Source organism: Amblyomma americanum, chromosome 11, assembly GCF_052857255.1.
Source record: "Amblyomma americanum isolate KBUSLIRL-KWMA chromosome 11, ASM5285725v1, whole genome shotgun sequence".
Classification (NCBI taxonomy): domain Eukaryota; kingdom Metazoa; phylum Arthropoda; class Arachnida; order Ixodida; family Ixodidae; genus Amblyomma; species Amblyomma americanum.
The window spans coordinates 67,111,741-67,183,829 of NC_135507.1; the positions used below are offsets into that span (position 1 = coordinate 67,111,741).

A 72,089-nucleotide genomic window follows, 5' to 3' on the forward strand; every position below is an offset into this window, starting at 1 on the left:
AAATTGGGTTTTGAAGAATCGGAGCCAGTCTTCGTGAATGAGTATCTTACCTCTCATGGTAAGTAGTTTCTTGGTGCGGCGACAAAAAAAAGCGTGAAGGTTGAAATTTTGTATGAACCAGCGGTGGCAATATCTTTGTCCGGGGGGTCGAACTGTCTGCAACTTTGAAGATAAAATCTACGACTGATCTAAAAAAAAATGTCTTGCGAAACTGAGTGAAAGTGATTAACCACATGCCAGAAATAGCAACAAGCTAGAGTACGACAGCTTTAAACTCTTCTAGTTACTGTATCATAAACACCTTAAATTCTTCTGCAAAGACTGCACAGAACCATTTGCGAGTTTTCCACTTGAACGTGAGCAGTTTAAGAAACAAACAAGAAAAATTACGCGACTTTTTCGATTCACCATCCGTTATAATTGATTTGATGTTATTCACAGAGACGTGGTTAAGACTACATGAGCAACCTCCATTCTTTCAAGACTACGCTTATCAAGGTGCTGTTAGGTCACTTGGAAGGGGCGCTGGCGTAGCCGCGTATATCAAACGGCCTATGTCGCATGAAGTTTTTTCTGATTTTTCTGTCGTTCAAGATGTTGAATTCGTTACCATACGCGTGGAAAATAATGTAGCAGCAGTTATCTATAGGCCACCCGTAGGCAACGAAACAAGTTTCTTGGAGTTCCTAGACGGTTTACTGCGGCACCTTACTTGTACTGGTCTGTCTTTCGTGATCATGGGTGACGTCAACATAGACATGCTTTCGCATGATGCCTCTTCAAGACAATTCACACATTTAGTCACGTCTTACGCATGCGTAAACATTATCGTCGAAGCAACAAGAGTTACACCCAATACTGCATCCTTGCTTGATGTATGTATTACGAACGTACACCCACCAAACTGTGCTTCCGGATTGCTGGCAATAGGAATTAGTGATCACTTTCCAGCTTTTTGTTTCATCCCTTCTCTGCGTGGTAAACTTAGCAATGAACCCCAGAAAATAATCCGCAGAATAAAGGATCAGTCGATGAAACTTTTTCGCGTTCTGGTTGCTGCCGTTGACTGGGCAGGCGTATAAAAAGAAAACGACCCTAAAAAGGCGTACAGTATTTTTCGTGTTAAACTTATCATAGTGGTACAATCAAGCGTTTCCGGTGGAACTGAGTAGACCAAGGTGTAAAAAAATACGGAAGCACTAGATTAGCAACTCGTTATTAAAGAAAATAACAAAAAAGAACCGTTTGTTTTATACATTTTTTAAAAACGCGGGAAGAAGATGCTCTCATTACTTTCAAACAGTCTAGAAACAAGCTGCGCAGTTAAATGAAAAAAAAAACGAAGGTACAATATTATGAACAAGTTTTGCCAAAATAGGAAAGGATCCCAGGAAAATATGAAATGAATTAAAATTTAGCCGGGAAGAAAGGACAATGCACCGTTCTAAAGATTGTCACACCCACAGGCACACAACCGGTCTTGAAGCAGCCACTGCCCTCAACGCCTATTTTGCCACGAGCGCAGTGTACGATCACAAAAATGAAAAACAAAACATGGTTGATAACAGCGTGACGATAGTGAACTCCATGGTACTAGAACCAGCGACTTCTTACGACATCAACAAACTTATTGATGGGATTGGAAATTACATTGCTTTTGGTTTTGATGAAATTAAAGCAATGCCAGTTGAACATGTGCCTGAAAGCTTATACCACACCACAGCAGATATAATAAATAAAATATTTGAGACTGGAATCCTGACTGACTCGCTCAGGATAGCTCGCGTCTGTCCTATTCACAAGGGTGGTGCTGAAGGAGATGTAAGCAAATATAGGCCAATCTCTGTCCTCCCTGTTCTGTCGAAAGTATTTGAAGGAGTCATAAATATAAGACTAGAAAAATTCTTCGCAAAACATAAGGTAACAAGTGCTATGATATGCAGTTCGGCTTTCAAAAGGCAAATCTACCGAGGACGCGCTTCTCAGTATTCGGCAAAATATTATATATAAATTTGAGCACAGCTTTTACACACTAGGATTGTTTGTCGATCAACGGAAAGCTTTTGACTCAGTCTGTCACGATGTGTTACTAATTAAACAAAAAAGATACGGTGTTCGCGGCGTTGTCCTTAAACTGATAGAAAGTTACTTAAGCAAAAGGCTTCAATATGTAAGCGTCCACCAATAAACGGCTGCAAAAATAGTAAATAATCAAGGTGTTCATCGTGGTCTATAAACTTGGACCGTAATTAATCTTAGTCTACATTAACGATCTCTGTGGCATCCATATTTCACCTATATTAATAATGTACGCAGATGACACGAATATTTTCTTCACTGCACGCACCCTTACGGATCTTCAGGAGATTGTTAATAAACATTAGCAGTCACTTTTCGACTGGTTACATGCCAACAGGTTACACTTTAATACTAATAAAACCAATGATATTACATTCGCTCGAATAATAAGCCAATTAAGAATGATATTCATATTACCTTTCGGGGCACTCAGTTAAAACAAGAGATGAAGCCGAAATTTGTGGGAGTATGGTTTCAAGGAAACGTCTTGGAACACCCACATTGCTCTGGAGCTGAGTAGATCGCTCGACTGCCTATATATAATAAGTTCACTTATACCTTTGTGGCTTAAAATTTCTCTTTACTATACTCTCTTTTATTCCAGGCTTTCCTACTGTATTTTGGCTTGGTGTAAAACATCCAGTAAACATTACCTCCGAATACTACAGAAACGCGTACTTCGGTTTCTTGAAAGGTATGCAGGACACCAACAAGACTTATCAACACGTATACTGATTGTAAACTATTCTCTGCTAGGAGCTGATGAAGTTTATTGTTTAAAGTTATTGCAGTATGTACTAAAACATAAACTTCACGTAAGTAGCAGTCCTGCTGAAACACACACGCTCGCCCTTCGGAGGCAAGAGCGCAGGAAGCCTCGAACGCCCACGAATTATGTCAAACAGCGTTCAAATTACCAAAATCCGGTGCTTGTAAACAAACTGCCAGATGATGTCGACCTAAACAAATAAATGAAAAAAAGAGTCAAAACACTAGTTATCGAGAAAGAAATTCCTTACCAGTGACTTCTCTCTTAAAGTCATGTGTAGCATCTGCAAAACAGTGTTTTTTACAGCGTGTTTTGGAGGTCGCCTTCCTATTTTTTCTTCTTTTTATATGCAAATATGTTGGCCACGATGACTGAGGATTGCATCTGGGATCATATTTTTTTTTCTTCTTTTCTTGTTGTCACATCTAGGGCTAAAATTTTCTTGTACATATATGTGCATAGTGATATGTACTGCATTCTCCACGACATAGAACTGTGTAGTTTACAGCAACAAATGTGTGTGTTTTTTTCTGTAATGCCGTCGAAACTGTATACAGAGGGAGGGCCTCGTCAGGTTAGCAGCCTTTAGCTTTCCCTTCGCTTTTTCTTTGCATTGGAAAGAAGTCAATAAACAATCACAATCACATGCCGTTGTCGTATAGATAACTGTCGTTTTCATTGCTCACGAAGTAATATGTCATCGGGCATCTCAAACACGCCATCCTGCATCTGTTGCAAACGGCGCCACTCACACAGGGCAGCACGGCCGCGTGGCGCCAATATGGAAACCAGCTATCATTATGGACGTTGATCTGCTATCGTCATCACAAATTCATCTCGCAATGCAAACGTTACCGCAGAACTATCGATGTCTTTGGGAGGTGGTGAATTACGTCCAGAATCCACATACTGAATTTAAGTAAAGTTCCGCAATAATCGTAAGCTCGCCCGGATAACTCTTGCTTTGAAAATTTATCAAATGAATATCGCCCATATAACAAACCGTTTGAAATAATGCTAATGCTTTGCTTTAGACAAAAACCGCATTTTTGTTGGATTCTGCAAAAGTGAATAGGGCTCATTTAGAAAAACACCTCAACTCCAAGAATGCACGTTCTGAATTTCAATCCATGACTTCGTTTTGGGACTAGAAAAAAAATTAACCAATTGCTTGTTCGTTAGCGATAGTAGGTGTTCATGGAGCTATTGTTCAAGGATTTTCGCGAAAGTATGAGTAAAATGTTACTAATTTAAACATTGTTTTTTTTTTCTGCAATGAAAAAATCATCTAAAAAATTCACCCCCAATACCGTACAAATAAAAGTGGCCAAAAAATGGACAAAACGCAAAGTGTCTTTTATCGTTAACGTATGCAAACGGTCGCAATAAAATAATGTTGGACCGGGAAAAATGCTAGTGTGGGAACAATTTTCTGTGTGGGGCACAATGAATCGGAACCATATTTTCTAGAGCCAACTACTATATTTTATGATTCACATGAAGCTCTTAAGTGCACAATGAGAGCATATATGGCGCTCAGTTCTCTAATCTTATGAAGTGGAGGTAGTTTGTAGTCTCTCACAGTTTACGAAATCCAACTATGCCCTTCTCAGCTGTGGAATGATATAAAATAGCTCTGTCATGAATATAATCGCGAAAAATCTTGTAATTGGTTGCATTACCCAGAATATATACCAGCCACCAACAAAACGAGATAATAAGAGGCACTGCTATGTTCATTGTTTTAGCAATGAGGAACTGATGAACAGAAATACTTGCCAGAACTGCCAACAATTCATAGGGAGAACCCAGAACGATGCTCAAGATTTTTAATGAGCATTGCTGTGAACATTGCAACAGATTCCTCTGATGCTTCTTATAAAACACACGGGAGTCTTGGCGCTTTTCTGAGAGCTGCGAAGCTTACAGGGAACGATGATTAAGAACAAGGTATGTCCCAAACTCATTATAATTTCTTTTGGAAGACGTGATGATTTGTTCTTGCTTGCGGCTTCGTGTATATGAATGATCAGTAAGATTTTCATTGTGTTTTATTGCCCGGTACAACTAATTCCTAGTAAGTATGCGTCGATAATTTGAAGCTGCCGTATATTGTGCGCCACGCATTGAGAATCTGCTTTGAAGTTACACAAAAGGCGCCGTTACAATATGGGTGCTTGTGTTGAGGCTAACATGAGGCGCAAAGCAACCGGTAACGGACATCAAAGATACACCAAAAAGAAAATACGCAAGTGTTCCGTTAATATGTATGCTTTGAAACAACGACATAAACACCTGAGAACTTAAGGAGCGGAATGGATTGCCGGTTTGTGCAGTAACACTGACTACGCAAGAAATAAGATGGAGAAATTTTTTTGTCTAAATGATGCAGCTGAGGAAATCGTAGCGAAGTTGTTCATGTTCTTTTGCAGTGAGTATAAATCTGCTGCTGAGTAACAAACTTTAGATATAAAAGTATGAGTGTACCAGGCACTGTCTTTGTGAAATGACCATGTTGGAGTACTCATTACATGGCAAAATCGTCGACATTGTTTAGAGCAGATTCACACTCTTGTCCAGTGCTTTAATGACGCTGTCTGCAAAATCTATTATAGTGTTCACTGTTTGCAGATTTTATAAGAATGTGCTTGTTTAATTCTACTTTTGCCAGAAACTGAAAATATAACAGAGAGTAGTACATTGTGCCTAGAAATCGAACAGAGTGAACCTCACCATTTGCGATAGAAATCTAACGGGAGAGATTCTTTAAAGAGGTATGATATATACCTCATTCTATTTAGGTCGGTGCACGTAACTGCTTATTAACTTGGTGTTCGAGATATTAAGGATGCGTTTGAATTTGATGTGAAAATCATACGCACTCAGATTCAAAATGCGGCTTCACAAATATAGGCATTGAGTAGCCTTTCGATAGTATCCTAAGTTCTAAAATGTTCGTACTATATTTGTCCTAATAGACAAAATTTGCGTGCTTTCTTGTTATGAACCCACAGTTAGCGCATTGGAAATGTATTCCCACTCCGTTACCACTGCCAACATATGCAGTGCTTGAGCTGGGAAGCACAAAGAAAGAAAAACGATGCACTTGATTACTCCTCCTTCAGATTCAGTGGCGTAATTGCATAGCCATGCAAGCTAATATATACAAGCTACTATATGCTTGTAATTATCATTTTTATTACAGCGTTCAAAATACCACACAAAAGAAGTTTCACCGCGATTTCTTGTCGTACAGTTTTACGACAACAAAAACAAAAAGAATGATGTGGAACGGCCGTTCTTCCTCAGTCTCGCCATTTGATTGGTGTTGATGAGAAAAAAATGTCAAGTAAGGTTAACAGCCTTTACAATCACGCACTATTTGGTTTTTGGAACCACTTTGCTAAGCTGCGTTATATTAGGATATTTTTCGCTGTATAGTGCACACTAGTGAGGTAGCCCTTATCGCTCAACAGAAAAGGAAGAGCACCTTAGTTAAGGGCTAAATAATACCCTTATAACACTAAGACTTAAACCTCTATAGTGTTATAGGAGCACTAAAACACGAGTGCGTTATGTATACAGTAACGCCATAACACTAAACGCAATATTTCCTTCGGCGCTGGTACATATTCACATGTCGGTTAAACTTCCATACTGCGTTGTTGAAGTCGAAATGCACGCGGAACTGATGGGAACCTATGGAAATATTAGCGAGCAGTCTCAGTTGCTCGGTGCAACCTGAGCTTTTCTTGATTGCAGAGGGTTCGTCATGAGGGCGTACCTGATCTTATTATCTTCGGACATCTGTGCCGTCAATTGAAGTGTGCAACCAGTGCCTTCCCTTATTCTCTTAGCAAACCTAACATTATTCCCGTGATGCTCTTTGCAATAATAAAAAAAAAATATTGAATATTGCGGAAAAATGTGGGACAGTCCCACGTCAGATGTCACCTAACAGTTCCCTCCATGAGGACGAGCCGGAATTGTTTATAAAGTTATAGTACGTGACTAGAAAGAAGAAATGTTCTAAAATGAAGTACTGATTTTTTAATTTTTTGGGGTTCTCCACAAAAAGGAAATGAAGTGTTTTTTTAAAGAGTGTTACAACTGATTAACTAATGTCACTTGGAAAGATAACGTTTTTCCCTCTTATAGGGCGGAATACTGATGGAACCGCAGCGGAAGATTCCGGAAATAAGCTGCATGCAGTAAGCAAAATAATTGCAATGAAATATTTTCATATATAGTCCAGCTCAGAAACTACACTGCAAGCTTAGAGATCCTTATTTTATGTTTAGTCTTCCCTTCAGCTCAGTCGACTCAAAATTTCTATCGCAGGGCTCACCACACTTTCAGTCATGTTTGTGCTCAATCGGGTTCATACGTTAACATTTGTTTTGAATAGACCTCCAGGTGGAGCGGTTTAGTCCATATGGGGTTTAACTGTCTGATCAATCTTCAGATTCTTGCCAGAACAATTTCAGAAAAGTTATTACCCACTGCGGGACGCTTTTTTAAGAATGTAGGGTGGCACCTGGTGTACATGCACGCATGGTCGAAACAAAGCGAGAACTGGACAACATCATTTTCTGACTGAAATGAGGACCTTTTTATCTGATGAAAGACATGGTTGCTCACAAACCATGCATGCAAGATATAATCGCAAGCGGTAGCGATCAAAGATAGAAAGCATGCAATGTCTACAGCTGCCAGTCTAACTGACCTTAATGAAAGAAACAAATAAACGCCGTGTGCAGGCGCGACTCTACATAGCCTCTATAAAACTCACATGGATTGTTCATCCTTCTGGGCCCTGTAAGGCACTGCTATTGACCACAAAGTGATTTCCGAATAATGCGTGAACATACTTTTTCCATAAAAAGCATGTGCACTGCCTGTATCGGAAATAAGCGAATTCTGTTCTTAAAGCTAGTGCAGCCGATTTTCTCAGCAATCATTCTTTCACGGGAAGAATAATGACACATTGCTTCTTAAAGAAAGGGGAAGTCGCCTTAGTTGCTGACTTATGGAAATAAAATCAGCCTGGAATAATCTAAAACGCTTTACACTTTAAACAACCTTTGCACACCACCCTTACTGATGCATCGAAGCCTTCTGTTCTCAGGATAGAATAGCTGAAAGCATATTCTTTGTCATCATGAAACCTTTTAATTGCTTTCTTTTTGAGCTTGCACTCGATAGAATGTAACGCGAACGAGTGAACGGGAGAAGCGGTGCTTGTGAATGTTGAATCCCGAAAGAATAAATCAGGGCTGACTCTCCTTCGTGTTAGAAGTAATACCCATATCCGAGTCTTGCCTCTGAGCGGGCATCCTTGCAGCCTGCCTTAGCGTAAAAAGAGCGTATCATGGGCAATTCAGTACATTTTATTCTATTTTGCACGACAGCTTACGAATCTTAATAAAGGAGAGTACCCTCCAAGATATGTGTTTCTGTTACTGACCCAGCAAGTGAAGCAGAGAAACTTTATTTCAGAAGCAGATGAAAGCACTCAGTTGTTCTGCTAAAGCATGCAGTTTATGTAGCTGCGCCCACTGTGGACGTGCACTCAAGGATATATATTAAGGACAAGACAGGTAAGCTGACGTTTCGACAGTGTTGGAAAGAAAAGCGAATGCTTAACTTTCCGTTGCTGCAAAAACGAAAAAAGCTGTAGTTTAAGCAGAATAAGGTTTTTATGTAGGTGAAAAATGGCGATGCCAACATCTTACCTTCGCACATAAATATCGGCTCCTTTCATTTGCAACGAAGAATTTCTCTTTTGATTTTGCTTTTACGCTAGGTACTGGCTGCTATCTTTTGTGTGTGCATCCTTTTACCTTTCATGTACATTGATCAGAGGGGAGGGGGTTGATATATTTAGTTTCCCTAAGTCGGACTCAGCGAAACAGTCTTGTTTTCTGGTAACGCGAAAAAAACTGTTTTAGCAAGAATATTTTTAACAAGCTGGAAACTATTTGCTTAACGCTCCCTTCCTATTACACCTTGACGTTGCGAGGGCGATTCCTTCTTTGTTATAGCTCCATAACGTACTTTCCAATTGTTCCCCTTAATTTTCTGGGGAAATATTTGTATTTAAACTGCAGAAATTCATGCAGAGTCGTTGAATAAACCAAAAAGGGTTAGGATTACATCGAAAAAACTTTTGGGAAAAGGTTGTGGGTCTGTCACCAAGGGGCACGATGAGCTCATATGAGGTTTGAAGGCTTTGAAAGTTGTAAACAATTTAGATGAGGAAACAAAAGAACAGTTCATTGGCCTGATAATTTTCTGTTGATAATTTTTTGATGATATCTGTTGGAACCGTCGCTGCAACCACCGCTGCTTGAGCTAGCATTAAAGAGGCCATCCACAACGGCTAAACACACCTCAGCTGACCTTGTGCGTATATCTTGGATTAAAAGAGGAAATAGTTATTCCTAAGGGAGGTGGCAGAGCACTTCTCTGCCTACAGTTTACCCCATGTTGGATATAAATCTGTTATATATTCTGATGATCCATCGTTATAAAGGGGCATAAAATGCCGAAATAAGTAAAAATTTGATACCCCAACTCCTTTCTCTCTCTTAACACTCTTTGGTCATTACCTTCGGGAAGACAAAATATAGCAAAATATGCGGTGCAGCTACGGAATGTGCTACGCTGGCGGACGGCGGCCACGAGCAGAACACAACTGCGCACTACAACCGGCTTTATTTTTGAAAGCATTTCATCTGCCTTTGATATTTATTTGAACTACCTTACAGGTCCACGCGCCGCGGTGGCTCAGTGGTTAGGGCGCTCGACTACTGATCCGGAGTTCCCGGGTTCGAACCCGACCGTGGCGGCTGCGTTTTTATGGAGGAAAAACGCTAAGGCGCCCGTGTGCTGTGCGATGTCAGTGCACGTTAAAGATCCCCAGGTGGTCGAAATTATTCCGGAGCCCTCCACTACGGTACCTAATTCTTACTTTCTTCTTTCACTCCCTCTCTTATCCCTTCCCTTACGGCGCGGTTCAGGTGTCCAACGATATATGAGACAGATACTGCGCCATTTCCTTTCCCCCAAAAAACCAATTAATATTAATTAATTACAGGTCCGTAGGGCATTGTGTAAGGGGGGCGGCAAAACATCAACAACAAATTTAAAAGGGGACAAACAAAGACAAGGGAACAAGGCACTATACATGATCAGTAAAAAATTGGATACACTACAGTATAATTATTTATTATTATTTATTGCGACCCATAGATTATCTACTCATACGCAGGCAGACGTTCCTGTTCGCATAATCATGTTGAAAATCGGTGACAACCTGGCGCGTGTTATTTCATAAGCTACAAAAAACAGAAAGCCGAAGCTACTAGGGGGAGAAACCGTTCAAGTCGGGGCTCCTTTTTTGAGAAGGCCGGATGTAAAAACGCATGTATAAAAGAAACAAATTCCGAAATGAAGGCCACCCCAACAACACACTTCTCCAAGTGTAAGGAATCTGTGCGGCTATAGAAAAAACTTCAGAAAGGAGATAAAGCAAAAACACATAAAACAAAAAGAAGTTGAAGTAAGCCAATAAAAAACACTACCTAACTACAGTGCGATGAGGCCGAGTCCGTGACGGGAATTAAAACTTGGAGAATGGTCTACAAGATCGATCAGGACATATATAACAGGGGCGAGATAGCAAAAGCAAAATGGAGGGGTGCGGAGGTTGGGTCGTTGAAACGAAACACCTTGCAGAAACCGAATGGTCATCGTGTTCGATCGTAAACGTTGCCACGTTTAGTTTGAAATGGCGCTTTCTCCGGAGCGAGATTCTTGGCCCCTTGGCTGCGTCACAACTATGCCCGCCTCCCTGGTCAGTAGCTTCGCAATTTTGGGCCCAGGATTTTACTAAATTGTTATATTGAAGGTGCTGGTGCAGTACTGAACAAGGGTTGTCAAAACCAAAGTCCCATTGCAGACGAGACGGATGCTCTACCTTTACGCTATTGCAATATTTTCTAGAAAATATAACAAGCTAAATAACATAATAAACCATTTTTGTGCCCTAAGGAAGCGGACAAAGTGCGAATCAGCCACTGCCAGGATGAAAAACTTGCCGCCGCATTGGTGACAGGGTACAACCCTTCTATAATAACAATGCCGATTGGGAGCAGCACTGCAAGAGTGGCGATTAAATAGCGGCCTTACTTAACGACATTCGCATAGTTATAAAATTGCTCTCGCGACCGAATAATAAGCATGCGATTTCACCCCTTAGCAGTGATACAACCCTGACCAGCCACCTAATGCTTAACTCGCGCAGGGAATCATCACCAGCGTTGACGATTAAGTATAAAGAAGTGCAGTGATTATTCTTGACGATGATCTCTCCTACAATAACGCTTCATCATCTTGGTCTACAGGCGTAGGGGGTTCTAATAAAAGTCGAAGAAGCTATCAAGTGAAGCATGTGTTAACGACTAGACTTAGGTGCCGGAACCGCTATTAGCGTCGCTTCATGCTGAAATAGTTAAAGCTATTTGTTACAAAGATCCGAATCCATGGTCTCGCACACGTCGTAAAATCTACTATCATCGGTCTCAAAAGGAATGCTGTGGGGTGAAGGAAACAATAAGCCGTCGCAACCCCACCTTAGTTATAAGCGAACCACTGCCGAAACCATAATAGGCAATTACACGGTTATTCTATCTTCATGAATGGTGTCACAAAAGTAACTACCGTGAACGAAGACTAAGCACAAAATATTAGAAAAATCGTAAACTACGCCTGGTAGTAAGACGTCAGGAGTATCAGAGGCCATGTCGAAGCGGCATTGTGCGAGAACATTCAACCATATAACACACAGCGCAATGTATGATAGCGCGTTGCCGACTTAACGCAAAATAAACATACGAATACACTAAACCGCATATTAATGACACCATGAACTGGGTGTGAAAATTCGTTCTTACCGTCGATGAATCTGAAAATATGTTATTTGCAAACTGAAGCTGGTAGCCGATGAAAAGGATCGAGGGAAGTGTGTCGTTGTCAGGCTACGTAGCCTCTTCAAGATCGAGGAAATGTCGTTGCGAACTTACAAGCGATAACTGCATCTTTCGCACGAACAAATTTGGCTGCTTTTATGGCAACAGTACTTACAGACCTGAATAACGAATATGCTTCGCCAACTTAATCACGCCCTGCTCATCCCTCTGGTCTTTGATGAACCTCTGGAAACCTTGGTACAAGGTGGGTTGTGGGGAAACAAATTCTATGTGCACACTCTGAGGTTGAATGATTGTACTTTGCTCGCGAAGAACTGTTTCGTGGCCGTATAGCAACCCGAATATAACAAACTCTACAAGAGTAGACAACTTCCAATCCAAATTTTGCTAAACATTGGAGAAGGAACCAAATAATACATTTGTTGTGAGAATTGCGAGGAATTGCGTTCAATAAAGCCGATTTTTCAAGCACGTAGTTTGCTTTTTCAGAGCGTAAAACAGGCAACGAAGACAGATATGCCTTCAGTATGAACAGCAGGGTTAACCAAAGCATTCATGAAGATTCGAAGGTGGCACAACCCCTCCGTAATGGGCATTCTCGTGACGAGTGACAACAGAAGAACGAGGCCAAGTGGCATGCAATCTAGGTTTTATGCAAGGCGAAGGAAACTGTATTACGGGAATGCAGGAGTACAGAGATGCATTGGATTGAAACTGAGAACAGATAATAAAGTACATTCTTTGTTCACCATTTGAACATAATGTTGTGCAGCAGTTTACAGAAAAAAACAGTTTTCGCACTGAAATTATTACAAAATGTTTTATGATTCCCAATCCGCAAATGGGACTCTCTAAGGGTGTTTATTAATTGTTTCGTAAGTCTGTCGGCAAAACGCGGAACCATTACTTTACAGTCATACGGATTAGCTAGCTCTCAGTTTTTTTTTGCCCAGTATTGTGCATAATTCACATATATATCATTTCACCATGTACGTGGCATTATCGTGCAGGAGCGCATTACCTGCCTTTCACACTGCACAGGAGTGCATCGTCAGGGGACGCGTGTATGCACTGAGGCACGGTTCAGAGCTTGGAGAGTGGTTCAGTAAGTTTGGTCCGCGATAGCACGCGGCTCTTTAGCAATTACTGCGGCTCTTGCACTCTGGAATGATTACACGGCATTCGTCGTGGTCTAGGAGACAGCTGCCTCATTATATCAACATTTCTTGAAAAAGATAATAAAAATCTGTGCATTGCATCTTTGGACGAAATCAGTTCTCAGGGTGACTCCTGCGTGCAGAGTCACTGACAGGACATTCACAGTCTCTCTACCGTAAATTCGCTGTCTCTCCTTATTAATAAATAGCGATTTCTCATCGAAGTTAGAAAAGCAAAAACCGCGACAAAGCTGAATAACAAGGACATTCAACCTTATAGCTGGAATTTCTTAGGCGCTCCTTTGTGTTCGGATGAAAGTGCAGAGATTTTATCCACATAAATACGCTTTGAGCGTTCAAGCATGAAGACCAATCCAGTAAGCGAGACCAGAGAACTCGCGGCAGGTTCCGAATAATTCACACCACTTGAATCATCACTGGCGCGTTCAACCAATTCATCTGATGGCTGCAATATGTAAGTAATGTACGCTGTTTCTTAACTCAAATCATTTTCTCAGACAAAGCACCAGGATGCAGCAGCAACAAAAAGTTGCTGCTGGCAGAAGATCCGGCGATTTCAGTATCACCAACCATTTCTCATCGTAAAGAGGAATGCGCGCAATTACCTCAAATGAGGACGCTCAGCCCTCAGATTAGTTTATGAGATACCGATCACCAGCTACAGGAGGGTGATGCGTAATATGCAGAAGGTGCGAACAACAAATCTAGGCACGCAGTGCTCTGCACTTAACGGCAAAAATTCACAGCAGAAATCCCAATCAAGTAGCATATTTCAGACATATCAAAAGTTAAGTCACATGAAATATCATACTCATGTGATTTCATCCAATCATCTGATTTTTTCTAATCCGTTGGAAACATTTGCAAAATGAACAGTTAAATAGACAGTGTACTGCTTTTTATGAGCAAAATATTTAAGCGGAAAGTTTTTAGGCCAACTAAGCAAATACCTAGCAGTAGAGCTTAGAAATAAAGCCGAAAAAAATTAATCACCATTTCCTTTACTTGGTAATATCGCTCTCTCATGGTAGCGGGCATCAGCGCACATTGGCAGGGGGCGCAAAATATTGCCAGAATAGTGCCACTGTACATCTCGGTAGGCACCATGAGGCGTATCGATTAAGCTGTGTGGAGTGGCAGGAATGGACATGATGTTAACCAATACACACATGTTTCATTACCACTCTAGTTCAGAGCAATAGGCTGGTTTTAAAAACACTCAATCAAATAATACTCTGAATATTTATCACACAAGGTAGCAACCATTTTTACCAGCCGGAGCACAGGCGTCCGCAGGGCAGCTTCAAGCAGAGGGGCTGCGTTATTTTTATTTTCTGGACACACTTTATTATATATTTAAATATCGGCAAACAATAAAAACACCTGTAATTTATTGAAAGCGCGAAAAGTACGCCACACCAAAATTATTTAAAGAGCATTTCAGTCTTTACAATGCAACACCATAGTTGTACGATGCAGTAAACTCACTCCAGGCATCCTGCTTGTGGTCCGCGATAAAGAGGAAGTGTGGCGCAGTCATGTAGTAAGCAGTTACTTCCTTGGCCACTGTAAACCTAAATTCCCACGAATACTAATGGTTCTGGCTCCTTTATTTCCCCATAGTGTTATATCCCGAAGAATATGCGTATAATTTTATGCACTTTCCGACAGTAGACAGTCTCTTGAACGTCTCGCTGAAGAACAGTTGGTGGTGGTCGTGGATGTGACTGGAGAATAACGGATGTTTCAAATTGCATATATGTATAGGTTATGCAATCATTATTAAAACACAGTAAAAGAAATATTTATTTATGTTGATTGGGCTAAAGCCGCGTGAAAAAGCAGTGACATAGGCACAAGGTGCCGATATTCAACGACTAACAGTACACATTTCATAGTTAAGCAATCAGGATGCGTTTCGCAACTAGTATTATATCAGATTTAACAGCCGTGAATCTTTATCGGAAGTATAGGGGACTCAGATTGGTTGGCATGTTTGTCTTGAGTCCCATTCTCTAAGGCTAAGAACAACATGGCAGAGTAAAATTGTTGCGGTGTCATACCATTGGGAGCGCAGCTTAAACTGCAAGAAAAGGGATTAGAAAGGTTTCGTTGGATGAAAACATGAAATGAAAAGTCTTGAATCTACCTCTTCCCCTTAAGACACCTTAGTTCTCTGTGCAAACTTTTTTTTACAAACTATCTGAAAATCATTATTAGGCGCTTAAATATTTTCCAGTCCTAATTTCAATCTTGAAAATTCTGTATTCAAGATGTCTTTCTACAGAAATATTTTAAAACATCTAACATGATATTTTTGTGTAAACTCTATTCGTAAAATATTCACATTAAAAAGCATTTAAGACAAAACTTGAAGCATTGCCAAGTCGACAGAAACTAAAATTGAATAAACTTACTCGGATTGATCACGCCGAACACAAAAAACAAGCAGCATTGTTGACATTTTGGGGACGAAAAAGTCTTTGATGACCACTTCGATACCTTGGGAGCATTTTTCAAGAAAATACAGGCGACTCGGATAATCGATATAAAAGGCCGATTGCCACAACCCAATCATATTTCCTTAACATAACATTATTCTCCTGTAGGCCATGATATGGGCCATTTGCCTACATGAATAGCTCGTATTAAATAACCGTTTTGTCATCGCTATAATCAGCCTGGCTGCGCTCACACTGCAGGACAAAGGCCTCTTCCACATATCTCCACTTAATCCTGTTGTGTGCCAGCTGCGGCCGCCCTATCCCCACAAGCTTCTTAATCTCATACGCCCACGTAATTCTCTGCCGCCCCTATCCCCACAAGCTTCTTAATCTCATACGCCCACGTAATTCTCTGCCGCCCCCCGCTATGTTTGCCCTGTCTTGGAATTCTGCCCGTTATCCTTAACTTCTCATTATATGCCCTGCTCATCCCATTTTCTTCCTCTTAATTTCGACTTGAATATGACTAATCCACGTTTGTCCTCTGACCCGCCTGCTCACTTTCTTTGTCTTAACGCTACACCTACCACTTTTTTAGAGCCCATTGAGTGGCCCTTAATTTAAATTTATTCCCTTATATCAGCCTCCAAGTTTCTGAAGGGAGCGGTGAGACCTCTCTTTTAACAATCGTTCACCTAAATCGCATGACGTTTGTGCCGGCGCAGTATTTTGATCGCCAATATGTTTGCCCAATCTTTTTGCCTCGCTTTTGTTATTGGTAGGTTTTATTACGGCCCAAAATATAATTTCATACGCCAGGTCTGGACATGCTTCCAAAATACACCGCAATGTTTTCGGCTCCGTCCATAATATCGAACACATCTCCCTCATAACGCACGCAAATCACATGTTGCTGTCGGAAGTTAGAGGGACCACCTCTAAGGCAGCCACGTATGTTTCTATGACGATTTCTCGTATCCGCACCACAGGCATGCGTGAAGGAAAAAGTGAATCCTAGCACAATCTGTTTACTGTTGCGTCGATACCTTTCCGTCTGGTTGCTGCTTGTCTCATATCATTGATTCCCTCAACCCCCTCCCCGCACTCCCGCGTCTTTGTAAACATTTCATTGTATATTTTTTCAGTTATGCTCGTAGCGTAACTACAATATACCCAATAGTTTTTCCCACAAGCGCAACCTCGGCAATTAACAGCCATGAAATGCGTAAGTTGCACTTCAAAAGTGCATGGAGATCACCTTGCTTCGGCTTCGAGGTCTCTTCACAGGACCTGCTGAAAATTCTTATTTTTTACAATTTTAAGCTTTGATTAATACGTCACGCGTGACTTTTTTAGTGTGCACAAAAATTTTACTAAACTGTAGTCTCTTTTACAGATATCCATTTCCTCCTTGGTGTCGTCCTGCTGAACATAACAGGTAAATCCATCCGCAAAGGTTTTTCACTAAAACTGAGGGTTCGTTACATGCCACCATAAATATTTCTAATCCTCGCTTCCTGTCACAAATAACAAATCTTTCAAGAAACGCCGCCGCCAATCAGTGACGTTACGTATTTCCACGTGCCTAACGCGCCGCGCAGCCTCCACGCTTACTCGGAACGACGACGAAGCGGTGGTTGGCTCTCGAGGCGCTCTGGCTCTGTTACCTGGACCCTGGCTCTCTAATTAAAAGCTCTCATTCTTGAGTTCTCTCTGATTCCTACCTGCACGTCTCCTCAGGTCGTAAGAGAAATAAATACACTTGTGCCCCTTTAATACGCGCCCTGTTAGTATGGACAACCCGAATTATGGACAGTATTTCTGGAGACCAAATTTTTCAGTGCATTCAAGCCTCGTTAATATAGAAACTCGCTGTCCGGACAGTGGTCAGGTTGAAAATGCACGGAGCCAATTGGGACCCGTGTATCTTTGTCCCGTTAATATGGATGGCGACGAGAACAAAATCCTGAGGAGTAGCACTTGGCAAAGGATTGGGCAGAGAAGAGAACTCGACTCAGCTCATGCTCAGTCAATTATAGAGTCATGGCGCCACGGAAACTCCCAGCACAGAATAATAGGATAAAAACAGAAACACAGCCCTACGAACTCTGCCATATAAAGGAAGTCCTGAATCATGACTCGACTACTAAATGCTGCTGACGGCTTGATGTTCTCAGCGCTGTTCATGCGCAGTGATAATCCAGCAGTTGGCGTAATCATTTTCCTGAAAGAGCCACAAACCTTACCGTCCTCTCGAGAAATAGCAGCCCCGTGCCCACAAGCGCCATGACATAAACGCCCAAGACAGAAACTTCGGTAAGATTAGGAGGAGATCGATGAAACCTTTGGAGGCTCGACGGTGGTGAAGTTCTCTCCCCAGAAACTGCGGCACCTATAGTTTTCATCTTGAGTTGTGTTGAGGCGACGTCGCGCTAAGGGAAGGAGCGGCGTCGTGGCAAAGCTGAACAGTGGCCACAGAGGCCCGAACAGTCCAGGGAAAAATTATGGTTTGATGGCGGCTCAGGCCACGCGGAGTACTGGCTCCTAGAAGGCCACTTCGAGGAGCTTAAGGAGGTGGTGCTGAGGCTTGAAGGCGATGACGACATACCCGAGCCACATGACCAGGCATTCCGCAAGTGTAGAAATTAGGCCGGTTGTCGACGGTGCGCCAGAGATTGCTGACTCGCAGAGCCCTTCGAAGGTAAGGTGCCGCCGCTAGGACATCTGCTGGAGGAAAGGCGAGGTCGGTGGCCGGGGTCAGGTGACGACTTCGGTGTATGGCAGCGGAACGGCGACAGTTGTTGCCGGATGGGTGGTCGGAATATCCTCAGCAGCTTCCTCTTTGATGGCTGTCGGAGAGTCGGAGCCAAATTTGGTGGTATTCTCTGGGGGGCTTGGAAGAAGGGGGACGTGGCCCGCCTCTGCTTTGCGAACCAAGTTCTTGATCAGTCGCAGCAGCGGGGAGGAGGCATCTTTGGACCTCAGTCCAGCAAGTGACTCAGCCTCCTTGGGGCGCTCACGAGTCAGGATGCTCTGTTTGCCCAGTTCCTCGAAATTTTGGCGTGGTGCGACGCCATCAGCAATGATTTGCAAGTCGCATGCTAACAACATCTGAAAGACCTCGTCGTCGATTCTCTTGAAGATGCATTTAATCTGGTTCGCTTCCGACTTCTGGACGTTTACAAGTTTTTATAAGTCAAGTACATCTATAATCTAGCTTTCGAAACTTTCGCTGACCTGCTGCGACCGTTCATCCAAGCAATGTTCGGCGCGCAGTTCTTCACACTGTTGGAATTTTTGTCACTATATACATATACCTTTTGTTGGTAAGGAAGTCTTCCTTCTGTAACGTCTCTTTGCGCGTTCATAAAACAGTACGTACGGGTGAATGCGGACACAGGAAGTTCTAAGTGTGAATAGCCTGCTTAACTGGTCTTTCATTAGGTCCAGCGTCTCCTTAACTCTGACTGTACTTGTAGGTTTAAAGTAACTGAAGTGACAGAGATATTTTTTTTCTTAAAACCATCGAGTCAGTCATTGCGCCTAAATTTCGAATGTGACTGTTACATATGCATGTAGAGCCATAAACGATCATTCAACGAACCCGTAAACGCATTACAGCATTGTAACCTTGTGTTAATAATTTTTATTATTCAGGGTGCGGCGTGTACAAAATCCTGTCACATCTCGAATCCTGGCACAACCAAACCACTCCGAACAACATCAACTGCACAAAAGGAAACGTGCCCCCAGTATATATGCCCAGCGACTTCGCTCTTTAACTAAACGAAAAAAAGTCGCCATTGTGCCGCCTCCCCACAATGCGACAATGGGACTCACAACCTTAACCCATCCTCCTCCTCTCCCCCACGCCTTTCGCATCACAGCTTTCGTTCCTTTGACCCCATCGTCGCCTTCATACTTAAAGACGCTAGCTACTGCCCTCAGTCACCCTTGATGAAGGAGCTGAGCCGGCTTCGAAACGTTGGGTTAAAATTAAGGTTGTTGGTTGGAGATGTGAAGTTTATTATGAGGCATGTACAAAGTGTGGCTGGATTTTTTTATTGCTGCGATTGTTTTTTTATGTCACTTGTTACATTCCATGAACACCGCCAAAAGTCTAAATGGGCTTTCTTTACAATAGCCTGACTGCTCATGAAGCGACAATCTGCTATCTCATTATTTTTCTACTGCCGGTAAAGCGCGGCCGTAACTAAAACAGAGTGACGCGTCGTGAACGTAGCTGCGCGAGTTTAACGCCCCTTGAAATCTTGAAATACCGCTCAAGCATTGTCTCGATCACATCCATTCTTTAAAAGATAGCACTTATTGGCGATTTTTAAAAGCTTGAAATCTCATTGCACCCATAAGCAGGATATTCTTGTTATCTTTGTCAATCTTCAAAAATTTCTTTGTAAACAGCAAAGATTCAGGCAACGCTGGAATGCTGGCAAATGCCTTCTTCTTCCCAAGAGCTGTGTTTTTAAGGAGACAAGGTATTAAAGAATTGTAACATATGAAGCAAATGAAAGCTGAAACCCAGCCTACGTAATATTTCTCCTCATTTATTACACAGAGCTTTTTTGCAAAATGAGCCTTTCTCATACCATGTCACGAAGTGGTGACTCTTTGTTTAGGCTGACTTGCGCCCACAATGACTGAATCACTCGGCGGCTGCGTAGCAACGAGCGTGCTCGGCGGTCGTCAAACAAAATGCACGCCGCTGTCGGCCGTGCTCAATTTAAAGCTGATAGCGGTGTTGAAAGGCGCTGAAGGATGTGGACTTGACACGCAGCGCCTTTCAACACCTTTTAACACTAGCCAAGCACTCAACAAAGCTCCTATGGACTAGAAGGTACATCCCTGTCCTAAAGCAGTGTAGACCGAAGAACACGCCTCCCAACCAAGGCAAGATCCCCGTAGTAACCCTCGGGGAAGTTCAACTCACTTCCAAGTCAAGACAGGTCAGCAGTGTGTTCCGTGTTCCACGTGTCTCTCTTAATTTGTGTCCCAAAGTTCATGCTGGCCCAAATCATGGATTCATACCAACTGGCCCAGAAAAATGCCATTTTACAAAGGAAAGTTCACATAAATCCACTCATCCTCATGTAAAACACGAACACGAGTGGTGTTCAAGACGAGCAAGCCCCGAGCGACTATTGTCATAAACGCGGCATTCCAATATCTTTCTGGGAAGAGGTATCCAACTGATGCGTACCAAAATTAATAGGAAACAAACTTAGCCTGCCCTCGCAAACGACAACGCTGATTGCACGCAAGAGGAACAATTTCGGGCTTCTGTTGACTACAAATAGTCCTGTAACAGCCATCCTCAGTTTGTGCATGATGCTACATGACTGCAGGAGCAGACTCTGAGGCCCAAATAACTGCTTTAGCATCCTTTCTGGTATAGATTTACGTCCAGTGGGAATCTATATCCACACTTAGTCGACAATTTCAAAAGTCACTTGTCTATGTAGGCGCTTCTAACACCTGGCGCCGCGGCCTTACAGGTGCTGTACGCGGAATACTGAATGCTATATTCTTTCAACTGATTGTCTTCTCCTGACCTGCTGCGGTTTAAAACGTTGATGATTTATTTAAAACGTTGATGGTCTTATTAAGCCGCTCTGTCAGCCCATTTGCCTGCGGGTGGTAAGCAGTACTTTTACGTTGGGCCGTACCGCTTAGCTGAAAAATTTGGGCCATTATCTGGGAAGTAAAGGAGGCCCCTCGGTGGGTAATGACGTAGATCGGGGCGCCATGCCGAAGTACGATCTGATTCATGAAGAAATATGCAACCTTGGACGCTGTGCCACAAAGTAGGACTTTGGTCTCGGCGTATCGAGTGAGGTAGTCTGTGGCAATGATGATGTACCGGTTGCCACCCGATGACAAAGGGAAAGGTCCGAGAAGGTCTATGCCAACCTGCTCGAAAGGGGAACGTGGTGGTGGAATATCTTGGAGAAACCCCGGAGGCTTGGTGGTGTTGAGATTCAGGAAGCAATATCCCACCGCTGCCACCAGTTGTTGGGATTCAGGTAACGTGACTGGGCCGGAGAAGAGACGAGGACGATCAGAGGAAGTAAACTTGGAAAACTTTATACAAAGACTATTTACATAATGTACAAGTACGGGCAACTGAGAGTGCTTCTCAGTAAAAAGAGCCTCTTAGGCGTCGGGAGTCTCTCCCGGCAAAGGGTATCTCTCATTAAGGGGGCTCTCCTCTGGTAGCAAACCAGCAGCTCCTTAAATGCTCTTCGTATTCCCCAGATCCCTAGCTGGGGAATATAGTTCGAAAAATGATGTCCAATCACACGATGGCACTGATGGTACCACCCACGGTAGGGCTGTTCTGATGTTATCTCGCAGCTCGGTCGAGGGAAAGGGAACAGGACCCAGTCGCGTTGTCGTCCACGCGGCCCCCAGGTGGGCGCGCACGTGTGTCCGGGCGCGCCCATGTGGAATCGGAAGGCGCCTGCGTGACACACGAATGCAGGCTGTCTCCCAGCTGGGGTTTAAAGATCTTATACTTATGACCGGAACACGGAACCTCTGTTAAGGCGCGGCACTCGGGCAATTGTTCAACCCCAGCGTGACTGAAGAGGGCAACACTGATCTTGTACTTCGTCCTCTGAGGACCGGAACGAACACGTGGGGACGCTATTGTCATCGCTGCATCCGACATTCTAGCCATGTCTCCCACAGAGGGCTCAACCACCCTCGCAGTGATCCTCAGGGAATCCTCCCCATGTCCAAATTCGCCGAACTCAACAGCAGGAAGGAAGCGCGAGCACAACAGCACCCCCGCCGGCAGATATTGCGCCCGGAAGATGAACTGCTCACACGTAGCTCGGCTGACTGGGCGTGCCAGGAAACAGATGCTCTCTGGGAGTCTTCGGATGACCTTAAGTGCTGAAGCTCGGCATCGCTTACCCTAGTCAGATGGCCGTTTTGGTAAATTCTCTGCAATGCTAGCCAAAAGGGATCACAGACGCCAAACCACACCCGACAAAAGTAAGTGCCCTCAGAACCCACTCATCCCGCCAGACCAAAACTCAGGGCCAAAACTGCACTTAGAAAAAAGCTTCAACTAAAACTTGCAGAGATCTAATGTTTTGCCTGAATGAACACATGGTGTCTCTCGACGAGGAGTTTAGACAGGGCACCTGTCCAAGGCGTGTGCTCCCGCTCGAGGCGCACTTCGAAGGGAAAAAATTCGCTAAATGAAATCAGGTTGGTGCTTAGAGGGCACGCGGTGCGGGAATAGGTGACTGGATTTGGCCGACGTGGCGTTCCATTTTTCCCGCCCCAATACCTCAGAGTCAAGGCACGTTACACCAATTGCTCTTACTTATCCTTGGTCGAAAAAAGGAAAACGTACTCCTAGGTTTGTTACCAAATTATGAACAACATTACTGCAAAAGAAAGTGGGAGATATACGCTCTCCATTAGGAAGAGAATATGAAAAAAATCTCTAAAACTAAAAGTTTGGGGGGACATTCCCTTTTGGTAAAATATTTACCAGATAAAACGCTCAGCTTAGACCATCGGCATTTGTGTGTAGCTTGCCTCTCTTGTAGCACACCTCGAAGCTGTGGTGCTGGAGTGCCAGGTTCCACCTCTGTAGACGACCATTTTTGGGCGACATATTGTGCAGCCAAGTCAAAGGGCAGTGGTCCGTTTCTACTGTGAAACGGGACCCGGAGACGTAGCATGCCAGTTTGTCTATAGCCCAAACGAGGCATGCGCATTCTTTTTCAAACGTGCTATATGTCTATTCTCGCGTGCTCAGCTTGCGGCTCAAGTAAAAGACGGGCCGTGTGCGCCTGACATCGCTTTCCTAGCAAAGAATAGCCCCTAACAAGCGGTCGCTGGCATCACATTGTATGATAAAGGATTTCGAGAAATCTGGCGCTGCCAGAATTGGACGCTCGCTTAGGGCCGTTTTCAGACTCTGAAATGCCTTCTCTTTCTTTTGGTCCCAAGAAAGATTGATAGCCTCACTTTTTCTCAGCGCGTCGGTCAGGAGGCTGGCTAAATCAGCGTATCCCTCTACATAATGCTGATAATAGCCTGCTAGGCCAAGAAAAGCCCTGAGTTCATATTTTGTGGTTGGGTGACGGTACTCCACCAAGGCTGCCACTTTAAGTTCTGCAGGTCTGCGTTCGCCTCGTCCAACCACGTGTCCAAGATAGTTCACGTCGGCGCACCCCAGGTGGCATTTTCCTGCCCTTACCGTTAAACCAGCCTCAAGCAGTCGGGTCAACACAATACGCACGTGTTCAATGTGCTCCTCCCAGTTTTGTGAGAAAACGACCACGACGTCAAGGTACGGGAGAGCGAAATTTGCAAGTCCCCGCAGCACTTGGTCCATTACCTTGAAAAACAGTACGGAGCATTTTTCAAGCCGAGGCTGAACATTACAGGGCGAAACGTGCCCGCCGGAGACACGAATGCTGCGTACCTGCTGGCGCGCTCAGTGAGTGGCACCTGCCAGTAACCACGAACTAAATCCTGTGCTGATATATATTCTGATTTAGCGACTGTTTCAACCCTCTCCTCGATGTTCGCAATGTGGTAGGCCTGGTCCACTGTGATTGAATTCAGCCTCCGGTAGTCCACGCAAAGTCTCTGATCCTTGCCTGGAACCTCTACAGTAATGATTGGTGACTTATTGTTACTTTCACAGGGCACTACGACGCCAAGTTGGCACATACGGCGGACCTCTGTATCAATGATTTCCTTTTGTCTTGGAGAGACACGGTACGATTTTCTCCTGATCGGCTGTTCGCTGGACAGCTGAATATCGTGTTCGATGAGGGTTGTTTTTTCTGGCTTGTTTAAAAACACCGCCTCAAAGTTGTGGACGACGTTTTTCATGTCTCGTCGTTGACTATCCGTCAAACGTGGCTCTCTGTCGACTGAATTTAGTGGCTCATTCGCTGCTTGCTCGTCCTCATGTGAGAAATAAAGTACGTCTGAGATCTCTTCCTCTAACATGTTCAGCGCCATGTTAACCATAGCCTGACGCTACACATAAGGCTTCATAAAATTACTGTGGATTATTCGATTGTCTTTGTTTTAAAATTTAACCTCATAGTTGGTGTCCGAAAGCTTGGACACCACCTTAGCTGGCCCTTCCCATTGTACCTCAAGCTTGTTCCTTTTTGACGGACGCAGCAACATCGCCTGGTCGCCAAGTTTAAAGGTGCGCTTGCTTGCCGATTTGTTCTGGTACACTTTAGACAGTACTGCGCTGCTCTGAAATTTGCTTCCACGAGGTCTCTGGTTTTCTCGAGTCTTTCCAATTGCTTCAGGACATATTTCACTATACAGGGATCCTCTCCGTAACCATCCCATGACTCCCTCAGCATGCGCAACGGGGTCTTACGTCACGCCCGTAGGCAAGTTCAGCGGGGCTAAATCCTGTGCTTTCGTGAGGGACGGATCTCATTGCAAAGAGTGCTGCTGGAATGCAGCCTTCCCAATCTCCTTTATGCTCTACACAAAGAGACCTAAGTATCCCCTTTAGCACTGAGTGCATACGCTCGACTAGATTTGACTCAGGGTGGTGAAAGGAACTGCGGGTTATTTTAATCCCACACCGTTCAAAGAACGTTGTTTTCAAGCAGCTTGTGAACACGCTCCCGTTATCGCTTTGCATCTCTGCAAGGAACCCCACGCGGTAGAAAAATCACATAAGGGCGTCAACAATACGTGCGGAACTTAGCTCCTTCAAGGGAATGGCCTCGGGAAATTTGGTTGCCACGCACAGTGAGGTCAGAGTGTAGCGACAACCTTAGTTGGACACTGGCAGTGGGCCGACAGTATCTATTAAAAGACGCCGAAAGGGCTCTGTAATGGTGGGAACTAGTGTCATGGGCGCTTTCTATTTATCCGTCGACTTGCCGACCCGCTGGCAGGTGTCGCCAGATCTTACAAGCTGTTCCACATCTTTCCAGCAGCGAGACCAGTAATATTCGAGGGCTAATCAAGCTTTTGTTTTCTTTGTGCCCAGGTGGCCCGCCAATGCATTTCCGTGTGCGAGCTCTAGAAGCTGCCGCCGGTACTTCTCAGGCACCAGGTGTTGCTCATATGCGCGCCCCTTTAGTCGCAGCATTTCCGGTACAGAATGCCTGATTTTTCATGTAAGCTGATGTTCTTTCTGGCGACTCCATCTCTCACATTATTTTTCTAAAGCGAAATTTATTGCCCAAGGGCATCAATGATGGGTGAAGGTGTGATGAATGATCTAAATGCATAGAAAAAGGTTAGCGGATTTGATGAAGGTCAGTAAAGACCGATGGTACGGTCCCTGCGTCCAGGTAATGTATGAAGAAGGGCTGCTTGGTGAAAGACCTGCTACAGCAGGTGCCGGATCCTTGTAGGCTTGAGAGCTGGGCAGTCCCACAGTAAGTGATGAATTTCGACCTCAATGTCCTCGTGTTTAGATACCGGACACCCGGGCCGAGGAAACAATTTTCGGTACTGAGGCCACTTCCGAGTGTTGGCTGGTGTGAGGGCAACCCCGACCCGGGTCCTCCTAAGCGCAACCTCCTCTGCACGGGTAAGACCGCGGGGGAGGGTTACCGCACACAGAGGGATGAGAGCACGTGTGCGGCGCCGGAGGAGTTCCTTTCTTGATGAAAGGAAGGTAAAATTGTGCAAATGAAGGAGCCGAGGCGGTGATGAGTTTGGATTGGTAAGGTGGGTCGCTAAATCTGCCTGCCTTTGATAGGTCAGCTGATCTCGTGGGACCCACTCAATACGTACTGGCTGCGGGATGCGTGCCGCGAGCCGGTGGATGTCCTGACATATCGTGGGACAACAGCTAACACGTCGTAGCAACCGGACAGCTTTAAGGGCATCAGTGCGGATGACAACGCGGGCTGCAGGGAGCATAATTAAGTCGGCCACAGAGCAGAGTGCTTCTTGAACTGCAACGAGCTCAGCACAAAAGGACGAAGAGGGTTCCGTAAGCTGAAACCAAGATGTTTAATTCAGGGCAGGTCTGCACGGGCAGTAGATAGCTGTTGTTGCTTTGCAGTCTTGAATGCTTGCATCTACGTAGACAACAATGGATCCTTCAGGCAGGTAGGCATCTTGTTCCTCAAATTTCTGGCGAAGCAATGATGCCGAATAAGCAGATGTTGGCCGGCGCTTATCTGTTGGCTTGTTGTTGCTGAGCTGCACAAACTTCCATGGGAGAAGAACTGGCGTTGGCGGCTGAACAATGGAGTGTGACGTTGCATAAGTCCTCAGTGAATGCGTGGAGTGCTATAGACTGGCCTTAAGGCTGCGCGCTTCATGGCGCTGCTGCACCAGCTCATCAATGGTATTGAGCTGCGCATTCTCTTGTAAAGCTTTGACCGCTGTGATGCGTTCAAGGCACGTAATGGTCCTCATAGCTTCTCGGTTCACGGCTTCAAGGCGATCCCATTGGGCTTTTGTGAGATGTTGAAACTGGGCTTGATAAACAATACGTGGCTTCAGAACTGCCCTCACCAATTGCCGTGCAACGAACGTGCCAGCGCCACCAGTTTTAGGGGCAATTCTTCTAATCAAACGCAAAGTCTGAATAGCTTGCCTTTTTGCCTGAGAATGCTATGCAGTCGCTGATCCTGATTGGTGAATCATTAAGCCAGGGATTTTTACACTCGGACTTTCCTGTAGTGGGGTTCCTGATAGACAAAAATGGATTGGACTTGCAGCAAGTTTACGGCGCCGCCAGCGGTTGGCGACTGACGTGTATGTTGTTTTATGCACGGATAGCTGAAGTCCGATGGCTGATGCGTAATTACAGGTAACATCCAAGGCAGATTGATGGGCAGCCTCCTGAGTACGGAGATCTTGGTCGGTACCTCACACCGTGATATCGTCAGCGTACTGAAGAAATTTTATGTCACGGATGTCATGTAAGCGCCAAGCCAGCGGGATGAAAGCAATATTAAATAACGTCGGCGACAATACTGATCCCTAGGGTACGCCGCAGAGAGAAACAAATGATCCGACCGCTTTGCCGCTGAGGCATATTGCAAATTTCCTGCCTTCAAAAATGATGGGACAAAACTGCAGATGCTAAGACAGCCAACCCGTCCTCTGTACCAATATATGGATGAAAGCTGATTTGTGCTGGGTGATAAAAACCGTGCTGCTCTAGCCACCATGACAGTCGTGTAGCTAGCATTTTCTCCGCCAGCTTACACAGTGCAGGAGTTAAGAAGATAGGTCGCAAGTTGGCGAGGTCCGTGGGAGGCTTTCCTGCAGATTCGGGATAGGAATCACGACTGCGGATTTCCAGCTGTCGGGCACTACGCCGTCCAACCATACTTTGTTTATGGTGTCAAGTATTTGAGGGAGTGCAGCGCTACTCAGGTTCTTGTACACCTCGTACTGAATATTGTCCGGGCCGGGCGCTGTTTTCCGTTTCGCATCATCTATCGCAGCCAGCAACTCAGGCATAGAGAATGGACACGCAATTCCATCTATGTCGCCATCAGACGACATTTGATATACTACACTGGGATGCCTGTCATATTTAAACTAGCGAATGAAGAAGCCACAGCATCGTATTTCGGGAAAAACTTTCGCGCTGCTTCTTTGGCGAAATCATCTTGCGACAAGTTAGCCGCGAAGCATGCGGTTGCCGCTGCGTCAGTCGTACGGCGACCGCGTTCCATTGTACGGATGCTCGCCAGAGAGAGGCATTCGAGGATTTTGCAGAAAATTGTTCGCACCACGCATGCCACTGCCGCCGAGAGAGGTCGCGTCCATATTTGCATGCCTTAGCTGTAAGATAGTGCAATCGCATACGTGCCTGCGACGAAGTAGGGTCTCTTGTAGCAGCCAGCTCGGATTTACGGCGTGCCGCCCACACGTTAAGGCCGAGGGCTGGTGCCGGTCGACCAACATCAGTCCAGGTGGTAGTTGTAGCACTGTTGAGCGCTGTTTGTATGCGCTCAACAAGGATTGGCGAAGAATCTGAGGAGAGATTGTCCATACAGGAGCGGCAACTGTCCCAGTTGTTCACAGAACATTTGTAGCGTAAAGGTCGGAAATGTGAGGTGTGAAGACCGATGATGATATGGTGATAATCACTTCCCCAACAGTCTGGCTCCATGTGCCAGGAGGGAGTACCCGGTCCCGACCACCACGTAAAGCACTGCGAGTTTGACGCACTGGCCATGTTGCTGTCCCAGGATGGTTGAGCAGCACAAATTGGTCATCCGTGAAGGCGTCCCGCACACGCCTGCCACGAGGGCTTGACGTGGGATACCCCCAATCCTGGTGAGGGGCGTTAAAGTCGCCTCCGACTAAAATCGGACACCCGGGATACTGCCGACGGACACTTGTTAACCAGCCAAGATTAATACGGGAGGAAGCACCACAGGCTGGCCTAACGTAAAATGAAACGACCCCAACGGTTCCCTTAAGTTTCGCAGCCAGTGCCACTACCTCTTGATACGACGTGCACCAGTTTTCGAGAGCAAGACGTACATGCGGAAAACGTGAGTCCACATACACCGCCGCCTTTCACGGGGGAGCAGCAGTTTGTACACGACGGTCTATCATTGAAGGAGACATGTAGGCACTGAAGCCTGGAATCGATGGCAAGGCATTTGTTTCCTGTAGCCGCATGGCCATACCTGGAGCTTGTGAATTTGTAGTCGGGTCTTGAGCTCTCCCACCTTCGTGGAAATGCCTCTGCAGTTCCACTGCAGCACACCAGCACGACTGGAACTTGCCATTTCTAGTTACTAGCCCAAGCGCTGTAGAATCACGGGCGTCAGATTCACATTATTGCATCACATTATTACTTACAGCTCTTAACGATGAGTCGCTTTTCTGCTCTGCAATGAGTGCTTTCCTATCCACCTTAGTCAACTCGTCCCAACAAGTCGAAGCAGGAGTTAATGTCGAACCCTTCGCATTGGTTCCTGTTGCCCCGTTCTCTACGGAATCGGCAGTTCCTTGGATTACATGAGCTACCGCTGGTTTGGGAACACCTTCATGGTCATGCTCATGTGGTTTAGACGGATCAGTTTTCCTGCAAGAATCCCCCGGCTGGTCGGGAGAATGGTTCGGTACCTGCTCATTTATTTGAACGCAGTCGAGTTTCTTTGCGAGCTCTCGCGCTCGAGAACGTGTTAGCGCCATGCAAGCCAAGCCAGAGGTGAAAGAGAGACCTTTCTCTTTCAGCAGCTGCTCCGATTTGTTCGAAAACCGGTAGGGAAAGTGCGTCGGCAAGTTCGCGCTAACTGCCGCTTCTGTGTCTAGCCTGCCAAAAGTCCCCTCTAGAGTCACATTTGCTATAGATAAGCATGCACGCTGTTCTTCGGCGACCTGCTTAACCCAGGCGCATTCGCCGGTGTAGTCCGTGGAGGAAACACAGCACGGGTGAGCAACATCGATGGTAATCACTTAAACCCGCACTGCTCTGAATTTCTTGCCATTTATCACCACGTTCCGCATGTATGGCTCCAGCAATTTGAGGTTTTCCTCCGACTCTCGCATGCACGTGAACGCCATCTTTTGCTGTTTGCAGTTCAATGAGATGTGCCCTTTTTGTTGCAATTATAGCAGACAATGGGCATTCGCGCTTCTAACGCGTGAGCTCCAGGTGCCTGCTGTTTCGGCGAATCGGCATATTTGGATGACTCAATCTTTTGTTCGCTACCTCCTCCTTTTGATCACGCATCCTCTGCTCGGTGATCCTGGCGTGCTGGTGGCACCCTTCGGTCGGGGATTCTCTTTAAATAGGTTTCTCCCTTTCCTGACCTGTTATGGTACCCTGCCTTGCTTTGGGGGTTTCGGCGAACGTAATACTCGTCTGCGAGCTATCCCGCTTTGTCTAGGTCTATATTTGTTAGCCTATCTTGCAGCCATATTTTCAGATGTTCTGGAATCGTGCTATAGTACTACTCAAGTGCGATACACTCCAGTACCTTGTCATGACCTCCGTGCACCTCAGCGGTCTTATGCCACTCGTTTAAGTTGACTTTAAGCCGGTACGCGAAGTCAGTATGCGACTCTCCGCCTTTCTTTGCCTGCCTGAATCGCTGCCTAAAGGTTTCAGCAGAAAGCCGGTACTTTCTAAGCAGTGCGCTCTTTACCTTCTCGTAGTCATCACACTCTTCCCGTGAGAGGCGAGCCACCACTTCGGCCGCCTCGTACGGAAGGAGAGGAAGTAATTTCGCCGACCAAGCGCTCTTGTCGATATGCACCTTCCCGCATGCACGTCCGAAATTTACCAAAAACAGTGCAATATCGCCTCCCACGCGATATGGTGAAACGAGATCCTGCAATCTCTGTCTCCATTGCTCCTCTACTGAAGCAATAGGGTTAAGACGCGCCATATTCCCTCCGTTCGACGCGATTTCGAACTCCTTCATTTTTCGAGCATGTTCTCTCGCTTTTTCCTCTGCCTCACGGACCTCCCGTCTCTCTTGAGCCAACCGAAGCTCTAATTTTTTTTTCTGCTTGAACGACACCCGTCTTGCTTGAGGCAACCGAAGCTCTTCTTTTTCTTTCTTGCGTCCAACAATTGTTTCCTAAGCCTTGTCGACCTCCACAGTAGTCACCCCCTCCTGCCGCATAACCTCGAGAATTTCTTTTTTTCGTTTCGCAGAACGTAGTGAAATCCCAGCTCCTGGCAAATTTCGAGCAGCTCCTGCACTTTGAACTTCTCTATCTTGAGTACCACCATGCGTTAGCAAGCCCACTAAAACAAAAGCCGTAGCTTGAAGTGGACAAAACAGTTTCCCTAAGCCAATTTTCCATACAACAGGAATACGCACCTAGCGTCTGCCTGTGCTAGTACGGGCTGGCGAAATGAACGGAAAACATTGGGCACTCACCCTGCCAAGCTATAACTGACGCCCGTCAATCCCGTAGCTGCCGAGGTCCGTTGGAGCCGGTAATTTCACGTGGACATCCCACAGCTGCCACCAGTTGTTGGGATTCAGGTAGCGTGACTTGGCCGGAGAAGAGACGAGGACGATCGGAGGAAGAAAACTTGGAAAACATTATACAAAGACTATTTACATAATGTACAAGTACGGGAAACTGAGAGAACTCAGTAAAGAGAGCTTCTTAGCAGTCGGGAGATTTTAACGGCAAAGGGTATCTCTCAAGAAGGGGGCTCTCCTCTGGTACCAAACCAGCAGCTCCTTAAATACTCTTCGTATTCCCATTATCCCAAGCTGGGGAATACAATTCGAAGAATGAGGTCCAATCACACGATGGCACTGATGGTACCACCCACTGCAGGGCGGTACTGATGTTCTCTCGCAACTCGGTCGAGGGAAAGGCAACTGGACCCGGTCACGTTGTCATCCACGCGGCCGCCAGGTGGGCGCGCATGTGTGTCCGGACCGCGCCCATGTGGACCCGGAAAGCGCCTGCGTGACACAGGAATGCAGGCTATCTCCCAGCTGGGGTTGAAACATCTTGTACTGATGGCCGGAACGCGGAACCTCTGTCGAAGGTGCAGCACTCGGGTAATTGTTCAACCCCGGCGTGACTGAATAGGGCAACACTGATCTTGTACTTCGTCCTCTGAGGACCAGAACGAACACGTGGGGACGCTATTATCGTCGCTGCTTCCGCCATTCCAGCCACGTCTACCCTAGAGGGCTCACCTACCCTCGCGGTGGTCCTCAGGGAATTCTCCCCATGTCCAAATTCGCCGAACTCAAAGGCAGGAAGGAAGCGCGAGCACAACAGCGGCGGGGCCTTACGGCGCTGACATTTCCGGCAGCTCTGCACATAGCGTTTAACAACAGTTGCAAGTTTGGGCCACTAGAACAGCTGGCGTATTTTGGAAAGCGTTCGAGAGTATCCCAAATGGCCAGAGGTTGGTTTGTCGTGGCACGCAGAAAGTATTTGCTCTTGAAGTGTTGTCGGCTCGACGAGCAGGTACGCTCGCGAACTGGAACCGGGGTTCTTCGTATAGAGCACGCCTCGTTTCAAGGAAAACGACGACAGGTGTCGAGAAAACATTTAGGAAAGATGGCTGGCTGACCTTCCAGGTAATCGATGAGGTGTCGTAACACTGGATAGGCACGCTCCTGAGCTGAAAAATCAGAAGAATGGATAGCCCCAAGGAAACTGATGTCGTCGTCTGTGTCGGGTGTTGCGAGTTCGACAGGCGCTCGAGAGAGGGTGTCGGCGTCTTCATGCTTATGTTTGGATTTATAGACAGTAGTGAGGTTGAACTCCTGCAGGCGAAGGCTCCATCGTGCCAGGCGTCCTGACGGGTCACACAGGTTGCCCAACCAACACAAGGAGTGGTGGTCCGTGACCGCTTTGAAAGGGCGACCATAAACATAGGGGCGAAAATTCTCAGCGGCCCAAATAATGGCGAGGCATTTTTTTCTGTCGCGGAATAGTTAATCTCTGCGCGCGACAGAGCGCGGCCTGCATAAGCGATGACTCGTTCAACGCCATCCATGCGCTGGACGAGAACCGCGCCGTGGCCGATGTTGCTGGCGTCGGTGGGTATATCAGTGTCACCCCGCTCATCAAAATGGCCACGAACGGGCGGCGTTTGAAGACGCAGGCGGAGCTCGGCGAAAGCCACGTCTTGATCGTGGGGCCAGACAAAGGTGTGGCGTCGCGGGTGAGTCTAGTCAGTGGTTCTGTGAGGTCAGCGAATTTTTTTATAAAACGCCGGTAGTAACTGCAGAGCCATAGAAAGCTCCGAAGTGCTTCCTTGTCAAGTGGGGGTGGAAATCCCGCAATCGCTGCAAGCTTGTCGGGGTCGGGCTTCACGTCGGAGGCGTTGGCGACATGGCGGAGAAATTTCCGCTCCTGGTAACCGAAGTGGCATTTTTGGGGTTTCAGTGTCAGGTTAGCTGAACGAAGGGCTGCTAGGACCGTCCGCAAGCGTTGAAGATGTTGACTAAACGAGTCGGCGAAAACCACCACGTCGTCGAGATAGACTAGGCAACACTGCCATTTAAGGCCGGCAAGGACAGTGTCCATCATCCGCTGAAAGGTGGCAGGCGCCAGAACGAAGACCGAAAGGTAGAACTTTAAATTCATAAAGGCCGTCGGGAGTGAATAAGGCCGCCTTCTCACGATTACGTTCATCGACCTCAATTTGCGAGTGGCCACTTTTTATTTCCGAGGACGAAAAATACCCAGCGCACCGAGTTCGGTCGAGAGAGTTGTCAATACATGGCAATAGGTAAACGTCGTTCTTCGTGACAGCGTTCAGCTTCCGGTAATCGACGCAAAACGCAAAATGCCGTCTTTCTTTTTAACGAGGACGACCGGCGAGGACCATGGCCTGTTGGAAGGCTGGATAACGCCATCTTCGAGCATCTCCTTAACTTGAGACTTAATGACTTCGCGCTCTGTATACGGTACGCGATAGAGGTGTTGACGGCTTGGGTGTACGTCATCGTACGGCACGATGTGGTGCTTGGCTATGGTAGTGTGACGCACTTTCGACGAGGAGGCGAAATACTCTCTGAATTCGAGTCATAGTGCGCACGGCTGTTCCCGTTGGCTGGTTGACAGCGCGGAGTTGACATCGAGGCTCTCGAGGGAGAAAGGAGGCTGCTCTGGTTCTGAGGAGAACTCCTAAACATCGGAGATGCGTTCGACAAAGGCTACGGAAATGCCGCCAAAAAGATGCCGATGCTCGTGCGTAAAATTGGTAGCAAGTACCTGTGACTGGCCACTATCAAGATGGACCAGACGACGGGCCACGCACACGCCTTGCGTCAGCAGTAATGAAAGGTTGGTTTCGGCGATGGCGTCACCATCCTGAAATAATTCGCACTGAGCCGTAATGAAGGCGCTGGTTTGAGGCGGCAGGGTGACGGTCTCATGTCCGTAGAAACTCGAAGCGTCTCTCTTGATCGCGGTGCATTGCTGATAGCGACAGCATTCTCAGCTGAAAACGTGACCTTGTTATCGCGAAGGTCAATAATCGCCCCATATTCACGCAGAAAATCGACATGTAAGGTGAGGTCGCGCCAACAGTTATTCAAAACAAGACAACAGACGACAAATGTGGACCCCTGGTTTTGAACTCGGGCGGTGCACATGCCGAGAGGTGCAATCAGATGACCGTCCGCAGTGCGAACATGTGTGGCAGCCCATGGCGTGGGAACCTTTTTGAGAATGGTGGCGAGCTGGCTGCTTAGAATCGAATAATCAGCACCAGTATCTAATAACGCTCGAACGTGGCGGCTATCCAGTATCACAGGTATGTCTAAGGAAAGCCGCTCGCGAGTTGGAGGCACTGGAGGGGCTGATCGGGCACAGGCGTCGTTGTCTGCAGGCTTTGCCACCGGGAATTCCTCGGCGTGTCGTGTGCTTTCTAATAGCGTCAGTGCGTTGGAGGAATCGGAGAGCGCGGGCGTCGTAATCGTCGAGGCGCCGTCATGTGTCAGCGTCAATTCGAAGCGAGCGGGTACTGCGGACCTCGAAACCGTCGAAGCGTCGCTGTGTCGGAGTGAACGGTGACCGTGGACTTCGGAACCGTGGAGGCGTCGGCTTGTCGTGTCCGCGTTGATGGGGGGGTCCCCCGCACAACAATGTCCAGCGAGCCTACCCTCTAAGGACGCTGGGTGCAGTTTTCCCGCCGTGGGCTCGGCGACCGGCCTTGCTCCGCCCGGGAAAAATTCGCGGCAGATGAAGGACGACCCCTGGGCGATGGGGATCGAGCCTGCTGGCGACGAGACTGAAGCCAACGTTGGTCTTCAAGGAAATCGCGACGGCCCGGGGTCGTTCGAATAGCAGGGTCGAGTAGAATCGGCGGGAAACCCTTCGAGGCCCGGACGACGGTAGGGGCAGTCGATACAGGTGACATGGTTCGCCGCAGTGAAAGGATACGGGGCGTCGGTCGGATGTGCGCCAGACGTCGGTTTTGCGCGGACGGTCGGGGAGCTTTCACGTATTGCAGCATGGGTGCAGACCGCCCCGGAACTTCAGCAGGAGCCGGAACGAAGGACGCTGAAGCCGGAGCAGGGCACCGCAGGGGTTCGGCGTAGGTGAGACGAAGGTCAGGCGAGACAGGAGGAGGGGATGGACGAGCCTTATCGGCAAAAAAGGACGGCCGGAGCACTTGCTGCTCCTCCTCGCGGACAAAGGTCGCTATGGAACTTGGAGCTGTGGGAGGGGCCCCGTACAGATGCCGGAGTTCGTCGCGCACAATCTAACGTATGAAATCGCGTAGCATAGAGGCGTCGGTGCCGTGGAATAGTAGCTCGCCGGGAACGAAGGCGGCGCACACGGATCGATCATACGCGGACGCTCTTTGCTGAAGAACCCTTTCAATCTTGAAAGACTACGTGAGAAACTCAGCGACAGTCTTGGGAGAGCTGTGGACAAGCCCAGCAAAAAGTTGCTCCTTGACGCCACTCATGAGATGGCGTTCCTTTTTGTCCTCGGACATTGCAGGGTCCTCGCGCCTGAAGAGGCGCGTCTTGTGTTCTACATACGCTGCAACGTTTTCATTTGGAAGCTGACCACTAGACTGCAGAGCGCGGTCTGCCCGTTCGCAACGAACCGAGCTGCTCTATGTTTCTAGGAGGCGATGCCGGCACTCACTCCAAGAGGACAACTGGTCTTCACGGTTTTCAAAGTAGAGTTTCCTGAGCTGGGCGGTGTCGTCCCACTGGTTGAACGCGGCAACTCGCTCGTAGTGCTGCAACCAGTCTTCCACGTCCTCAAAGATGTCGCCGTGGAAGGACTTCGGGATGCGGGGGTTCTGGAGCGTGAAGTAGGGTGTGGTCGTCCCAGGCATTGGGGTGGATGCGCCAGGCATTGAGGTGGCGCCAGGTTGTTCCGAGGACATACCCGATGGGTCAGGCTCAACTGGTAAGCCTCGAATTCAGCGGCGAGCAAGGTGGACGGGTGTCTTGATGGGTATAGGTCTGGAGCGCTGGCTAACCATTGGGGTACGGGACATGATATCGATTCCACCTCCACCAGATTTGTCAGGGTGTTGGTGGCAAGACAGGGACCTGGCAAGAGAGGGAAGGAAGGAAGGCGTCAGACATTGCTGGCACATACCCACTACGGGGGAGTGGCCAAGACACAGGCGGTTAATTGCTGGATACAAGAAAATTTTGACAGGAAAAGGAATGGTAATAGGATGCAGCCTGATAGATTGGAAGACGGAACGACAGGTGTCTCGGCAGCACGTCATTCGGTGGGAGAGAGGGCGAACTTCAACGTCCTTCAATATATATATATATATATATATATATATATATATATATATATATATATATATATATATATATATATATATATATATAAGGAAGCCAACAGTCACCGAAACCAAGGGGCATAAGAGAATGTTTTTAATTTTTTTTAGTGCCAATCAATCGATTTAAAGGAAATTACTTATAAAGCAGCACAAAAAAAACCATGCCACCGGTGGGCAATCCTCCCGAAAGGAAAATAAGCCCTGAGAACTTTCACATCACATGATGAACGAGAACCTTGCAAAAATGGAGTGACGAAAGTGGCTAGAAGTAATTGAATTGCACTACTCATCGGAGGACTTCAGCACTATGACAGAAATTTAGTCGAGGAAGCGTTAATACGTGACCTAAAAGGATGAAATACTCATGCGCATCATCCATTGCTGGTTATGGTATGCACTCAAAACCGCTGCATCATTTCACAAGTGCACTTGACCGACAGGTGAAACCTTTGGTAGGCAGCAACAGCCTTTCGTAACCACTTAATATGTTTGGTTCTGTTTGTTTCTATGTAAGTTTTAATGTCCCGTTGCGACAGACTGGCAACGAAGGAGGTCACATGGGAGAGTTTTCGATCATTTTTCGACAATTTTTGTTTCCTTAGTGTCCACAAGTGCGTTGTAGCATTTACATCCTCATTTAAGTGCAGTCCAAGAGGCATGGATTCAGTCCCGGGCTCCTCAGACGAGAAACTCAAACCGCTCACCAACCTTACTGTAAAATGGCTGTTTTCGTCAAACATTCCTTAGTTCTTAAACAGTCTATGACCCTGAAATAATCGAACTTGTCTATAGCTAGCAATATGGTAAATACGTCGAGATCATTTCTAGAGTAGGAATTCGAGGACACTCAAAAGCAAAGCAGGTGGTACTTATGCTTTATTATTTCTGGCATGCATGGCAGAATTGTCAATGCACTGCCTTCGGATGTCGTTACAGACCAACTTTTGAAGTGCTAAGAGGAATTTGGCTTACTTTGAAGGATGTCATTAGGCAGACTTTCAGACTAACTTTTATTTAAAATTGCTTGTTCTTTTTTGCAGTTGCCGAGGGCAGCTGGAAGGCATCACAGGGTACGCACACTTTTATTTGTTTCCGGAAAATGTCCTTCATAACTTAACAAAGTGATGATTCGGGCTAGTGGGAATGCGTTATGATCCATAGCGCACAACAAAACAGGGGACAAACACAAGCGCGCTTTCGTGCAGTCCACTGACGAAATAGTCTACAATATCCCGCTTTCATGCGGCAAGGCGTACATTGGGAAGCCAGGCAGATGCTTTAATGAGCGGTTAAGCGAGTACCATAGGGAAGTTAGGGATGGCGGTTCCAGCAGTTTGGCACGGCACTGTCCTGCTCATAAATGCAAGCCTGGTTTTAAAGAATGGGAGGTCATTGGCAGAAATGTGGATATATTAACAAGGGAAATTAACGAGGCTGCCGCAATCGAAAGAGCTGGACCTGTAATGTGCGTCAGCAGTCTGTCATTGTCGCTCACAAAAAAAGATAAGGCATTTTTGGACTCGGAGCTGTATGTCAACCGGTGAAATGTGTTGCATGTGCTTTTTAAGCTTTTGCTTACAAATTTTGTCTAACCTGGCAGGTATCGTTCTTTTCTTCATGTATAAGTGCAGTGTGCACCAAATAAAGAATTTGTGGAAAATTAGCGCTTGTGATAGTTCCCTGCTCTGTTGTGTGCTATGGATCATAAATGGATCATAAATGCATTCGCTGTTTTTTCATCTTTAACTAAAATTATCTTTATACAATCAGCTCAACACCCTAACAAGTGCTTTTTGTTGATTGAAACATTCAAATGATCTTAGGAGAAATTAGTCAGGACGAATAAATCCTCAGCCCGAAAGGCACTGCGCATTAAACATTGAAATTTGATGCATATATCGAATTGGTAAAATTTGTGATTTAAAAAATCAACCGCATTGAAGCATGCTAAGGTAAACACCCTTTTAACCTGTTTTAGAATTTTAACTAACGGCTCAGTACACTCTAAAACACAACTATAGCCAACAAAGGTCAATTATACAATATACAGTATGAAAACTGGTAGCATATGAATTTCTATGAACGCAACTATAAACAACACAGGGGGGATGGCTATCAGTGTTAAATAAAAAACTTGGTGTCATTTGCTTTCATTCAATGATTTCAGTTTCAATGGGAGTGTACTAGACCTTAGAAATATATAATTATGGTGGCGAAGGTGTATATCATTTCACTTGACAGCAGAAAAGGAGGCGTAGAATAGGAAATGAGTTGTCACCTGAACTATATAGGAAAAGAAAAATACATCGTATCACTTCACGTATCCCGTCATCCTCTATACATTTTTGATGTCCGCTTACTTAGTCGCTTGCTTATCTGCCTCAAATTCAATAGATTATAGACATCCCAAGAAAAAGAAAAACAAAGATTGCGTTGCCCTCGATGTCTCAAGACTGCCTATTTGATATGCTGCCAGTTAATTCTGAACTCGTAGCCAGATTCACATTTCATTAAAGCGTCAAGAACCATCGCCGTCTAGAGCAAGGCAAGCGACAAATTTAAAAGCATAAAAAGTACAGTTGCCATGCAAGGAGGAAGCCGATCATTGCGGGCGACACAATTTTTTGTCGTATTTCTGTCGCTCGACACAACTCTGTGTTGAGCGATAAGCGTTCTAGTCATGCGTTATGTCGTGCAAGAGAGCCTCGGGTCATGGGTTCTGCTGCACGAAAAAAGTGTCTGTAGTGGGAAGCGCACGCGCGATAAGCTGGACAAAGGAATATTCTTCTCAAAACGCTCATTTAATTACCACATGCAAGCGGTTTAATGTATCAGCGCATAAGCTACTTTTTAATGTTTAAATATTTCACCTCTTACAGTCCATTTACGTATTTTACTAGAAAATGTATGAAAATGCCAAATTTAAACCTTTCTCGAGAAATAATAATAATTGGTTTTGGGGGGAAAGGAAATGGCACAGTATCTGTCTCATATATCTTTGGACACCTGAACCGCGCCGTAAAGGAGGGGATGAAGGAGGGAGTGAAAGAATAAAGGAATAAAGAAGTGCCGTAGTCTAGGACTCCGGAATAATTTCGACCACCTGGCGATCTTTAACGTGCACTGACATCGCACAGCACACGGGCGCCTTAGCGTTTTTCCTCCATGAAAACGCAGCCGCCGCGGTCGGGTTCGGACCCGGGAACTCCGGATCAGTAGTCGAGCGCCCTAACCACTGAGCCACCGCGGCGGGTGAATGGGGCAGTAATTCAACACCATTTTTAAATGTGCAAGTACTTCGTGACAGCAACATGTAGAAGATTGGTGGTCAACAGTCAACGACTACCCTACATGTATCAAAACATTGGTGGATATTTCTTTATATTCTGTGAATGCCTACACTGCTACTGCTTATTGTAGCAAGACTTTGAAAAACAGTGACTAGCGAAATCGCATATACGGTCCACCTATAAATGTTAATTTGTCGAAAACCAGCATGATACGGTATTTAAGTTGCCAGTGCTCAGAAAAAAAATAATAAAGCAAATTACACACACGGGCCAAGGAACAGTTGGTACACGCACATGTACCAGTGAATGTGAAATCGTCTTGACACATGCCAGGTGCTTTCTGACAACATTCTCCTTGTCAGTTTTGCGGAATCTCGTTTTTGTTCAGCATAGAAAAGCGCCCTAACCGTACAATAGCTAATCCTTTGAATCTACTTCTTAGGTTAGGTGAACCCGCCGCGGTGGCTCAGTGGTTAGGGCGCTCGACTACTCATCCGGAGTTCCCTGGTTCGAACCCGACCGCGGCGGCTGCGTTTTTATGGAGGAAGAACGCTAAGGCGCCCGTGTGCTGTGCGATGTCAGTGTATGTTAAAGATCCCCAGGTTGTCTGAATTATTCCGGCGTCCTCCACTACGGCATCTCTTTCTTCCTTTCTTCCTTCACTCACTCCTTTATCCCTTCCCTTACGGCACGGTTCAGGTGTCCAACGATATACGAGACAGATACCGCGCCATTTCGTTTCCCCCCCAAAAAACAATTATTAATTATTAATATTAGGTTAGGTGAAATGGTTTACCTTTCTTCGTGTTTATTATTTACTTGTCTTTTTTCTGCTTAGACGCTCGCTGTTGTGAGGAAGTATTGTTGCAAGTAAAGACTGAGATAAACGCTTTACTTCAATTCAGGACTGTTCAGACAATGCACAGTGCCGAGCATTTCTTCTTTACCTTCCCTTGCGCACGTTGCACAAAATTCTACATAGTCGCATTAAGAGTCTGCCTGATGCGCATAGTGACGAGATAAACGATACTTAGGTTTTCATCATCGTCTCTTGGTGTTGTCATTTCAAGCTGGGCCCAATTACTCTTGTGTGGTAAAGGTAACGGTTAGCAAAATGCTTGTGGTGTCAAAAAAATATTTCGTAATTAAGAAACGCATGGCAGTATAAGGATAAGGTAGGAGCAAGAATCAATATTACTGAAGTTACTCTATCCGCAACTTTATTTAAATCAGAAAGCAAAGAGTAGCTTCTCCGAGCAGATTGAAAAGCTAAGAGGGCCCCTAATTACATTACCTTTGAAAATGCGATAGCATAAGAACCTCTGAGCGGCCACGTACCCCAACCAAAACCCTACAAGTTTAGGCAGGGATTCCCTTATTCCATTTCGCAACCTCCCAAACGTGACAGGTTGCGGGTAACAGCTGACTCTTTAGTCTGCCAACCTTTGCAGATGACAGGATTCTTCCCGCGGTAGCCGCGCACCTACCTGTCGCTCCCTCCTCTCCCCTAGAAGAAGCGAGGGAAATTCTTTGTCTACAGTCAAGACATTCGTGGCAGGTGGCAGACAGCAGCTGGCTCTTCCGTGCACCAGCCTTGGCAGCTGGTGCGCCCTGGTGCCGTCCGCTTTACATGCCGGATTGCACGTGGCGAAGTGTTAAACTTCCGATGGGTGTGGATGCGTGGGGCTTTTATGCTATCTCATAAAAGCACATAACCTAATGAAAAAAGACGCTTTAGAAACACTCTATAAGGACGCAGCTACTCAAAATATTAGTTGTGAAAGATGAGAACCATGAAACGAACAAAGCATATAGTTCGCGTAGTGATACACTGCCCAGAATTCAAGGCATATCTTTTAGCTCAGCCGCCAGTTCAGCGCGCGCTGCAGTTCTCTCGATGACTTGCCCAAACAGCTTGCCATCTTTTCTTAGGTCGTTGAAACGGCTTTCTAGGCTGTCCGCTGCCATATTGTGCATTAACTGAGTAGATATAGTGGTAGAGGGGCAAAGCTGTGCCTCAATCTGCACCACCCTTCAGCAGATAGCTGAGTCTCTAATAGAACAGAGGCACATAAACTATTTTACAGCATTAGAACTAGATTGCCCACTAGCAGGAATGCTGTTGTCTGCCGCGGTGATACTCGGCGTAACAGGCGCAGCCTCCGGTAGAGCTCTTGACAAACCTAGGTTGCTCTTCTCGAGCAACCTCTTCACAACCAGTCAACTGCCGCTTGCTACGACCGGAAGTTTGCTCATAATCAAAGGGGCAGGTGGACACCTGCCGCGGCTGGCAGGTCGTAATGACGTCACGAGGCTCGCGCCACGTCAAGGTAGTAATAAACCAAGCCAAAGTCAACGAAAAACAAGGCTTAGCAAATATACAGTAAGCAAAAGAAACTAAAAGGTAAACGAATATGAACAAAGCTAAGCTTAATCAGTTAAAGCGGGGGCCAATGTTTTCAGCTCCCACTACCACTCATCTCAACCTGCAGCTCAACACTCAAGGCATTGACTTTTATTGATAAAAATTCCACATAATTGCATAATTTCGAGAGCGAAAGCCAGTATCTGTAGAAATTAAGTGGTAAGGTTGTTAGCATTTGTGGTGTAGCTTCCTAATTGCACCAGAATGTTCTGTTTCTTTTTCCAGGTTCAGGTGCGCACTACAAGGAAGGCATAATGGGCAAAATTTTTACCAGCCTATTCGCACGTAGAGTTCCGGTCTTGCCGGACCGTTATTTTTCCGTACGCAACCCCTTCAATGAGAGCGACACGCTATTCAGGTTCAACCTATCCGATGGAAAACTTTTCTTGAGGGGAACTCTACCGCACAGAGAGGACACTAATGTGTGCCAATTTACGCGCTGGCAAAGTCCTGGCGGATTCTGCCAGGTACCCGTCGCTGGGTGCTTTGCCATCTACAACTGCACGCTTTCCTACGGAAGAGATGTCACGGACCAATTTAAAATCAAAGTAGACATGGAAGAATATGGTCCAGAGTTTAGGAACCCTGCTTATGTATCTATATACTTCATCATCACTAATTTTTCGGGTAAGTGGGCTTTGAGAATTATTGTTTTATTGCAAAAAAGTTGGTTCTTTTTAAAAATGAAGCAGTTCATTACGGCAATAAAACTGAGAGGAAAAAACCGATAGGAATAAAGAAAGTCCTATATTCTCATTACCATAGCTATAATATTTGTGTTGACTTAAATCGACCGACTGCTATCGCTAAATAAAGGTGCCACCATAAGCTTTTTATTTGTAGGCAATGTAATAAACATCACCTAGCCTTAGTTTTCTTGCCATTGCGAGAAGAATAATTTGTAATAATTATAGACTTCTTTTTTTAAATCTTAATCTTATAGTCTGTTACGATGTAGTAACCAATTAAGAAATGTTATTGCCATTATTCGCCATCATTCTGGGTTTCGATCTTCTAAAGGGTATTAATAAGTATTAACAGACTTGCGCAGCTGACTATACCCGCACGGGTAGTCAAATCACCAAGAAAAAGATTTCAACTCATTAATATTTTTCTCCTCTTAATACCACATTAAGAGGAAGCAGTACAAAGTACTGATACTTCAGGGAAGCGTTCAAGTTACGTATTTCTAGCGCACAAAGACGACTACCCAAGAAACAAATTGATCAGGAAACAGCGCTTGTGTCGCCGTCTGTTTGAGCTAGAAATTCGAAAAGTATGTTCCAACTAGCATGCAAGAATGCTCAAGTTACGTCTCGTACAAGTAACCTCTGTTTAAAAATGTTTGTTTAAGAATGTCGGTCTGAAGACCGCTTGACCTCAAAAAAACTCCTTTTGTCCTCGAGAGGTGTTCGTACTCACACCGGCTCAAACAGATCACCTTCGCTGGCGCCTGTATTATATCAGCACGTCATCACCACAGCCGACCATGCCGTGTGTAACTGCCAGTCTGTCGCAGAAATTTCAATGTGTCGTTGTCTTCGTCAACATCCGTCCGTGCGCCATAGGCCTATATTAGGAAAATACCGCTATCGCATTGCTCACTTATATAAAGTGTAGCGTCCCCACAATTTTGCATTCCGCTAGACCTAAGGCCCCATGTACAGTATAACGTGATTTTTTTCCAAAGCCTGATGACCCTAAAAAGCGAGTCTCACACCGAATATGACGGAAGAAAAAAAAACTGGCTTAAGCGCATAATTCCTATCTGGAGTAACCTGGCCAAATTGTTAATTTTCTCACTGTCACTTTTCAGGTAGGAATAAAAACTACTTATTTCTATGCCTATATTATCGGGATCGTTTGACTGTGAAATGATAGATATCACACGTAAGACCAGAACGCGTCGGGTGCTTTGAAAGAACAGTGACAGATTAGCTCGTCCGCTAATAACAAGAGAAACGTCGGCGTTCTAGCGGCATACAAGTCTCAAGACTATATTACATACTAGCTGTTCTAACAGAAAATAGAACCGGACAACTTGGTGCACACACCTGTTATGCATTGCGGGATAATATGCTGCACAATACAGGAGTAATCACAATGCCTGATTTCAGATACAAATTTAAAAATATCGTGGTCAAGCTGAACGTGTTTAAAAATCATGCCTCTAGGTTTAGAGCTACATCAATATCGATGGGGTCTAAACACAGGAATGACAACTTTCATGTTACTCTATAGGTCGATGTACGCGAATTCAACGATCCGCTCGGTTGGTTGGGCGGACGCATAACAGCGTAGCTGACTTGGTCAAATCTGCTTCTCTGGAAAAGCCTAAGCAAGATCGAAAACAACTTTTCTTTGTTGATTTTTAAATGAAGGGAGGTGCAGGTTTGTTTCTGGAATATTTTATACATTCCCGCTCATATATGCATCCTGCATGCGGAGAAATATTACGGGAATTTTACTTAAGCAATCGAAAGTTCGAAGTCTTCTCTCGTTTGAACAGAAGATAGGAAACCAGGATGCAGTGTTGATATCAGAAATGTAACAGTTTAACGTACATTTAATCTTTAGTGAGGTGAAAGGACATGTGGCTTGTCAAGGCGGGAACACCACGGCCGCATTGCTTGCCCTAATTGAGAGATCGGGCGATGGAGGCGCTTTCACAAGCTGCGCTTTCAAAAGCACGCGAGAAGCGGTGCCGTTTGCATTCAATGCGAGTGTGCCATCGCGTGCTACTGAGTCGTAGTATCCGCGTTGGAATTTGGCCGCGTTTCGATAGAGACGAAACCCATAGAGAGCCCATGTGCTCTGCGATGCCTGTACTGTGCACATTAAAGATCTCCAGGTGGTCGAAATTATTCCAGAGCCCTCCAATATAACGCCTATTTCTTCTTTCACTCCCTCATCTAACCTTTCCCTTGTCTCCACAGAGATTTGAGACAGTTACTGCCCCTATTCTTTTATTCAAAAGCCAATGTTTCATAGCGTGCCATGAAAGCCGCAGGGATTCCTGCAGGTGGTGCTGTTGGATGACTGCCTTCTTCCTTCCGAGGCCGCGACAGTTCCACTGCCACGCTGTTAAGCCTGCTGCTGTTGTTGCGTTGGCGGCCATGATTGCGTTGGTGTGTACGTGGTTCTCTGGTTGAGTGGATGTTGCGCGAAGAGGGGCGCAAACGTCGGGTGGCTCACTATCGGCTGTAGGGTCCTTTCGATGTAGGCGAATCTGTTCGTGTTCTCGGCTTTGTAGGTCTCCATTGTTTGCTTCATTGCTGTCACTGCTGCGATGTTAGCCGTGATGAATTGTTCGAGTTTAATGAATCTCGCTTCGAATTTGGCCCCGGGGTTGTCGATTCGATCGCTTTCTGTTTGCTTGCGCGTGGCCTCGACGGCTCGCTCCTTCGGTGCCGGTTCCTCTACGGCTGTGTCCTGGGTGTTCATGGTTGTTTCGTCGGCCTTGCTTGTGCTTGGCGTGGGTCTCTGTAGAGGCTCGTTGTTGCATAGCAGCAACTTACGGATCTCGGCGATCTCTCTCGTGAGGCTGTTGATGGTTGTTCGCAACGCCGCGTTCTCTTGTCTTAAGGTCTCGTTGGCTTCTCGCACCTTGTTTATATCGTCTTTCTTCGTGGCTTCGGTGATTTTCTGCGCGTTCCTTATATTGTTACCTTTAGCTGCGGCGACCCAGCTGACTCAATCACGTGATGGTGACCTTTTCCTACTGAGGCTTATCTTGCAGCAGCGGGTGTCTCTGGATTTTGGCGCGCGGTTCTCTGATGGAGTCCTTAACTTTCTCGCAGCTGGCGGCTTGTCGAGTGGCGGGAAATAGCTCTCCGACAGGACATCGCACATGCCGCGCGCAAGCCGGACGTGATCCTATTACAAGAAAAACTCACCGACGCACCGTTCCTCCGCGGCTACAGAGTGCACAAGGGCCAGCCCGACGGGTGAAGCCTGTGCATCCTGGTCAGGAAGGGACTCACGTTCGTTGAGCACGAGCTGCAAAGCAATATCAAGATCGAGCACACACTCACCGAAATCATCCCGGGCAAGAAGAGAAAAGGAAGAATATTTCTGCTCAACATCTACAGCAACCCATCGCAGAGAAAACAGATATTCAAAACAATACTGCACAGAGCCAGCACCGCAGCAGGCCGCAACTCGCTGATTGTCTGCGGCGACTTCACCGCGATGAACCCAGCCTGGGGCTACAACAAGTACACAGAAAAGGGCCGCGACCTGTACTAAGACGCCATGGAACTCGACTTCACCCTCATCACGGACCCGACGCATCCGACGAGAATCGGTAAATCTGTGTCCCGGGACACCACTCCGGACATCACGTTCGTCAAGAATGACTTCCGGGGCGCGATCACCTGGAGAAACACGGGAACCGACCTCGGAGCGACCACACCATCGTGGAAATCAGCATACCGGAACACAACGACACCAGCATCAAAACACACAGATGGATAAACTGGGATGCGTTCCGAGACGCCAGAAGCCATATGACAGACGCTGACGACGAAATCGAAGACACAGAGTCGTGGACGGCCGAAATCACCAAGAGCGTACGCGACGCGACCAAAGAAATTGAAACGGACGCGGCGATTGATAAAGTAGACAGCCGACTAGCGCATCTCATCGAAGCCAAGCAGTCGATACTCAGTCGCTGGAAGAAATAACGACTTAACAGCAGACTCAGAAAGAAGATGGCGTAGGTCAACCGAGCGATCGAGGAGCACTGCCACTCGCTATGCACGACACAGTGGATCGAGATCTGCAACGCGGCAAACGGGCAGATGTATAGCGGGAAGACGTGGAACCTGCTGCGGCACCGGCTCGACGAAACCAAGACCAAGTCGGACCAAAGGGACAGACTCGCCAAGCTCATACATCGGGCGGTCTCGGTACACGGCGCCGACGAACTCACCAGGCGCATCAATGACAAATTCCTGCCCACTACACCCACCGAGCAACACGCGCCGTATGGCGGCCTACCCAACGCGAAGCTCGACCGTGACATCGAAGTCGAGGAGGTCCGCGCGGCCCTGCACGACCTCAACAGCCGGTCGGCAGCTGGCCCGGGCCTCGTCACGAACAAGGCGCTCAAGAACCTCGACGACGGCTCGATTGAGAACCTCGCAAAATACTTCAACATGTGCTGGAGAGCGGCCGCGCTACCAAAGCAGTGGAAGACAGCCAAGACTATATTGATACCTAAGCCGGGGAAGCCACCGGACACGGACAACCTCCGGCCCATCTCGCTCACGTCCTGCGTGGGCAAGGTGCTGGAGCATGTCCTGCTCAACAGGTGGCAAGACTACCTGGAACGAGAAGGGCTGTACCGGACACGGTGATCGGCATCAGACAGCACCTAAGCACGCAGGACGCGATGCTGCAGCTCAAATACCAAATCATAGACGATGGCGGCAGCGCCCGCGAGAACAAAGCAATCCTGGGGCTTGACCTAAAGAGCGCCTTCGATAATGTGAAACACTCGGCGATTCTGTCCCAAGTCTCTAAGCTCAACATGGGCGAAAGATCATACAACTACATCAAGGACTTCCTCACGGACAGGACCGCCGAGCTAAGAGCAGGCGACCTACAAACGCAAGAGAAGAAGCTCGGGAGCACCGGCACACCGCAGGGATCGGTCATTTCGCCGATGCTGTGCAACCTGGTAATGATCGGAGTGGCCGAGAAGCTCGCGGACATCGAACACGTCAGGCACACCATCTACGCGGACGATATCACACGGTGGGTGACCGGCGGCAGTGACGCCCACATCGAGGGCGCGCTGCAAGCCACCGTCGACGCGATAGAAGACCAGCTGGAAGGCACCGGACTGAGATGTTCGCCGAGCAAATCGGAGCTCCTCATACTCCCACCTACCAACAATGGCAGGGCAAGACCAGACAACGCGAATGCGAAAAAATCAGAATCGTAACAAAATCCGGCAACGTTATCCCCGAGGTCAGCAAAATCATGACCTAGGCATGGTCATCGAAAAGCATAGAAGAAACGGCGCAACCATCGCCCGTCTCACGGCAAAAGCGGCCAAAGTTATGCGACTCCTCAAAAGAGTCACTTCCCGGAAGGCTTGCATGAGAGAGGAGAACCTAATCAGGCTCGTCCAATCTTTAATCATCAGCCACGTCGCGTACGTTGCAGCCTACCACAGATGGCTGCAACACGAACGCAACAAAATCAATGTAATCAACAAATAAGCGTACAAGACGGCGCTGGGCCTGTTCGAGTCCACGAGCACGACCCGCCTCCTACAACTCGGAATGCACAACACGCTAGAAGAAATAGCCGAAGCGCAACGGACCTCTCAACTGGAGCGGCTGTCCACGACCAAGGCCGGGAGGAAGATACTGGACGACCTGGGAATAGGACACTCGAACGAGGCGGAGATGAAGCTCCCCGTCTCTGAAGAGGTCCGACGCCAGATCAGAATCGACCCCATACCCAAGAACATGAACCCCGAGTTTAACAAGAGAAGAAGAGCGATGAGGGCCAAGGCTCTCATCGACCTGCACGCCAACGACGAGCACGCGCGGTGCGTGGACGCGGCCGGATACCAACGGATGGCCTTCGCAGCGGTCGTCATAGAGGCGTCGACCAGCACACGAGGACGGCAGCGAGCGTGAGAACCGCCGGAGCGAAACAAGCGGAAGAGGTGGCCATCGCCCTGGCCATCGCCGACGCAGACTGCTACACGGTGCTGAGTGACTCGTGACAGGCGGTGCGAAACTTCGCCAAAGGCCAAGTCTGCAGGGAGGCAGAGCGCGTACTACAAGCGACCAAACTGCAAGACAGAAGAGTAAGAATCAAGTGGTTTCCGGCGCACGCGGGCGACGCGTCGGAACGCAGGGAGAACCACAATGAGACGGCACACGCAGCGGCGCGAGCGCTAACCAACCGCGCCCCGGCAACACACCGTCCGACGTGGTTCGGAGCCAAGGACCGCATGACGGACTACAGCGAAATCACGAAGGCCTACCGCCTGGCTCGCAGGATTCTCCCACCCCCGCACCCGAGGCTGAGTCGAGCGGAGGCGGTACTACTGAGACAGCTCCAGACCGGATCGCTACCGAGCCCGGGACTGATGCATCGCATGTACCCCGAGACCTACCCGACCGATACGTGTAGAGTCTGCCCGAGGGAGACGGCAGATCACACGCACATCTTGTGGGACTGCATCAAAAATCCAATAGAAGCAAGATCAAGAACAATCCCGCCGCGGCTGGAGGCAGCCGCGAAGAGCAACGACCAAGACCAACAGCTATGGGCCGTCCAGCAGGTCCTCGGGGCGCTCGAAAGGCAGGGACCCAGCGAGCCGGCAACGGCAAGCGGAGACCCGCGCCGAGTAACGGCAACCTCTTAGACGACGTAGGCCCTCGTCGGGACGCGCGAGCGCTCACTGCAGGCAAAAATAAAGTTTGCTCCAATCCAATCCAATCCAGGTGGTGTCAGCGCCGCGGCGATGGCTCATTGGTAACGGCGCACGGCTGCTGACTCGAAAGACGCTGGCTCGATCCCCGCTGTGTCCGAATGATGATGAATTTTGATGGGGGCGAAATGCTAGAGGACTGTGTAAGATGCGATGTCAGTGCATGTTAAAGAACCCCAGGTGGTCGAAATTTCCGGAGTCCTCCACTGCGGCGTCCCTCACGGCCTCAGTCATTCTGGAAAGTTAAACCCTCACAAAAACCAAATCATTAAGGTGGTGGCGCCCCCCTCCCTCCCTCCTCCAGTGACATTGGCCGGTTATACGATGACAGCCAAGGTGGGGCCGAGCAAAGTAAAGCTCCTCTATTGTCGCTGGCGCTTTTTTAAGTAACGCCGAACATTGGAGTGCGCCGCTGCCGTCCTTCCGTATGCGCATATGGCTTTTCCGGTTCCGATTTCTGTTCTGCGTACATGTTAATCACGGTCGCGCACATCGTTGATCAACCAAATACAAGTCTATGATACAAGCCCATAAACGAGAGCGCCGGTGTTATCACCGAGGTGCGAAGGCGCACCACGGCACCAACAAGCAGCGGCTCCTATCTCTGTCTGTCGGCGTCGGTCAACTTCGTGGCTTTAACGCTCAGAAATTGCAACGCTTTTCGCACAGCGTAGTCATGGCATGCAGACGCGATGCACTGGCGCGATGTGCTTCTTTTTCCGGCACTGTTTGTAAAAAAAGCACCCAAAGAGCAATACGAAGATGACTGAAAACAGCGATGCAACGCAGCCTTAGACTCGCCCCGAGACCTGTGAAACAAAATGGCACCGCTTCCATTCAAGACCGGAAGTTGGAAAGATATGTGAGGAGGAATAGCTGTACGGAGGAGAGGTTGGCGCTACTTGACGTGGTCATCAGAAAACATAATTGAGGAGTTCTGGCGCAAAGGAAGTGGCAGGGGGAGTCCTGTGCTGTCCAGGTCTGCAGGGAGGACGTAGGACAGGCAGGATTCTCTGAAGCGCGGGACTGTGTGTGTGACAGAGGGTGAGGCGGGGGCGCCAATAGCGAAAGAAAGACACCGACCGATGCTGCTATAACAAACTGTTGGCGGTAGACATAGGGAAAGAAATATTATTCCATTCAAATTGCAGATCGTCTAAAACATAACTGAAACTTGTTGTAAAGCTTACATTCGATAAAATTTCTTTAATCTGTGAGAAGAACATCGAACGTAAAAAACATTATGAGACGTAGTAATGACTCACACCGACGTGACAAGTGCATTCAGGCGAGAAGGAAAACGTGGAATGTAAATATTGCCGCCAATATTTGGAGTGTTTGTTCGTTCTTCAATGTCGCCGGCACGCCACCTTATTGCTTTGTTTGTGATGCAAAAAGCGACTAGATTTATCTCGATTGATCGCAGCCAGGCAGAGCTGATTCTAAGTTGTTCCAGAAAGTTCTAGTTACTTTGCACGCTTTACCTTGAAAGTTCGCTATAGGCTTTCAATTGAGCATGGCCGAAAGCGGCGGGCATTCTGTCCGACGACCGCCGAGCACGCTCGTCGCTTCGCCGCCGCCTCGTGATTCAGTCCATTGTGGGGGCAAGTCGGCCCCATAAAGAGTTTTCTTTTCGAAGAACTTTTGTCTGTCTTCATCCCTCCTGACTGCCGTCACCACTACGTGGCATCGGGTGGTGGTGCTGTGTAGCCTTCCGTGTTCCAGATGCCCCCTTCAAGTCGCGACACCAGCCCCCTGCGCTTCGCATCGGAGGACGAACCCCCAGTTCACCGAACAAGCCGACGTCTCCAGGGAGAACAGCCTGAGTTCTGAAACCTGCCAGACCACAACTGACAACGAAATGACTCAGCTACAAGCACCACAACCTCGAAAAAGATGTCGACACCGATCATACTGCAACAGCCGCGGGTGCCGCCAACTTTGAATGGATCCCTAGTCGAGGACCCCGAAGAATGGTTGGACCGATTTCAGCGCGTGGCATCATTCAACAAGTGTGACGATGCGGCAAAAATTTGACACGTATTTTTCTTACTAGAGGGCTCAGCACGCACGTGGTACGAAACCTCGAGTCGCCCCTAACCAAATGGGAGCAATGCAAGAAGGAACGTTCGAGTGTATTCACCAGTGTCGTGAGGCAAGAAAGAGCCGAATGACTCCTCGAGTCCAGAATCTAGCCTCCAAACGAATCTGTCCCATCCCCTCCACGGTTACGTTGAAGAGATGAAGCGCCTATTTCGCCGCGCCAAGCCCAAAACGACCTAGGAAAAGAAAGTTCAGTTTTCACTGCACGGCATAAAAGAACAACTCTTTGCCAGCCTCGTCCGCCGGCCGCGAAAAGCAGTCGATGATTCCATGTAAGAAGCATGCCTGATCGAGAAGACCCTCTACGTCCACACTCGACAGTATAACCGCCCTTCTCTCAGACAAATCCGTGCGGACACGACGACTACCACCAGTGATAACTTGCAGGAATCTATCCGCGAAATCGTCCGCGAGGAGCTGCGCCGATTACTGCCGTTCTCCTCAGAGCCTCAAGGAGCTGCATTTATGGATGTGAGCCCGGGAAGAACTGCAACAGACACTTGGTACCCAGACGTCCACAGAACCCTAGGCCATGACCTACGCCACTGCAGTACACACTTCTCATCCCAAACGACCACCCCTACGTCCTCTACGACATGAGCAACTAGTTCCCGAACGTCTCCTCCCTGCCCCCCGCCCGCCTAGTTTATGAGCGACGCTCAAGCCCCACGAAGTCCAACATCTGGAGGACTTCCGACAACCGGCCGTTGTGCTTCCATTGCGCTGAGGCTGGTCATTTTCTCCGTCACTGACAGCCGCCGCGGTGGCTCAATGGTTATGGCGCTCGGCTGCTGGCCCGAAAGACGCGGGTTCGGTTTCTATGGAGGCGATATTCTAGAGGCCCGTGTGCTGTGCGATGCCAGTGCACGTTAAAGAACCCCAGGTGGTCGAAATTTGCGGAGCCCCCACTACGGCGTCCCTCATATCCTTTGGGACGTTAAACCCCCATAAACCCAACCAAACCGTCACTGACCGTACCGACATATCGAACTTCGATGATTGGCCGCTGAAGCCCCACGACCAAGTTTCGGCCAACATCCGAGGGAACCGCCTTCCGGAGGAGCGTCCGGAGGAACGCCGAACCGCCTTTTGCGCTCACCATCGCAGTCAGCCTCCCGCTCTGCGTCGCCACGCCGCAGCTACACAGCCGCGGTACGAGGAAGGTCTCCCAGCCCACGTATGGGAAACTAAACATAGCAAACTCTGGAGGTGAGGTTGCTCCCAAGCGAAACAGCGAAGATCCTCCAACCACCACGCCGCACGAAGACGCCGCCCCGGACACGCCGACGCCAGATACAACGACAACCTCGACCACGACGTGAACCGCTTTGAAAGCAATGCCGCTACCAAGAAAAGCTGCGACGACAATATCTACCCAGGATTCTCACACGCGACGAAGCTGTGACCCGACGCCGAGGATGACGGGCAACGCAAGAGCCACGGCGTCCAAACTTAGAAGTAGTTATCGACGGCCGGAAAGTTAGCGCTCTAATAGACACAGGAGCCGATTACTCCGTGATGAATGCAATATTCGCTGCGCAGCTGAGAAAAGTCGCAACGGCTTAGGACGGCCCACAAATTCGCACCGCAGGGGACCACCTCATCACGCCATCAGGGTGACGCACAGCGCGAGTGACTGTCAAAGGACATACCTATCCTGCGACCTTTGTTGTGCTACCACAATGCTCCCGCGTAGTGAAGTTGGGCATGAATTTTCTTAATGAGCATCAGGCGATCATCGACATGCGATCCAAGCTGATCGAGCTTTTGATGGAGGCAATCCCTTAGATGAAAACTCAGGAAAATCATTTTACCCTGAGTGCCCTGGAGGAAGAATTGGGCGTCCCACCCAGTTCAAGCCTTATTGTCACTGTAGGTGCCATGAAAGCCATTAACGCTGAAGCCGTCATCGAGGGGAACATGCGGACCCAAGAATCAGCTTCGCAACAGAGATCGCAACATTTCCGAAATGGCTAGGTTGATGTACTGCTCACTAAATTCAGCGAAGAATACCGGCACATTAACAGAGGAACGACGGTTGCTTTCTTCGAGGAAATAAACGACATACGAGACTCCTCCGCCCTCTCCAACCCATCCGCAGAAGATTCGCGTGACCAAAAGAACTCGCCTACTTGCGACACCAACCGAGCCCTGCCACGGAACAGACGAGACCAGATTCGCAACCTGCTTTGAAACTACAGTGAGTGTTTTTCGTCATCGCCGAAGGTCTGACAAACGCCAATTGCCAAGCATCGCATTATAACCTACCAGCGCGACAGACCTCTCGCTCAGAGCCCTTACCGTGTGTGGCTGCGAGAACGACAAGCCATTCGGGACAAAGTGGAGGAAATGCTTCGCGTAGACGTCATTCAGCCTTCAAACAGCCTATGGGCTTCACCGGTTGTCCTAGTGAGAAAGAAAGACGGCGCATATCGATTCTGCGTGGATTACCGCCGCTTGAACAACATTACAGAGAAGGACGTCTACCCCCTCCCCCGCATTGACGACCCACTGGACCGGCTCTGCAACGCCAAGTATTTCTGATCGATATACTTCAAGAGCAGCCAACGGCGAATTGAGGTCGGCGAAAAAGATCGCGAGAAAGCAGCATTCATCACTCCCGATGTGCTCTTTGTGTTCAAGGTGATGCCATTGGGTCTCAGTTCCGCACCAGTGACTTTCAGCGAGTAATGGATACAGTGCTGACAGGCCTGAAGTTGCAAATTCCTTTGGTCTATAAAGATCATGTCGTTGTCTTCGCCTCGAAATTTGAAGAACACCTCAAAAGACTCCGAACAGTACTACACGCCATCAAGTCGTCTGGCCTAACCTTGAAATAAGCGAAGTGCCACATTGAGACTTGGGTTCCTATGTGTGTATTTCTTGGGTAGTTCAGGATATTCCCATGCTCTTGTAGACATGTGCCACATTGCCTACGAAGAGCTCCTGTTTCCAGGCCACATCTTTAGTAAGGAGGGAGTACGCCCAGACCCGCTGAAAACAGCTGCTATTGAACAGTTTCCACCACCGGCCGGTAAAAAAGCAGTGCGCACATTCCTCGGACTGTGCTCATATTACCGACAATTTGTGAAAAATTTTTCGTTAGCATCGCCGAGCCTCTGACCCAACTGACGAAGGCAGATGTGCCATTTATATCCTACTGAGACCTGAGAACAAATGTCCGATCGGAAATGTTAATTTCACACATGATGCTTTCTATTTTGAATGTCAGAACATATATAAACTTAAGTTTCAGTTATCGCAATTTCGGCTTGACTGAAAATGCATGTCTCCTACAGGGACACTTGGGTTCCTATGTGTGTATTTCTTGGGTAGTTCAGGATATTCCCATGCTCTTGTAGACATCCTCAAACGCTGTCAGAATTTCACGCCACTCAGAACTTGAAAGCAAAAAATGTTTATTAGTCATAATTAACAAATGAGCTGTATGTCAAGTATCTAGATCCAGGTCATCATTCTCTGGAGCTGAACTCGCTACCCTCAACAAAACACGTCGCTGTAAAGTTGGAGGGGTTGCGTCTTATTTCTCTGTCGCATGTAAAACAATCTCGTGTTTACTCCCGCCATATTGTCTTCTTTACGGAGCGAGATATCTCTCTGCGCTCTTCACAGGTGGTGCCACAGAGCTTGTCCTCCGAGGGGGACACTAGGTCTATGTTCTTGACCCGCCGCGGTGGCTCAGTGGTTAGGGCGCTCGACTACTGCTCCGGAGTTCCCGTGTTCGAACCCAACCGCGGCGCCCGCGTTTTTATGGAGGAAAAACGCTGAGGCGCCCGTGTGCTGTGCGATGTCTGTTCACGTTAAAAATCCCCAGGTGGTCAAAATTGTTTCGGAGCCCTCCACTACGGCACCTCTCTCTTCCTTTCTTCTTTCACTCCCTCCTTTATCCCGTCCTTTACGGCACAGTTGAGGTGTCCGCCGATATATGAGACAGATACTGCGCCATTTCCTTTCCCCAAAAACCAATTCAATTATATATAGGTATATGTTCTACATAAACTGCGTTTCTTCTCAGGATCTGAGAGCAAATGAACCTGTAGAGGGACAAGGGTTCTGAAGAGGTTAAGGGAAGCGCCGCAACCAGAAGCCTTCAAAGAACTTCAGCGTCGTTTACTGTCCCCACCGATCCCCGCGTATTTTGATGGAAACGGCGATACTGAAGTTCATACCGACGCAAGCAGCGTGGGACTAGGCGCCGTCCTCGTTCAAAAAAGTGAAAGGCTGGAGAAAGTCATCGCATACGCTAGCCGTCCCCTTTCCAAGGGCGAGGCTAACTATTCGACGACTGAGGAGTGCTTTGCCATCATCAGGGCTACGTCGAAATTCCGCCCCTATCTGTACGGACGACCGTTCATGATGGTCAGCGGTAACCACGCGCTGTGCTGGCTTGCCAATTTGAAGGACCCCTCTGGCCACCTGGCTCGATGAAGTCTGCGCCTCCAGGAGTTTGATGTCACCGGCATTTACAAGTCAGGACGCAAGCATTCTGACGCCGATTGCCTCTCACGAGCCCCTGTAGATGCACCATCGCCGGACGACGGTGAGGACGCCTTCCTGGGACCCATCAGCCCCAGCGCGTTTGCACAGCAGCTAGGATCGGACCCCGACCTAAAATGACTTATCGAGTGCTTGGAAGCCAAAGTTTCTTCACCTCCTCCCCCCTCATTCAAGCGAAGACTTTCTTCTCTGCACAGAATAGTGTCCTCATGAAGAACTTCGCATCGAACAAAACAGAATGCCTCCTTGTTGTACCTGCTTGTCTCGCGAAGAAGTTCTACACGATCCACAAGACGAGCCGACAGCTGGACATCTCGGATTTACTCGCAACCTCCGCCGCATTCAAGACAAGTATAACTGGCCTGCACTGTCAATATGTGAAAAGCTGCCGAGAATATCCGCGATGAAAAACACCTCCCACCCGACCAGCAGGATTTCTGAACCCCACTGAACCCCCCTCAAGGCCCTTTCAGCAGATCGGCATGAACCTGCTTGGCCCTTTCCCAAAGTTATTGTCTGAAAATAAGTGGATCCTCATAGCGACCGACTACATGGCCCGCTACACCTAGACAAAACCCCTACCGAACAAAACAGCAGCAGAAGTCGCCAAATTTTTTGTGGAGTGCATTCTCCTGCCACACGGCGCCCTCGATGTGGTAATCACGGAAAGAGGAACAGCATTCACGGCGGAACTAACGCAAGCTATCCTGCCGTTTAGTCCCACCAGCCACCGGAGGACACCTGCATACCATCCACAGACCAACGGACTCACCGAGCACCTGAACAAAACCATCGCCGATATACTCGCCATGCATGTTGATGCAGAACACAAGACCTGAGATGTCATCCTGCCTTACGTCGTCTTTGCCAACAACACCCCAGTGCAGGAGACCCCCCAGATGACGCCTTTTAGGTTCGTCTATGGCTGGGAGGCCATGACCACTGTAGACGCCAAGCTACCCAACGTCACCGAAGAAGAGAACGTCGACGTCACCGCCTACCTTCAACGCGCAGAAGAAGCCAGAAGACTTGCCCGATTAAGACTCAAAGACCAGCAGCGGACTGACGCCAGACGCTAGACCCTACAGAGACGCAACGCGGAATACAAGCCAAAAGGCCAAGTCAGGGTTTGGACGCCCATTCGCCGCCGTGGACTGAGTGAAATGCTCTTGCGCCACTATTTCGGCCCATAGGGTAGGGCGGGGTAAAATGAGATATGAGGCAAAGTGAGACATGTCTCGTGTAGCGACATCTCGCGTAAAATCTTTTAGATTAAGTAGGTTTCTTCAACAACTATTCGGTGCCAGAAAGTGTCCACTAAATGTATGTTAAAAACGGCGGAAATCTCGCGTTGCTCACTTAAGGGAAAAATTCTGTTGTGATTTTCGTGGAGTGGCTGTCCCGCCAAAAAGGTAGGAAATTCGGACGTCCCGTTTCTTTGGACCAGTGCAGCAGCATAGCCGTGAACAACTGCGGCAAGATGCGTATTAGTGCTATTAGTGCATCTCCTTGGCTAGCTGTGGACATAATTACAGTTCCCTATGTGGTAATCTTCATAACTATAAAATTGATTGAGTAGGAGCCTATGGAAGTGCCAAAACGCGACAGTTCGTCACTCGGAGCAAGCAATTGCAGTCTCTGCTGGAGCGATTTTTTGTCTCAATTTCTAGAATGGACCGCACGTACAAACAAAAGCCGACGAGGGCTGCATGGGGAGAGGCCAAATGAAGAAGGCTCTAGAAAGCGCGCGCCAACGAAAACATTCTATTCGCGCTGCACCGAAACCCTTCTCTGTGACTAAGGATGCCATTTAATGGCGAGCAGAATGACAGCAGAAGCATGGGGCGTACGTGCTTTGGAAGCAGCTTGGATTAAACACACGAGCTACAGCCACTTGACATAAGCTTTTTCAAAGCCTTCAAAGCTGCCTACAACAACGCATGCCTTCAGTGGCTGCTGAGCAATATTGGGATTCGCATCACGATGGAGAATGTAGGTGAGCTGGTAAGCAAAGCCTTTGAACGATCAGAAAACATCAGAAACTTAGCCAATGGAATGCGGAAGTGTGGTGTTTGGCCATTTTCTCGTGCGCCGCTGGATGATCCTATGTTGGATGAAGCGCCATTGGCAAGTATAGCGGGACATCAGACTTGCGGTCAACGCCAATAATTCCGCGCTCTTTTCTCCGCCTACTTCTCCCGAAGATAATGAAGAGCCCGCTCATAGTGACACGACCTTTCAAGTTCTTTCTCCTGTACCTACTATAGAAAAAGCAAAAAGAGTGAAGTCGGAATCAAACACCGCTCTGACCTCAACGCCTTAAAAGGCGAAGCTAGCTGCAGCAAAAAACTCCCAAGGAGTCAGGTAAGGCCTCAAGAAAACGAAGCGGGAAATTGAACGAAAGGGCTCTGGTGGCAGTGTTCAATCGCAGGATATCGCACTGAAAGGAAAACGTTCCGCGAACCGATCAACAAGCAATAAATGTGACTGAGAGTGCCTCGTGTGCAAAGAATTACGGAGCAATACAGCGCCTCGTTGTGTGGATCCAATGCACGATGTGTCACGAGTGAGCTCACGAAGAGTGCGCAGGACGCCATGGATTGTAATTCATGTGCTCAGAGTGCAAGAAGTGATGTTGTTTGGCTTTGACAAAATGTCTTGCTTTGTCACCTGATGTCTCGTTTTGCCCCGTGGGTCGGAGCAAAATGAGACAAATGGAACATTTTATAATTGATGAATATTCATAGTTGTGATGTTGCAAGCTTTTTTATTTTGCGGACCACTTAGCTAAGATGCCAAGGAAGGCTCCTGTACAACGTTTTCGGGTTTTGAAATAAAAGAGTAAAAATAGTATGGAGTTTACAAATTTTTGTCTCTTTTTACCCCGCCCTACCCTACAAGGTTCTTCGTTGGCTGGGTGAACTGGAGCATGCGCAATGAGCGCATCCCAGCAACGCTGCGTACGACCAGAATTTGTCCATGTCGTCCGTCTAAAGCCCCATTATGCACGCTAAAGGACGTCGACGCGTTTCCGCACTCTGCGTTTCTTTTCGTACGATACATTTTATTTGATGCTAGTCCCCTTATTTGTTTTAATGAACTGGGTCGAGGCTTCGTTGAGCGAGGAGTAACGCCGCGAATCTTTGCAGTGTTTTTTTGTTTATTCTTCAAAGCCGCCGGCACGCCGCTTCATCGCTTTGTTTGCGATGCGAGGCACGACTAGATTTATCTCGATTGATCACAGCCAGGCAGAGCTTATTCTATGTTGTTCCAGAAATTTCTAGTAACTTTGCACGCTTTCTCCTGAAAGTCCGCTATCAGCTTTACATTGAGCACGGCCGACAGCGGCGGGCCAGTCGGTTCGATGACCGCCGAGCACGCTTGTCGCTTCGCTGCCGCCTCGTGATTCAGTCCGCTGTCGGTGAAAGTCAGCCCCATAAACAGTTTTCTTTTCGAAAACTTTTCTCCGTCTCAAACCCTTCTTACTGCCGTCACGACTACGTGGCAATATCATAGAACACCCTTGTTTCTGGAGCGCGTGCTAACTTAAAACTTCGGAGATCACTGCTATCTGGTGGGTAACTGGATGAGGAATCCCACTGCGGTGGTATGCGTCCACTGCACAGGGCTGGCAGATTGACGCCGGAAGTTGCCTGCTTCGGTGTTTTACTGAATGCGTTTTTTTGTCGTTTCAGAAAAAGCGCTCTTTCTACCGGGCAGCGTGTTCGTGACGGAGTTCGTCGTGAAAACAGCGTCGTCCTTACCATTTCAGAATTTCACAGTTTTCAAGCGATTTGAATACAATGCAACCCTTATCCGCAAAGTATCGGAAGATTTCTACGATTTTGTGTATCGAAGCTGCAAGCAAGACATAAGAACGTTGATTCGACGTGTCTACCGTAAAAGAATGAGGATGGCAGCTGTTGCTCTGGGGCCAATTGACAGCACAAAACTTTTTCAGTGACCACCTCTTGCCGGTAATTCTGGAGATATTGAGACATTTTGCTGAATACAATAAACGCATGAGTGAAACCAGAGCCTATGAATAACCCCTGGTTTCTCACAAATTATATCAATGTATGTATGCTTCTCTCAGTATGCGCGGAAATCACGGATTGGATTTGGTTTGATTCCTTAAAAAGCTTGCCTAAGGAATGATAAGCGCCAAATTGCGGCTATTTTGTGGGAGATAATTGTGCACTGGATGCACGAAAACACCATATCATAATATTCTGCACAGGGGTCTTTTTGAACAGGAACCAGATTATGAACGAATTTTTTTCTTATATTTCAAGTTTTCACAGTAACCATCAATATATTCGCAGATCTCCCGCCGGCAGGCTTGCATTTTTTTTGCTATTATTGTTTTTTATATCTCGTCATATGATTCCGCAATGTTTTTTTATTGCCCCCTTATTTGCTCGACGCCAGTGATGGAAGCACACGAAAAGAAAAAACTTTCCTACACATAGCAAGAACGCGCCGACATTGGGCAACAATACCTAAAAATTTTGCGATATTACAATTTTTTTGTTCAGGAATATTGGGCTTGCAAGAGCGGCATAACAAAGAATATTGTAATACCGGCTTCATCTGCCTTAAGCTTGGAAATATTGAGAGAGTGTTTTCTCACAAGAGGCTATATCAGCATCCTGAAGCCTCAGGGTCTGCGAAGCTTCTTGGTTTTGTTCGATTTGATATGATGTTGATTTTTCTATAATGCCAGAACAGCTTTCTTCAAAGAACGATAATACGAAACACGTCTATTCTTTTACTCCACGTAGCGTCAAAATACTGATTGTTCGAGGCAAGCCGAGCACCATGTCTGGGAAAAGCTTTCACCCATTTCACCAACGGTTGGTACCCCGCAGCAGAGGGGTCAAACCCCGAACCTCCGACAGGTGACGAGGAAGCTCAAACTATTTTCCAGCACTGTGATCTTTCTTATTCAAAAGGGAAGCCAATGAAGAAAAATCAAGTCTGGAAAGGCTAAATCTGCTGATAGTTTCAACCAATATGTACTATTTATATGGCAAGCTGCACAGAAACCAAATAGAAGCTTAACCCACCAATCAAGCTTTTCCCAAGCGATTTGTGCCAAAAAAGGTATGAATGCGGGGGCCCGTAAGTGCTTGACGTAGTTGTTCGTGTTCTATGAAGCACCGAGGTAGGCCATACTTATCTTCACTATAGCTACCACGGCGTCCCCCAGGGCGGTGTACTTAGGCCCGTGTTATTTATTCTAACACTAATTGCTCTCCTTGAGCACGTGCCAACCACAATCAGGCTATCAATGTACGCGGATGACATCTGCATATGGACATCTGCAGTAACACGCCTACAGTTGCGAGCGAGAATTCAGAGAGCCGCCACACAAACTGTTATCTACCTCCTTAATCGTGGCCTGGAAATTTCCTCCCAGAAATGCGCACTAGTGCCATTTACGCGCAAACCCATGGCAAACTACAGTGTATTGATAAATGGCCAAATAATACGACGGGTCCGACCGTACAAGTTTCTAGGTGTCATAATCGACAGGGACTTGTCATGGAGCCCACACATATCATACGTGAAAAAACGGTTGACAGGCATCTGCCACCTGTTCAAGTTTTTCGCTGGAAAGACCTAGGGAATGTCGTCTAGTGCCATGTTACATCTGTACAGGGTGCTTTTTCTAGGATTTCTGCTATACAGCTTGCCCAATTCCTCTTTCTAGAACTGACGCGCACGGAAGCTCCGCCTACTTGCTCGGCAGTGCACCGAGTCGCAATGGAATGAGCCACATTTAGGAAATACGTGACTGTAGTCACTTGATCCAATATTAAGTCTTCGAGCGCCATCACAGCTTTGCCGTAGATACGCCACGCTTTTATATCGACTTTGGTTGGGTGTTGCCTTTACTAAAGCCTATGCCTTCCGCATAGGGATGACCGACACCCCCACCTGTGACCACTGCGGCAATGAAGAATCAATGGGCCATATACTGTGCTCCTGCCCGCAGTACAGTCCACAGAGGGCATGCCTTAGCCACGAACTTGACCAACTGGACGACCAACCGCTATCCGAAAAAAGAATTCTGCAACATCGCAAGGACCTACCGTCGCAGAAGAAGGTCGTGCAAGCGCTTTTGCGCTTCTTACAATCTACCGGCCTGTGTGAAAGACTTTAACTGGAACGTCTTGTGTATGTGTGTCTCCATGTTGTGCACGTTCCTTTTTTTTGCGTTTTCCTCTCTGTCATCTTTCTAACCCCTATCCCCCATCCCCCGTGTACGGTAGCAAACCGGAGACTCACATCTGGTTAACCTCCCTGCGTTTCCTTTTCATTCTTTCTCTCTCTCTCTCTCGTGTTCTGTGGGCATATTTCAGATAATGTACTTTATTGATTAGCAGTAACATAATAGGTCGTCAGCAAGTACTTCTTCAGAGGAGTGTGAGCACCACTTGCATGCGTCTCTTCAATATTTTACGGACCATATCACATCTAAGAAAATGTGCATGAAACATTCAGAGAAATCCTCAGTGCCTGTATCCACGCTGCTTAACTTTCCCACTTTTACGCCATTAAAAAAAATGAACATCACAAAACCGATTTGCCACACCTATTTAAGTAAAGTCAATGTTATTGATCTGGGCCACGTAATTCCAAGGGCTTCGGAAAATTCAATTTTGAAAGTTCTTGCAATCATCGGTCAGACCGTACCATGACCAAAAACTCGATCAGGTAGCCAGTTTCAACGGAGGGCAAGTCTCCACAGGCGGAACGCAAAAATATTTCCTACCTCAGTGTTCCACTGTGAGAAAAGGCCGTAGACCGCTTTTTAAGGGGAATATTCAACCATTACATGCCCGTGTTTCAAAATTTAGAAACGTGAATTGCAACATTTATTTCATTACCTTCTTCGAGATTTTGCTCCCACATAAATTATCATATTTGTGGTAAATATCGCAACCGTAATTTTATTTTTCGCCTTTTTAACGACCTTGATAAATTGCCAGTAGGTGGACATATTTTGGCATTGCCGCTGTACAGTGTTTGGGGAAACCTTTCGCAGGAAAAAAAAGTGTTGAAATGAGCAAAACGGAACAAAGGTAAGGAATATAACCCGGTAGTATTGGAAAGAAATTACGAACCACAGCCAGTGTGCCTTTCTTGGGAATCGAGTGTTATACAAATTTTCTTTTTTTTGCAACACTGGCGTTTGGCAGTAGCAGAATTCAAAGACTGACGATATTCCTACCTTTGAGTCTCTCGCATCATGCCAGGTGGCGTACACTGTATCCCATTCCCTGTCTGGGTGAGTGAAGATTTGCGGATAATATAGGGAAGCACATTCATGGGCAGTGTCCCAAGCGCATGCTGCACATGTTGGACCACCTGCATGTGTCCGGCCTCTCAGCTCACAGCTACGTGTGGCGCGTCATCACAATCACGTGTCCCACCCGATGACAGCAAATATTGCACAAACTGGGCGAGCACATCGTCTGAAATTTTTTGCACGAAGAAGATTATATGGGTCGTACAGTATTATTTCGTAAAGGAAAGCGCTGCACATACACCCATAATTTGCGGCCACATTGACACTGCGGCCAAGCTGTCAGTTGGTAACTAAACAGACATAAATCATAACACTCAGCAAGTTTGGCATCAAAGTAAAAATTGATTATTTGAAATATTGAGTAAATCTGGATAAAAGCTAGGCAAAAGAAGAGTCATTTACTAATAGAAAAAATTCTAATTATGATGGCTATGCCTCCGCATTGCAAACTTTAGCGCATCTGTGTAGGTATCTCAGGCCTTGCAGGCTCATTGGTTTCCTTTGCCCTATTGTCAATACGTCTGTCGACAATATTAGTTCGGCAGTGGTATTATTTGATGAAGACAGCGATGTGCAATGCACAGTGCAAGAATGTGTTGCAGTTTCAAACTAGGAGTGATCGGCTGTATTCCGAAAAATTTCTCCTAAATGATTGGCTTAAAAAAAGGTGTTTTTGTGTCATCTACGAACTGCCTCGTTAGTGGTGCTCCTGATACAATTGAACATTGATTCATCTATTGTAAAGACGCAACTCTGTTCTGGGATGTCTAACCACGGACATTGACAAAGTGAATTTATTTGACTTCTCATACCATACGATACTTCACCGAAGTGCAATATGTTGAGGAACTTCTTCATATGTTTTTTATGATTTTACTACTCAACGTATGGAAAATTAGAGTGATGGACCAGTATTATGAATCAGTTCTTTTGACAAAATCTCGATCCTGTCAAACGATTGTTCATTGAATAGTAGTGTACGAAATGATCGACTTTTAGCCGGAGTGACACTGCATATAGGTATGTGCTCAACATGTCTAGTGCTCTGTTGCTTTGTCTTTTGAGAGGATTTTCGTGGCATTCCCCAAAAACTTTGGTTAATAGTTCACGTAAATGTCACATAACTTCACTGTAATAAATGATGTGCTTTAAAAAAATCGGCCGACATAACTTCATTGTAATAAATGATGTGCTTTAAAAAAATACGCCGATAGCCTAGTGCTCTCGTTGCAGTGGCCAGCGAAGCTGATCAGTTCGGGGCGGCTTGGATTCGAATCCCCGTAGTGGCGATGTTTGTTTCATTTATATATGGTTTGGCTAATTTACACTGCCGACGGCTTTGTGGCTAAAGCCACGAATGGGCGCTTAAGGTCTGGGCTCTAAAAAAGCAAGTTAAAAGTAGGCAATTTTTCCTCGCGGCTACATTGCAGCTCGTGCCATCGACGTCAAACATGACTACGTGATTCCCGGTGTAGGCAAATGGCGGTGTAGGCAAATGGTGGTGTAACCTAACTTCTCAGGTCCACGAAAACAAAGCAAATCAGGCAACCCCAATTTTCGCAAACCTTTAAGGGATAACCTGAATCGTTTATTTCTTATAATGATGAGGTATAAAAAAAGTCTCTTCTGTGAAAAAAAATTCAGGGGGGAGGAAGGGGGGCACTTTGTTGCCCTAAAGTGCAGTGAGGCGAAAGCTTTTAGGGCGGTGATGCTGCTTGTGTCACTGATGTGTGGTGAAGATGTTAACTACACAAAATTTTGTGAATATTAAATGGTGGAGACACTGTAGAGCGTTTGGGAGGCATCCATTTGATTGGACGTCTTTCTGCAAACACTCTGCAGCCTCCAGGACAAGGAAAACTGCGTATGCGTTGGCAGGAAGTAGCGCCGTCGCTAGCATGCTTGGCTGCGGAACGGGAGGACGGTGATTCGGAACCCATGGTACACAAAGGCTTTTTTTCTTATCGAGTTGAAGAGCGTAAGGGCCGGACAGACGGGCGCGAGCATGAGACATTAAATGCTTTCGCCTTAAAATTCGACAGTTCTTCCTCGCGGCTACATTGCACCACGTCCCATCGACGTTAAAAACGACTTCGTGTTTCCCGGTGTAGAAAAATGGCGGTGTAACGCAACTTCTCTCAGATCCACGGATACAAAGGAACTCAGGTAACAGCAGTTTTCGAAAACATTGTAAATGAAAACCTGAATATTTTATTCCTTATAAAAATGGCAAAACCTGAGTCGTTAATTTCTCATATTTTTGAGGTGTAAGCAAAGTCTGTCTTTTGTAAACATAATCTATTTTTCATAACAAAGCGGTAATATGTTGGTCTACCATGGCATGCACAGTTCAACGAGTTGGATACAACTTTTGCATGAAAACACCCGAATTGGAGAAAATGAGACAATGACCCGCCAAACACACCTATCGGCTCAAGAACAACTTAGTCTTTTCACGTTTCTGCACAATAAGTGGTGAAAAACCGAGCGATTTGTTTTTCACGGAACCGGAAGAAGTATCACAACTACAGTTTCGTATTGCCTAGATAAAAAAAACACCCAAATCAAAGTTTGCAACATCACCAAAAGCAAAAAACAAATCTTAATTTCTTCGCGCGACGAATCGTAATGCAAATAAATATTCTTTCATGCGAAAAAAAGCACACACTGCCTATATGGTCATGACGTAATGAAAGAGGATTGCAGCCTCCGCAATTAGAAGATCATGCACAGCAATGACCTGACCTACCCGATTTCCTAGTTACTGAAATAGAACCTAATAAATTCAGACAGTTATTAACAGCACATTTCAAGGACTGAGATATTTTGCCACTTTTCTGAGTGTGTACATGTACGTTTTCTTATCTTTCTCCAAGTTATTATTGAGCCGCTGTGTCTTTCTTAGTGATGATAATGTTTACGTTGAACTTGAACCCTGCACTTTGTATTCCTTATTGATGTTACCAACCATTGTATTATGAAATGAATGCTCCCCCCGCTTATGTATGCCCTTAAGGAAAGGCATTTAAGGGTAAATAAAAGATTATGATGATGATGACGATGATGATGATGATGATGATGACTCCGTGGTTAAGGGCACCTGTAATTTTGACCACATAAGGTTTTTTAACGTGCACTGATATCGCAGAGTACACGGGCCTCTAGAATTTCGCCTCCATCGAAATTCGACTGCTGCGGCCGGAATCGAACCCGCGTCTTTCTCGTGAGCAGCCGAGCGCCATGACCACTTAGCCACGATGGCGGCCCTCTTGAGGCATTGAAGGTCGTTGTCGATGGGGTGTCCACCGTCTCAAATCAAATTTCTATGTCAAAAGGCAAGGGCATGTACCCAAAAGTCGTATTCATATTTTCACGTGGTCATACTACCGTAGTTTGGTGGATGCCACCACGCCCTTAAGTTCGGTTTAACCTTGCTAGGCATGGAATCTCATTGTCTTATCTATATCGAAATTAGAAGTTGTACCTCAAGGAGCAGAGCTCTCGCTCTTAAACACTCCGCCATATCTCCTCAACTCATAAACATAGCTTTGTATATGCTTCTCTACGCGTCTGCTAGCATCAACATCAATGGTTCTATAGTGGCGAGATTGCTCTGAGGCGCTCACTCGCTATCATGACCACCCTCTCTCGCAATATGCTGAAAATATTCGAAATTACTTCGAATTTAGGAGTATTTCATGCCTTTGAGCAGTACAATCGGCGCACAAAGTTTACGGGACGGGAAGTTCTCGCAAAACAAAGGTATTTCGGTTGCGTGCCAGAGTCGAATAATATTGTTACCCGTAGACGAAACACGTCCTTTTCAAATTTCATGCAACTGGATGGCATGACGGCGCCGGTAAACCTTAATTTCCACACCCTCGTGTCCACTTACACTTTATTTATTTATTTTTTTATTTATTAATACCTCAAAGGCCCCATTGAAGGGGTATTACATGAGGGGGTGGAACTTCAGCAGTAAATTTCTTCAATTGACGATCTGAATGACGACGAGTTGATCTGATCAACGATGGCGTTTGGCAGGTGATTCCAGTCTCTCGCTGTTTGAACGAAAAATGATGACAGATGCGCAGAAGTGCGGGCAGGGGGAGGGTAGACTGCCTTCCCGTGGTTTGTGCGATTGGAGATGCTATGTGCGGGGCTGATAATGGAGTTGAGATGTGGATGATGATAAAATGTATGAAACAAACACAGTCTGGAAATTTTTCGGCGGTTCGCTAAAGTTGTGAGTTGAGCATTGCGTTACAGTTGAGTTACACTTACATGATAAAAATAGGCTGAGAAAATGAAACGAGTTGAGCGATTATGTACAGATTCGAGAGTAGTGGAAAGGTTATTTTGACGAGGGTTCCAGATCGCGCATGCATGTTCTAATTTGGGACGGATAAGTGTTATGTTAAGTGTCGCTAGAACATTACATTTTACAAGAGCTGGCGGGTTGTAAAAACTATACCGTTTTTCGACTTAACAGTGGTCAAAGTGAGCAATATTTAAACGCAATAGCGTTAAGGAACATGCTTGGGTTTGAAGTTCAGAGACAACAGCAAGAAAACAACTAACTTGCCTCAAGAATATGACTTAGGAAAGTTTCTATGCAAAGCTAAACACACTGGCATCCTGGACATTTAGAAGTTACGTCTTCTTACTAAGCCATGGTCGCAAAATGTTGCATACGACTTTAAGAAGAATGTAACACCTAGAAAGAAGCCTTTTCGCCACCATTGGTTGGGGGATTGCGCCCCTTGGCTTGCGTACACACCGACAGCGAAAGGCGCCCTTTGTCGTTTTTGCCTCACTTTTCCTCCGCGTGTTCACCGGGGAACTCAAGAAAGTTGTATCGTGCGCGCTTTCAGTAACAACAAAAAAATGCACAAGGCGTGCACGGATCACGTAAAATCCCAATGGCACCAGGAGGCAATGACGGCCTCACAGAAGTTTATGGATGTTATGAAAGGCAAGCAGCTACCCGTTGAACCGCAGCTGAACACATCACTGCACGGGCAAATTGAAAGGATCTGTGAGAAACTACTTCCAATAGTTTCCACCATTGTCTTTTGCTGACGCATGACTTTCTATTTCGCGTCAAGCAGTCCGATAGTGGAGTCTTCAATGATCTCCTTGACTTTTGGGTAGAAGCTGCAGGTACTCGCCTTCAGGAGCACTTCGCTTCTTGCTGGCAATGCTGAGCACACTTTTTTCCGAGTCCTGAACGAGATCATCGCAATGTGTGGCGACATCTTGAAAGAGCAGATAGTGCTAACACAGCGTTTGTTTTTTTCCGTTCCTGTGACGAAACTGCAGATATTTCCGAAAAAAAGCAGATGTGTATAGGCTATCGCATTATTGACAAGGCGGGAGCCGAAGTGTGCGTTCGAGAGCAATTTTTGGGAATTGTAGAGCTGGATCAAGTAAACTCTGCTTGCATCGCCGCTGCAATCTTGACGCTTTTGACGAATTCCGAGCTAATTCTTTCAAACCTCGTTGGACAGGGGTACGATGGATGCTCTCCAATGACTGCAAAAGAAGCTGCAGTGAACAAAATAATACATAAACAGTTCCCGAAGACACTATTTTTCCACTGCGCAAGTCACAAATTAATTTGCGTCCTCAACGATGTGAACGACGTCTCTTACATTCTAAACACAAATGGGATAATCAAATAAACCATAAACGTCTTCCGCGAGAGCGTTCTCCGGAAAAAATTGATGCCGAACATTCCGATGCTGTGTGAGACAAGATGGACCGCAAAATATAAGTCTATTAGAATGTTCTCTCAGCATTACGTGGCCATAGTCGAAGCATTCGAGGAGCTCGCGTCAACGGAATCATGCTCGAACGCTTCAACTAGACAACGAGCTCAAATCCTTTACTGCGCAACAACAAGCTCAGCTTTCGTCGCCTGCTTGCACATTGTAGCGAAGTACAGCGCTCGGCTCGAACCAGTACGAACGTTCTACAAGGTGTATCCATGGACCTCAATTCTGTGCATGACCACATCACTGAGCTGCAACGTATTTTTCGCGGCCATCGGACAAACGCTGTAGAGGAGTTCTCCGACGTCCTGAATGCAGCAAGGGAGGAAGCCAATCACTTAAATGTGGTGATATCTCTACCAAGAGAAGTCTCTCGTTTGGCCCACCGAGACGCGATTCACTACGGGATTCAGTCGCCGGAAGAATACTACCGTGTGGCAATATATGTGCTCTCTAACTGCTTCTTTAGCTCGCCTCTTTTCTGAAAGCAATGAGAGGAGCTTCCAACTTCTCCAGCGGCATCTATCGAAAATGAAGCAAATGAGCCCTGCTGAGTTCGTCGCCGAAGAACTCCAGAGCTTATACGGCATCGACAGCTTCAAGAAAGAAGCCATTCTCTTGGTACGAGATGTGGTGCAACAAAACTGGGGATCCACCAGAAATAACTTACTGCGAGCTTCTACATTAGTACATGACATTCTTCCCCGGTGTACAATCAGGAGATTGAAAACCTGGCTACGCTCAACGGTGACAAACGATAGGCTGGACGGCCTTTGTATGATGAGTGTGCACCGAGAGCGTGTAATGAAGCACAAATATGCCTTTATCACCAGTGTCATCACGCAATTCGCCAAAAAAAATCCGAGGCGTCTGCAGTTGCTGTTCAAGGAAGACTGACTGAGTGACTGTAGTTGCGTGTTTGTGAACATACTGTTCTGTGTGCAGGTCTTCAATTCTGGTGAGTCGAGAACCCGCATGCAGCAAGACTGAGCACTCTTCTTCACGAAGTGATAGTACCTTCTTGCATTTTGTTATTTCAATTGTTTGTTCGTTAATAAACTCCAATGTATGTCTCCAAGTCACGAATTATTTTCCCTGATAATTTTTTTTCATGTATTTATTTTACTTATTTATGTGTAAATAAATAAATAATTTTACTATGAAAATAGTCCCTTTTTGCCGCGAAGTTACCCCTGGCCCCCCTTCGGAGCCAACAACCAAGAGGTTCCCCACCTGGAAAAAATTCTGCGGATGCCCTTGCTATAGTGGTATAGGAGCACTACAACACGAGTGTGTTATATTACAGCAACGCCATAACACTAAACGCAATTTTCCTTTCGTTTGAGCTTCCATATTGCATTGTTGAAGTCGAAATGCACGGCGAACAGATGGGAAGCTATGGAAATATTAGCGTCCAGTCTTAGTTGCTGAATGCAATCTGAGCTTTTTTTGATTGCAGAGCGTTGGTCATGAGGGCGTACCTGATCTTCTTATCTTCGGACATCTGTACTGTAAATTGAAGTGCGCAACCATTGCCTTCCCTTATCCTCTTAGCAAACCTAACATTCTGCCCGTGATGCTCTTTTCCATAAAAAATGTAAAATATTGCGGCAAAATGTGGGACAGTCGCAGGTCAGATATTACCTAACAGTTCTCTCCATGAGGACCAGCAGGCATTGTTTATAAAGTTAAAGTACGTGACTAGAAAGAAGAAATGTTCAAAACGTTCAAAAACGAAGTACTGATTTATAAATCTTTTGGGGTTCTCGACACAAAGGAAATGAGTGGAACCGAAGCGGAATATTCTGGACATAAGCTGCGTGCAGTAAGTAAAATATTAGCACTGAAATATTCCGATGCGCAGTACAGCTCAGAGACTGCACTGCAAGCTTACAGAGCTTTATTTTGTTTTTAGCTCACAAACATGCAATGTCTAACGCTGGCAATCTAACTGACCTTAGCGAAAAAAAAACAGATAAACGCAGTGTGCAGGCGCGACACGACTGTAGCCTCCTTAAAACTCCCACGTGTGGTACAACCTTTCGAGCCCTGTAGAGCACTGTTATTGACCACAAAGTCATTTCCTAATAATGCTCGCTTATATTTTTGACTAAAAATCATGGGCACTACCTGTATCGGAAATAAGCGAATTCTGTTCATAAAACTACTGCGGCTCATTTTCTCAGCAAGCATTCTTTCACGGGATGTATAATGACACATTGATTCTTTAAGAAAGGGGACGTTGCCTTAATTGATGACTTCTGGAAATAAAATCAGCCTTGAAATATCTCAGACAATTTGCACCTTAAACAACCTTCGCACACTGTCCTTACTAACGTCTCGAAGCCTTCCGTCTTCAAGTTAAAATAGCTGAAAGCATAATCTCTGTCATTATGAAACCTTTTAATTACTTTCTTTTTGAGCTTGCACTCAATGCGATGCAACGCGAACGAGTGAACAGGAGAGGCAGCACTTGTGAACTTTGAAGCTCGAAAGCTTAATGAAGA

The 72,089-nt window shown here is 46.7% G+C and overlaps 1 long non-coding RNA gene and 1 pseudogene across 1 annotated transcript; both read left to right on the plus strand.

The window, feature by feature from the left end:
• The first annotated feature begins 13,368 nt into the window (after nucleotides 1-13,368).
• LOC144110600 (uncharacterized) lies at nucleotides 13,369-37,767 on the plus strand. The gene is made up of 3 exons (XR_013309882.1): nucleotides 13,369-13,473; nucleotides 16,860-16,901; nucleotides 37,736-37,767. It is a non-coding gene; the product is annotated as an uncharacterized LOC144110600 (long non-coding RNA).
• A 10,038-nt stretch (nucleotides 37,768-47,805) lies between these two features.
• On the plus strand, nucleotides 47,806-49,803 carry LOC144109678 (uncharacterized; annotated as a pseudogene).
• The last annotated feature ends 22,286 nt before the right edge of the window (nucleotides 49,804-72,089 follow it).